Here is a 72,089-nt window from a genome sequence, read left to right as displayed (position 1 = left end):
CCCCTCAGAAGGTCAAAGTAGAACAAGTGACCTACCCTAAAGTTGACTTCCTGTCCAGGTATGAGCAGAGGAAACAGGTCCTGAGGACAGAGAGGAAGTCCATGGAGAGAAAGGAGACTGTGACACAGGCTCCGTTCAGCCTGGACCATCCTCCACGTATCTCCATCAGGATGCGCTCACACCGTGTGCCCTATGGCTGCAACACCAAGTTCACCCTGAACGTCCAGGCCAAACCTGAGGCACAGATCAAGTGGTTCCACAACGAAAAGGAGATCCAGCAGGGCAGGAAATACCACATGAGCAACCTGAGCGGAGTCTTGACGCTCCAGATCACTGAATGTGTGACCGAGGATGCTGGCACCTACCGCGTGGTCTGCAAGAACGCCAGGGGAGAAACCTCTGACTACGCTACCTTGGATGTAGCAGGGGAGGAATATGCTGCTTACTCAACCCTCCGCAGGGATGAGGAGCCACCATCCGCACACGACCCCGAGATGACAAGGACAGAGGTATATCACGTCTCATCATCTAAGACTACTGTCGAGGAGACAAGAGTGGAGGAAACTACCACTGTTGTAGAAACAAAGACAGTAACGGAAAGGAAAGTGGCTCCCAAGATCCTGACCAAACCACAATCCCTGACCGTGAACGAGGGAGACGTTGCCAGGTTTGAGTGTGACGTAGCTGGAGACCCGACACCTTCTATCACCTGGCTGCGGGAAGGGTCAGTGATTGGCTCTTCTTTCCGTCACCATATCATCTCAACTGAGCACAACTCCAGCTTTGAGATCTCAAGCGTGGAGATGGCAGACGAAGGCAGCTACTCACTGCTGGTGGAGAATGCTGCGGGCAGCCAGGAGGCTTTCTTCACTCTGAGCATACGCAAGTCAGAGTCCAGGGAGAAGGTCGCAGAAAGGATCACTTCACCAGAGGCCTTGTCCCCTCTTCCCAAGTCCCCCGAAATAAAGTCTCCCCCAAGAGTCAAGTCACCAGAACCAATTAAGTCACCACAGAGAGTGAAGTCTCCTCCCACAGTCAAGTCACCGAAGAGAGTGATGTCCCCACCCACGGTCAAGTCCCCCGAGCCAATCAAATCGCCAAAGAGAGTGATGTCACCAACCTTGGAAAAGGCGCCTGTCTCTGTGCAAGGTAAGAAGGCATTTTTATGTTAATTGGCGGCATGTCATAAGAGTTAGTTCATCTTCTGTCGTAAAATGTATTTAGATAACTAAGTAACACTATTATGTCCATGACATAATACTCACTGGCTTTACTAAAACTTTCAATACCAAGCACTATAACTATCACTATAAACTTGTAGTTTTAAAATCTTAAACTCAAGCGATGGCAGAGTCATCTATAACACAGACAATGGTGAACGATATTGTTATAGTGCTTGGTGTGAACAGCCCTTCTTCTTTTCTTTGAGAAACTTGCCTCACAGAAAACATGAATGCTTAATGTTTATTTGACATATTCAGCTTTGAACAGATTGTGTATGACAAAATAAAATCATACATTAGCCACAACACATGAACATGTGCTTTTTATTTGCTATCCTCAGCCCTTGTTGAAGAACCAACTAAAATGGGTATTATGGCGCACAGAGCTTCTGTTGAAAGCAGCATGATGCAGGAACATTACTCAGCCGCTCATGTGGAAGCTGCCTCTTACAGCAGCACTCGCACTGCTGAGGTTTCACTTGAGAGCATGTCAGCGACTAGCAGCATGTCTGCCATGATGACGTCTGAGTCAATGGCTGCCATGAGCTCCAGCAGCAGCAAAATGATGGAAATGTCTGGCTCAATGGCTGCTATGAGTGCCAGCAGCAGCAGCAGCAGCAAAATGATGGAAATGTCTGAGTCAGTGGTTACCATGAGCTCCAGCAGCAGCAAAATGATGGAAATGTCTACTCACTCCTCTTCCCTGAGGTAAAAAGTTACCGCTAGTTGTCGGTAACTAACGTACAATCAAAACCAGCTTTTGATTGTACGTGATTATGCTGAGCATCATGGTGAATGACTACAAGAATACAATTTTTTTTTTAAAAGTATAGCAAAGTGATTTCATGTCTCTGGTTGGTTTGACAGTAGAAACTAACTGTTTTGCTTTGTTTGTGTGGGATGACAGGCAGATGAGCGAAGGAGAGGAGTGCTGATCCAGACTGGTTCCTGACCGTGGGGAGGACCAACACCAGTCACACCACTGACTTCAGGACGTCTGGAGTAAAGGAGGCTGATGTTGGAGCTAACACATTCAAACTGTCCAACCAGCTTGGATTCCTATCTGCTGCTGTTCACATTCGGTCCATGTAAAAAAAAGGAAAAAAGGAAACAGCACTATGGATAAAACCGTCCACATTTCATGAAGTTAATTTCTATCCTCAATTCCCTGATCCTCAACACTTTTATTTATTGAATTAGCAAAACCTAATCTTTACTGATCTTAGATAAAGACCTGGATTTCTGTTCTTGTAAATATGAACTATTTTTATACCAAACTTGACATTAATTTATGCCAAACTAGACTAAAGTCTAAAGTTGTTATAAAATGTGCCATATTGGATAAATATGACTTAGGATTTTTGATCCATTTTTCTGTGACATGTACATAATGTATATAGCCGAATTTAACGGTTATGGGAAATGTATGAATTGTTATTTATGACAATATTAACTGAAACAAAATGAAACAGAAAGTTTAAAAGGAGAAAGTTTCACATGAAACGAATACCCTGTTATACCTGAAACTAAAACACTGTGCCTCAACGATTTGTTGAAGTCTTTAAGATTGCCTCAGCAGGTAGAGAGGCTCCCTGTTGAAGTTTGAAACAAGAATCTGAGACAAGTTATTATCCACACGCCTGTGCGTGTAATATTACAGTATGAATTATAACACGACCATAAGACCCTGAGTGCTGTTTGCATATACCCTCATGTAAGCAGCATAAACTGGTCTTGTGTTCGGACTGACTATGTCATACCACCATTTTGATGACATGCTCAGAGTGCGAGCGGCCTGCACTCTGAGTTTTGATAATTTTAATGTGCACTGTTTCTGGCAAAGGACGCTTGGACTGTCTTTTCAAGAGTAACACCTGGCCATAAATAAAAATACAAAATAAAAAAGTCAGTTCAAGTTCTTCTTTGCAGAAGCAGTGCCAGCTCTTGGAGGCTAGTTTGGTAATGTGTTGTGTGTTTGAGTGTGTTTGTAGATTTTAGTCATTTCACCTTGTCACTAGTCAGGGTTGTCACCAAGCCAGTGCACCACAGCAAGTCCACCGGCTGTGAAACAAAGAAAAAAACTAATTGCATTAACTGTATGCCCTGTATGCCCTGTACTTGGATTTAATTGATGTTGATATAGCATTACCATTATGTACTTCCTCCTTGAGTTTTATGCATTAATGATTTAATAAAGCATGATTTCAGCACAATACAACATGTCTCTGTAGATGTTTTTGCCATTGTTATTCTGTTTAACAGCTCAGAATGTGTGTTATCAATTCACTGAGTACATGAATGAATATCCACTTGTTTTTCAATACAACTGAAGAGGGATATTTGGACATTTTAAAAGGTTAACTATTTAGTTCTCACTTGCATCTCCCATGTGAGTGTTGCCCAAGTTATACTGTATGTCAGGGGTTTGTCATCTGAAGGTTTGGGGTTCAAGCCAATAAAAGGAACATTTTAACTTCACTCACCATCTAAATTCTAAAGGGTTAAGTATTCCGTTCTCACTTGCATCTTCCATGTCAGTGTGGCTTAAGACATAATGTCAAGGGTTCTCTAGGTTCAAATTAACAAACATTAAAAAAACAGCTTCAAAGGCCTACATAAATGACTACCAGAAGAACAACTTTAAAGGAGCACAGAAAGCTGAGTTAATCATGTTAAGAAGGGATAATGGATCAATCACATGATATTGGTTCAAACCACCATCTAGTTTGAGAGAGAGTATAGACAGAAATTCAAATCAGAAGGAAAGCTATGATGATTTGGCAACCTGCTCATAGCTCAATATGTTGAAGTACTTTACTTGAGTATCTGTATTTCCATCCATTGCATCTCAGAGGCAAATATTTACTCCACTACAATTATTTTGACAATTAACTTTGGTTACTAGTTAGGCCTACTTTGTAGAATTTGGTTATTAAGCCTACATTTCGGTTAATAATGTATTTTCTACAGCATTCCTCTGTCCACTGGGGGGCACACACACACACACACACACACACACACACACACACACACACACACACACACACACACACACACACACACACACACACACACACACACACACACACACACACACACACACACACACACACACACACACACACACACACACACACACACACACACACACACACACACACACACACAATTCAATTTTCAATTAAAATTCAAAGGAGCTTTATTGCCAATAAATGCCAACCTCAGCCCGTCAGAAAACAGGAGATTTCTTGAGGGAGGGTCATGGCTGCAAAAAGTAGGCACACAGAAATTGATTTGATGACTTAAGCAATGTAAGACCCATCTTTAATAATAATGCAGTCATGACTTAAATGAATATCTGTGTATGACGGCATGCAATGGCCCCACCCTTTAATAAATTACATAGTAGATGTAATTTCCAGTGTTCTGGTGAATTTTGGGAGTTTGACACCTCCAGGAGAAATTCCCACAATTTGTTTGTTGTTTGTCTAATAAGAAAAAAATCAAACCTCGGTTTGAAGTGAAGCAGTGAATTTGTATTCTATGTGTTCTAGATCTATACATTCTGTGATCTATACTTCTATGTGCTTTAGTTCTAGTTATGAATGAATGAATGATTTTGTCTGGAGAGCCAAATTGTCATGTGAAGCTTGGGCAATCCTCAATTCTTCATTCTGGACATGCACAGGACATGTACGGGACAGACAAAACTAACCAATCACAGTGCAGAGATGCACGGGACAGGTACGGGACACACAAAGCCACTCCTTGGAAGCGGCTTTCACCACTTCAATTAAGTAGCTTAATGAGTTAGGATACTGAGCTAATGATACAGAGGCTGTGGGTTCAAGCCTCACTGAAGATCTTACTTTAAAGACTGATTTCCAGCAGAATAACTTCAAAACCAGTTCAGAAAGCACTGTGAGATGTCCTCGACGTGCTAGCGCAGCGGACTAGTAATGAGGTCTGTGAAGTAGAATACCTTTAGGTTTGTTCAAATCTGTCCATGGTCGAGGCGGGGTCTGCTTGGGGTGTGTGGGCAATGCATGCAAGATCATACAGATATTCACTTAAAGATAATAAGTCAAGATGTCTTACATTTATATCAAATCTGTACAACATTTGGCATTTTAAGGCTGAAATTGTACCCACGCTAAAGCAAGCCTGATAAAAGTATCAAACATGTAAAAGAAATTTAACAGAACACAGGGAAATATTATATTTCTGTTAAGAAGTTTTGGGGGGAACCCCAGACCCTCGTTGTGGAGTTCCGTGCACCCCCACGACCCAAAAAAGTATGTCCCAAAATCAAGGCGAAAAAACTGGAAAAAAGTGAGTCCCATCAAGGCGAAACACCCAGAGAAAAGTGAGTCACAAAATCAAGGCGAAAGACCTGGAAAAAAGTTAGTCCCATCAAGCGAAACACCCGGAGAAAAGTGAGTCCCATCAAGGTGAAACACCCGGAGAAAAGTGAGTCCCATCAAGGTGAAACACCCGGAGAAAAGTGAGTCCCATCAAGGTGAAACACCCGGAGAAAAGTGAGTCCCATCAAGGTGAAACACCCGGAGAAAAGTGAGTCCCAAAATCCCCCAAAAAGTGAGTCCCAAAATCAAGGCGAAACACCTGGAAAAAAGTGAGTCCCATCAAGGCGAAACACCCGGAGAAAAGTGAGTCCCAAAATCCCGCAAAAAGTGAGTCCCAAAATCAAGGCGAAACACCTGGAAAAAGGTGAGTACCATCAAGACGAAACACCCGGAGAAAAGTGAGTCCCATCAAGACGAAACACCCGGAGAAAAGTGAGTCCCATCAAGACGAAACACCCGGAGAAAAGTGAGTCCCATCAAGACGAAACACCCGGAGAAAAGTGAGTCCCATCAAGGTGAAACACCCGGAGAAAAGTGAGTCCCATCAAGGCGAAACACCCGGAGGAAAAAAAAAACTCATGCTAATTGTAAAAGATGGACGGAGTCCTCTTTAAACAAATAATGAACGTGGCTTTATTAAACAAAGTTGCAGGTACAAACGTGTCTGTGTTTCTCTCTGTGTCTCTCAGTCACCATGACGATACATCATGCACACCGGCTGTGTCTCCTTAGCGCCTGTCAGCTACCGTAATACCTGGACTAATGTCACAGGCGCATTGATACCAACTGAGCTGCGCTGAGCTACCGTATATGACATCTCCCCCTTTTTTTTTTAGGGAAACAAAATACAACAGCATTTCACAGGGCTGTACTACTGATACTGTATCTAGGCAATAAACAAATCAGAGTCAGACATTACCTTAGCAGATAACAATAAACCAAATAATACTGTCTATTTGTTGTAAACATTTCCGAGAATTAATAGAACTCAAAATGACATGCAATTCAATACTGCTCTTAACTCAATAACTGCTCATCACTGTATCAAACAATAAACATTCGGTCAACACATGTCGGGGTAAATTTCAAGCATGCAATTCAAAATGTCCTTTTTTCAGTTTTTTTTCTTTCAACAACAATAAGTCCCGTGTGTATAAAAGTTCACCCTCCCCCCAAAGGCCATAATGAGTATGTACTCATTCACAGGTCAAGCCTGTCAACAGGTTTAGACACCCTTCCAGACCTGGTCATGGTCTGGCTCGGCAAAGGTGTGCTGGTTCTAGTCGCAGTCTCTGGCTGTGAAGGTACCGCAGACTGTGTCCTGGACTCAGTCTCTGGCGGCGTAGTCACTGCAGACTGCGTCTCCATCTCTGCTCTCTCTGTAGAGGTCAGCGGAGTGTGGTGGGAAGCGGGTGTTGCCAGGAGGTGACGACGGTTCCGCCGCAGCACTGCACCTCCCTGGGTGGTGATGTTGTAGGATCTCGGTGTGGCAGCCTCTCCTGAGACCACCGCTGGATTAGACCATGTCTTTTCATGATCTAGTTTGGCGAAGACTGGATCTCCTGGACGTAGAGCAGGCAGGGGTCTGGCTCCATGACGACGGTTGTAGTAGTGAGCCTGCACTGCCTTCTGTCTCACGTCGTTCTCTCTCACTGCTTTCCTGCTGGGCCATTTGGGCAGGAGATTTCTCTCCAAGGTCGGGACTGTCGTCCTGATTTTTCTTCCCATTAACAGCTCAGCTGGACTGAAGCCTGTGGTAGAACAAGGAGTGGATCTGTAGACCATCAGGGCTAGCAGCGGATCCTCTTGCTTTAGGATTCTCTTAGCTGCTTGCACCGCCCTTTCGGCATGTCCATTTCCTTGAGGGTGGTGCGGGCTAGACGTTAAATGTTTGAAATCTAGTTCCTTTGCAAACTTCTGGAACTCTGCACTTGCAAACTGGGGACCGTTGTCACTTGTTGCCTGGTCCACAACCCCGAATCTCGCAAACACGGTTCTCAGTTGCTGTATAACATGTGCACTGGTGGTTGAGGACAGGTGTAGTATTTCCAGGAACCTGGAGTAGTAGTCTGATATTATCAGATAGTTATGGTGGTTGTGCTCGCACAAGTCTAATGCGATTCTCTGCCAAGGGCGGTCAGGCAGTGTTGTGGAGATGAGAGGCTCCTTTTGCTGGGTCCTCTTCAGTTCACGACACACCTGGCATGACATCACTGTGTCCTTTAACTCCTTAGACAGCCCTGGCCACCATACTGATGATTTGGCTCTCTCCCTACATTTAATCAGGCCTTGATGCCCCTGGTGCAGTTTCTCTAGGATTTCGCCCCTCATGGACCTTGGCACTATAATCCTGCACCCCCTTAAGACTAGGCCATCTTCTACAGAGAGCTCTGACCTCACTTTGATGTACTCTCTGGCATCAATAGGGACGCTACTTGTGTGTTCAGGCCAACCTGACCTAATGAGCTTACTGACTAACTGTAACTCCATGTCAGTTTCAGTGGCCTTCCTGATGCTTTCTAGTTTGCTTGGTGATGCTGGAATCCCTCCCATTACTGTGGCTACATAGCAGGCTACATCACTGTGTGTATCTATGTCACCTTCACTGCATGTCCGTGGGCTGCGTGACAGTGTATCAGCTACAACAAGAGTCTTTCCTGGTGCATACTCTGCCACTGGGCTAAACCTCATGAGCCTCATAAGTAAACGCTGACATCTGAGAGGGACATTTTCCAAGCTTTGACTGTTAATGAGAGGCACTAAAGGCTTGTGGTCTGTCACTAACCTGAACTGTTCCAGGCCGCATAGGTACCGGTAAAACTTCTCGCATGCCCACACACCAGCCAGACACTCCTTTTCTATCTGGGCATAGCGTGTTTCGGCATCTGAGAGTCGTCTGGAGCAGTATGCGACGGGTTTCCATTGCTCACCGTGGAGCTCACCGTGGAGTTGTAGTTTTCAGACTCCACCTAAACCCTTAGCACTACAGAAAAATCAGTTTTTTGTCTTTAGGTTTTTAGAACTTTGATTTTACTGTGTTTTTTCTAGATAGATAACCATTTGCATTTGTTATATTGTTGATGATGTTCTGACATATTATCTTGTTCATTATTGTGATGTTATTTGCTTATTGTAAGTCGCTTTGGATCAAAAGCGTCTGCTAAATGCCTAAACTGTAAACTGTAAACTGTAGTAGCACACCCCCCAGTCCATAACTGCTGGCGTCCGCTGACACTGCAGTGGGTTTGGTGACATCATAATAAGCCAGCACTGGTGCCGTAGTCAACAGCTCTTTTATGTTGTCAAAGGCTGTCTGTTGTGCGTGAGACCATGTCCAGTCATTCTTCCTCTTCAGCAGCTCATGGAGCGGCTGCCCCACTGTGGAGAGGTTGGGAATGTATCTCCCTAGGAAGTTCACCATGCCCAGAATTCTTTTCAACTCCGTGACATTTTCTGGTGGTGGCATTTGGTGAATGGCTGCGACTTTTTCTGGGTCGGGCCGGACTCCAGACTGGTCGATGAGATGCCCCAGGAAACGCAGTTGACGCTGCCGGAAGTAGCACTTCTCTATGTTCAGCTTCAGACCAGCCGACTGTATGCGTTCCATCACTTTGTTGAGGCGGCTGTTATGTAGTTCCATAGTGGTCCCATAGACCAAGATGTCGTCCATAAAGACCTCGACACCTTCCAGCCCCTGCAGAGTCTCCATCATCTTCCTCTGGAATATCTCAGGTGCGCTGGTGATTCCAAATGGCAAGCGTTTAAAACTGTATCTGCCAAATGGGGTAATAAAGGTGGTGAGCTTGCAGCTGTCTGGATGCAGTGGAATTTGCCAAAATCCCCTAGCAGCATCAAGTGAGGAAAAGACAGTTGCACCACTTAGCTTGGCTGTTATCTCATCCACAGTAGGCAGGATGTACTGCTCTCTTTTGACAGACGCATTCAGTCTTTTCAAATCAACACAGATGCGGGCCTTGCCTGTGTTCTTCTTCAGGACAGGCACCATAGGTGCACACCACTCAGTAGGTTCTGTCACAGGCTCAATGATGTCATTACTCTCCATCCTCTGTAGCTCTTCCTTAACTTTCTGGAGCATTGGGATTGGCACTCGACGTGCAGTGTATACAGCATAAGGCTGGGCATTGTCTTCTAGCAGTATTTTCACAGGCTCTGTTTTCAGTGTCCCATAGGCTGGCTGCTGTTCACTGTTCAGGCTAATTGCATCTACTCTCTTCACTAGATTCATTGTCACTGACATGGAGCGGCTGAGTAGGTTATTAACAGTGTGGCCCCTTACTACATATGCTGTGAGTGGATATGCATTTCCTTTATAGGTTACAGTAGTCTGAAACCTCCCCAGACATTTTAGCTCTCCACCTGGACTGTCCAGTGGAATGTCAGGGGGCTCTAGGACACTATCTGGGGTGTATGTGTGATATGTCTCCTCACTGACTACATTCACATCAGCCCCTGTGTCTATTTTGAACACTATTGGCTTTCTATCCAAAAGTAGCTCTACTGACCACTGTTCCCTTTCCTTGCCTGCATTTGTCACAGCACCTAGAAAGTAAGCTGACTGCACTGGCTGTTCTGGCTCTGTTTGCTGCTCAGTAACCTCACTCACTTGCTTCTTATTCCTGCACACCCTGGCCCAATGACCTGATTTATGACACACATGACAGGTGGATTTCTTAGCAGGGCAGCTTTCATCTTTACTATGCTGTGTTTTGCCACATTTGAAACATTTCTTGTCCCCATTACCCCATTTTCTGTCTCTTGGCCCACTCTGTGCTCTAGACTTTGGGTACCTGTGGCCCTGCTTAGTAACTTCATTCACTGTCCCCATTGCCCCTCCCTGCATGTTAACGTGTGCAGCAATTTCTTCAGCCTGTCTGACTGTCTGTATTGTGTGTGCTAATGTCAATTCTTGGAGCAATTGTAGCTTACATGACAGTTCTTTGTCCAGTATTCCAATGACAATCTTGTCCCGGATATGCTCCTCACGGCTCCCGCCGAATTCACAGTGTTCAGACAAGTCATATAAAGCCCTTATGAAGCTCTCTGCCTTTTCTCCCGGCTTCTGAACACGCTGGTAGAAACACGCCCGTTCATGAATGAGATTCCTCCGTGGAACAAAGTACTCATCAAACTTCTTCAGCACTATAGCATAATCTTCCTTGTCCTTATCCTCCGCAAAAACAAAAGACTTGAAAATGTTCTCTGCCTCGTTGCCCATGGCGTAGATCAAACAGCTTACTTGTACAGGTCCCTCGTCTTTGTTTAGTTTCGTGGCGATCCTGTATCTCTCAAAACGCTGCTTCCAATCGGGCCATTCAGTCGGCTTTTCAAAGGCAAAACTCGCTGGAGGGTTAAACTTGGCCATCGTGCGTTTGTCCTCTCGTCCGGATTCACTCTGACACCATGTAAAAGATGGACGGAGTCCTCTTTAAACAAATAATGAACGTGGCTTTATTAAACAAAGTTGCAGGTACAAACGTGTCTGTGTTTCTCTCTGTGTCTCTCAGTCACCATGACGATACATCATGCACACCGGCTGTGTCTCCTTAGCGCCTGTCAGCTACCGTAATACCTGGACTAATGTCACAGGCGCATTGATACCAACTGAGCTGCGCTGAGCTACCGTATATGACACTAATGAGGTCCTAGTCAGACCTCTCCCACTAAGCACGCCGACTAAAAGTGGTCTAATAGTGGTATAGATTTGAACGTTTTTTAGTTGTCTAAACTTAGACTAGACGACTAATAGACTTCTAATAGTCATCTAAATATAGACTGTCTACATTTAGACGACTATTAGAAGTCTATTAGTCGTCTAGTCTAAGTTTAGACAACTAAAAAACGTTCAAATCTATACCACTATTAGACCACTTTTAGACGGCGTGCTTAGTGGGCTAGAAGGCCAATCTGTCTGTAATCGAGAGATTCTAGGCTGACTTGGACCTCAAGCATGAGTTTTTTTTTCCTCCAGGTGTTTCGCCTTGATGGGACTCACTTTTTTCAGGTGTTTCGCCTTGATTTAGAGAGAGAGCTAGATCTCACACCTTTCAACAAAAAGAACAATCAATCTCAACCTTTTCAGGCCGTGTCCCCCGAAATAATGTTTTAACTGGGGACCCGGCACCGTGACAAGCACTAAGAGTTGAGGATTTTTTGTGAGCATGTAGTTTCTTTTTCTTATAGGTCTAAAATTGAGGAAAAAAAACAATGCTATTTTTTTTATACCCTGTATAGCCTATATGTAAAATGACACAATGCGACATAGCTGTTTAACACAATGCCCTCCAATTGTAGGCCTACATGTTCCCCATTTTCAACTGTTTTTATTTAATTTTTTTGACACTTGCTTTGGCAATTATGTAAACGTATGTTTTCTCATGCCAATAAAGCTCATTTGAATTGAATTGAGGTGTATATTATTTAAAACCATCTGTTGGAACATTTGTAGGCTGAACCCACTTTTAGACCTATGTCAGATGTTTTGATTTAGCTTTAGTGAAATCCATCTTGGTTTTAGATTATTAATACTTTTCAGTGCATGCTTGAACACAGAATACTGCTTTCTACAAGCAGTTGTAGGGTGACCAGATGTCCCCCTTTGCGTGGGACATTCCCTCATTTCCATGACTTCTCAGGCGTCCAACAAATTGAGACACTGTCCCACATTTTGACTGGCAGGCTCCAGTAATAAATCAATTGATAGGTTAGCCGATTGTCGCTGAAGCTCTTAACGTGAGCTCAAGCAAGCTAGCCTGGACCACACTGGACACAGCACTGCTCTAGCAGCACGTGCAATTGCATACATTATTGGGAAGGGTATCCTTGTCTTTACATTGTAAATCTCTCATTGTCTCTTTAACTGCAAGATATATTTTTAAGCCTGTTAAATGACATGAGAAATATCCCCTAGGTTACAGCAGATTATTAACAAAATGATAGGCAGTATTAGGCCTATAATGGTCGAATATGACATTAAAGCATTTAACTTAATAAGTTGCTATAACTATAACACGGTTCTATAGTGAAAATAGCAGATCTACATGCTCACAACGCCTCGGCTATTTTCACAATTTCTGCCTCTAATATTTGACAATTTGGTCCATGTTTAATTTGTAATTTCAGAGGTATTAACAAAATCCATAACCAAAGACAATGCATAGCTATTTTTTTCCAGGACCTTCCAGGACCCTTGATAAATTCCAAAACTTTTTCAGTACTGGAAAAATATTTTTCTAATTTCAAAATATTTCCAGGAATTCCATGACCGTGGGAACCCTGATTTATATGTTCTTTCTTATGTTAACTTTATGAACTTAAATACAAATACATTGGACATAAAACATACAATAACATTTTAATACTAGTCATTTAGCTACTAATATATAGACTGAAGTAATTAAAGCCGTAATTTTTTCCATGTTTGGTATTGTAACAGCTGAAATCAATCAGTACTCCAATATTAACCTGCAGGCCGCATAAAGTGAAGGTGGGGGCCGCATGTGGCCCCCCGGGCCGCCAGTTGCCCATGTATGCCCTAGTTGGACATTGGTTGTGAACATGTCACCACCTTCTCATCAGAGCACATCATCCCCTCCCTCAAAGCTTTAGACTCAAACGTTTGGTCTTAGACCTTACATTAGGTTATCTATACAACAACCTTCTTTAAATGAGTGTCATTGTGTCAATGTTTGGATGTCTTACTACTGGAAGTCTTGTTGTCATTAGTTAGTCAACAGTGCCACCCTGTGGTTGTAGGAATAATTACACATGTTGAATACTTTTTCGTGTTGATTCATTGATATAGCCTACAATAAAAAACATATAAAATACTTGTCGTTATGAATCAACCCCACATGAGCAATAAATATTGTTTTTGATTTATTTCCTGGTTAATTCCTAACCTCTATGTGGCGTGTTGAGAAAACATGACATCTCCTGCAAAAAGCTAACCTTAACAGTGGAACAATGCCAGAGATTAGAACAAATAATAGCAGGCCTAATAGTAATAACCGACCAGACTGTCTTTAATGTGGTGGTACACTGTAGGTAGCCAAGGCCAAAGTCAACCCTAAGCAGAAACCCATCACCCCCAAAGAAAATGCTTTCTGTCACAGCCAAAACCTACATCAGCCCTGCTGTGTACTGTAGCATTAAGTTACTTTACACCAGTGGTTCTTAACCTTTTCAGGCCGCGACCCCCAAACTAATCATATTTTAACTGGGGACCCCCCCAACCTGACGAGCACTAAGAGTTGAGGCATTACATTTTGTATAACATGGTTCTATTGTGAAAATAACAGATCTACATGTCCACCATGTAGATCGGATATTTTTACAATTTCTGCCTCTAATATTTGACAATTTGGCCAATGTTTAATTTGCCATTTTAGAGGTATTAAAAAGTCCTCAAATTGTCACTTTAGAAACCTCTATAAACTCAAACTTCATGTTGGCTTGTTTACTGTTGAGTGAGAAAACAATGTTGCACATTAAGCTAATCATCTGGGGACCCCCCGAAAATCATTTGGGGACCCCCCTGATGGTCCCGACCCACAGGTTGAGAAGCACTGCTTTACACCACTGAAAATAAGCAGACCAATCAATAACTTGGCCGTGACACCTTTAGCAAAGTCAGTTTTATTTTGTTTTTTATATCATAATAATACATGTTGGGCGGGGCAGTTATTGAAGGTGGCAGAGCTACTGCGGTCTGGTCCATAATCCAACCAATGCATCGTATTAACGTTAACCCATTTAGGCCTAGAATTATTGAATGCTTTAACCAGTGAAAAATAGCAGATATACAAGCTCACAACGCGGCACCGAGTGCCGCGCTGCGAGCTTGTAGATCTGCTATTTTTTTTAAAGTCGTGAAAATGTGTGCAAATCTTTGAATACATGTATTTTCAAAGCGAACGTTTGTAACTCAAATTTTGCTTCTGGGTGGTCCCTGGAACTAGATATTTTGAAATGGGGGTCCGTGGCCAAATAAATATCATTTTGGGGGTCCTTCACATGAAAAGGTTTGAGCACCACTGACATAGTAGTCTCTCAAGAACAGACTAACTGAGCTCCAGTTCAGTGAAAAGGACCTTTTCTTTTACGATGGCTGGCCAGATTGCTGACATAGAAACATAGTTTTTTTCCAAAAATCTTAGAAGGATTCAAAAGACACTTATAGAATCGGGTCAAAATTCTAATTTTCACGATTTTTCAAAAATAGCAGATCTGCAAGCTCGCAGCGCGGCACTCGGTGCCGCGCTGTGAGCTTGTATATCTGCTATTTTTTTAATATTTAAAGCATAAAATATTGCGTCATAATGTGTTCAGTACAAAACAGGAAATAAATAGCATACCTTGGCAGGGCCACTGGGACCAGTTTTTTAGCTCTCAAAGAGTTTTCTAGATTTCCAGTTGAACTGGTTCTTAATAAAGGAGCAGTAGACAGACATGTACCGTGCAGTTGTCTGGCTTTGTTGAGAAACGTTAGTGACAGAATCTTGAACCTGTTGAGGGCTGCAACCATCGATTATCTTTGAATAAATTAATTGATTCATTTTTATCCGATTAATCAAATAATTGAGGAATGCTGTTTTTTTTTATGTTTTAAGAAAATTATATAAATCAGTTAATCACTTGAGCGTCATTTTATAGTTTGTCGCACAATGGTGTCTACAGTGAAAATCACAGATCTACAAGCTCATGACGTGTTTTTGCCTTGTAGATTGCCTATTCACTATTTTTCACTTAAATATATGTTTGCCTATAATGAAATGCCCAAATTATGGATTATTAATGGATTATATTTATTAAATTATCCATACATTTTCAAATAGATCAAATCGATTAGTTTGATTAAGTGTTGCAGCCCTAAACCTGTTAGTTTGTAAATATTACCACGGAAACCAAGCTCACGTAGAACAAAGCAACAGTTTTAACCACTTCAACCCTATATACTGTACTTAGCTCTATATTCACCAAACCTCTTCAGCCAAAACAGTCAATCTACAAGCTCACAGCGGCACACGGAGTGAGCTTAAATATGCTATTGTCGCAGAATGTTGGCCCCAGAATAGGGACACAAGGGTTAAAAGGTCACGTCATGAATGCGGTTTAGCCCTGAAACATGACGGTCGTTGATAATCTGATGTACGACCGTCATGGGTCAGGATTTACCTGCGTTGGTGGAGGCGAATTGATTCGCCTATACAAACTACACAAACATTCAAATTTCACAAACAAAGTGCTTTATGAAGTCACAACCAGTTATAAATCTTGGCCGGCATTGTATAATTACTGGCCGGCATTGTGTTCTTTAATAAGAAGCCTTTTTATCCCATCGTTTTATGTTTTCCCATGTATTTCCTGGTGTTCCCCATGCGCACCAAGCTCATCTATTGAACACTGAGATGTGGGCGTGGCCTTGCCAAAATGGGTCCGGAAATACATGGGAAAAAATAAAACGATCGAATAAAAAGGCTTCTTATTAAAGAACACAATGCCGGCCAGTAATTATACATTGCCGGCCAAGATTTATAACTGGTTGTGACTTTATAAAGCACGTTGTTTGTGAAATCTGAATGTTTGTGTAGTTTGTATAGGCGAATCAATTCGCCTCTACCAACGCAGGTAAATCCTGACCCATGACGGTCATATGTCAGATTATCAACGACCGTCATGTTTCAGGGCTAGAATGCGGTTTAGCTTTCATATCAATAATAATTTGACCATAAATGTTAATGATAAACTATCTATGTCTGTACAACAACACAGGAGGCTGTTCTCCCTTTGATACTTATGGCTCTTTTCAACTATGACCGGTTAAGCCAGAATGTTCCACAAGCTGGCTGAAACCTTCCAGAACCCGTGAAGTTTTTTGTTTGTTTACGTTTCGATTAAAACCAGCACCACCCTTGAAGGGGAAGGTATTACGCAATAAAAGAAATAACAACTTAAAAGTTAAAGAAGTGAAAATAGACGATCAAATAGCTACAAGCTTACAATGCATCTTATTGCGACGCATTGTGAGCTTGTAGACAGGCATTTTTCCCCCTATTTTGGAAACATTTTGAATGAATAAATTCTCAGTTCTGGCCTCCAGAACTCCAAGGTTAGTACCATCTCCTGAGCAGGGCCCAAAAATTAGGTTCTGAGAACCGAGCCGTAGCGTTATGCAAAGGCATCCATGTTTCACGGCACGGTTCACTTTTTAATTTCTGAAGCGCAATACATACTCCTTGCGACAAGAGTTTCGGAATTACGGTTAGCACACAGAGGAGAAGTGCCGACGTAAAGGGAGTATATATTGCACTTCAAGCATGCCTGAGGAAGGTCGCCACTGACCGAGACGTTGCTTCTTCTGTCAAGTCTTTGCTCCCGTACCGTGAAGGTTGGGCAGTGTGCGGGAATTATTTTATTGTTGACATTTCTTGTAGTGGAGAAGAGCCATTTGATTAGAAGAAGGGCGGAGGGTGTTTGTCACCCTGGGCAAGATACGACTTCCGCTTGGTTCTAGCTGAAGTGGCGGAAGTGCTGCGTTTAACGGAAGTTACGTCATGCGGTGCGGGTCTGTTTACATTCCCCAGCGAAACAAACACAAATAGATTGTGGCTCTTAACTCGCTCTTAATAGGTGTAACGTTGTCCGAATCCATGTTTTTGTTTGTATACTGTTTATTGGGGGTGCAACCGACGCAGAGGGAGAAGTAGAACAGATTTTTTTTCCAGCGGGGAATACGTTTGCAGGGACACCGCACTGTGAAAAAAAGACATCTTCGGGAAAAGTCAGCCCCACCTCCTAGAACTCTTTCTGCTTCATATCTTGACCAGGCTTTTCTCTTCGCAGATGAATAAGCCTAGGTGTTTGTAATGTTAATGAGGAGGCAGGAGAAGTCAAGCAAACAGCGAAACGCAGTCTTTTAAGTTCCTGTTTGCAGTATGAGCTTAGTATTCCCAGTCTGTTTCCCAGTTGGCTCTCAGGTTGGAGTGGAACGGCAGTACATCCAATCAATGACTGATATTTATATATGTGTGTGTGTATGTGTGTGTGTGTGCGTGCGCGTTATTTTTTTAACAGTCCTGGGTTCCTCTTTCCAGGTCGTCGTCATTGTTGTCGTCTTCCTCGTCGTCATGGAGACCATCTTCCTCTCTCTCGTTAAGCTCCTCCCCTATGACATCCAGCCCCGCCCCCTCTGGCTGAAGCCCCGCCCCTTCCAGGTGAAGCCCCGCTCCTTCCTGTAGCTGCAGTCTCCGCTCCTCGACCAGCGCCAGGCGCTCTCGGACGACATCGGCCGACGAGGTCATGTCGCCCGGACTCCCGAAGTACTGCTCGCTCCTGAGACAGACAGAGTTTAGTGTTCAGTGTGATGGCTCTCAAAGTAGGGTCCGGGGACCCCCCGGGGTACCCTGAGCTAAACGAGTTAATATGGTATCAAAACCACTTTAACCCTTCATACATCGGCTATTTGAAAGTAGCTGATCTACAAGCTCACAACACATCTGGTGTTACGATACAGGCTATCATATACTGTATGAACCAAATGCAAAACCAACCAAAAGTGTCTTAAAACCCGTTAAAACCGGGAAAGCATCATGTTCGATTTTAGCACCTCACTTTGTGCCACGCTGCGAGCTTGTACATCTGCTATTTTTGAATATTTTTGAAAGTGTGAGAAATGGTGATTTAGAAGGAGTTGAATTCAGGACATGAATAGAACATGTACAGTATATCCATACGTGTAAGGCATTTGTGTTGTGTAGGACAAAATAAAAGTCCACACAGAGAAAAGCAGTTCTCAAAATGGTCCAACCACTGTGGAAGCATATAGAGGGTATACGTGTGCATAAAGTGAGTGGTGAATCGAGTGGCAAAGTGAGTTTAATGTTGTTTAATGCAATCAGATAGGACTTTTCTGTTTGGATGTATGGGCTGTCAACGCAAGAAAGTAGTTTTTTGCCACTCAGTAGGTGTTCCCGCATAACTTCCGGGTATGATGATGATGTCACATGCATACCCTCTATACTGAGAAACAAGGTCCACTATGAAAATGTGTTCGTACCCATCTGGGAATAGAACAGGCTGACTGATTCTGTCCAGCAGAGTTTTCCCAACTGTTGTAACGTCTTGAAGAACTTCTGGTTCTATGGACTGTAGAGCCTACACACACGCACATGCACACGCACACGCACACGCACACGCACACGCACACACACACACACACACACACACACACACACAAAGGGAGTCAACTCCATGTTAGCCAAATTTACTTGTAGTTAAAGAACTGAATGCCTGCGTGTTAGTACTGTATATCCGTCAACCTACTACCTGTATGATAGGCAAAAGTATTTATTTCCAGTTGCTTTATTCACGTGACTTTGGTCAACCGGGACACCGGGACTTGTGTGTTCTATTTGCATGTGCAAACAATTACTATACTGTACTAGGGAAACAGTATTGAATTCTAATAATAAAATAATAAAGATTCATGACTAAAATATATTGATAGTTTACAGTCAAGATGTCAAAAACAAAAGGTGTTAGCTATGTGCTAGCTCTAGGGATGGGACAATAAGTAATAGTATCGTTTATCGTGAAAAAAAAAAAAAAAACACTTGCGATAATCGTATCGTGGAGATTTAAATTTATTGTGAAATTGTCCTCCGTCATGCACTGGGATCAATTCACCTTTTATTTGCCGAGCTGCATATCCGGAACCATTAAACCCTCTATTGGTAAAACGCACTTCTAATATACATACTTGATAGTCTTTTTTTGCCCACTCTCTACCAAATCTCTTTGGCAAAGAAATTGCCGATCTACAAGCTCACAATTCTGTCGCAACGTGTTGTGAGCTTGTAGATCGGTAATCTTTTGGCAAATGTTCCGCCCGAGGATAATGGATGTTGGGGATAATATCGTAAATCGCAATTTCTTTGGTCACAATAATCTTGATATGACATTTTCATATGGTCCCATCGCTAGCTGAGAGGGTAGGATAACACAGTCTGTGTTGTCCTACCCTCTCAGTAGCGGTGTGGAAGTTGTACGCTATGTGTTGTCTTACCCTCTCAGCAGCAGTGTGGAAGTTGTACGCTATGTGTTGTCTTACCCTCTCAGCAGCAGTGTGGAAGTTGTACGCTATGTGTTGTCTTACCCTCTCAGCAGCAGTGTGGAAGTTGTACGCTAGCTCCAGCCTGTGCTGTCGCTCCTCGGAGGAGACAGAGAACTGTTTCCAGACTCTGTTGAGACGAGGCAGCGTGTCTCCTGACGAACGAGTGGAACACCGCAGGGACTGACACAGAACCACTGAGGCCTGCAGCAACTGACGCCCATAGTCATATGTACTCTATAGAGAAACACACAGAACCAGTCAACTTCAAACAATTAATAAGTCATTTACAATTTAGGTAGGCATTTAGTTGTCTGCTAAATTACAGTAACGGTGGGACTACACCAAGCCGTTTCGCGCGCGTCAGTGCGTATGCGTGCGTATGCGGGGCGCGCGCGCGTATGTGCGTTTTGGATAGATCCAATGTATATCAATTTAGCCGGCTACACCAGGCGTACGGATAGCGCGAACCACGGATACGCATTCCCTAAAAATAGGATCGGTTCTATTTTTTAAGCACGCCTATGCGTTTTGTACATAGACTATCTGGTCTTCCTCACATATACTCCCTCCTTGGTGTAGCCTGGAGCGTTTACGCATACGCGAGCCTCTTCACGGACAGTACGCGCGTATGTGCAAATTTTTTGGTGTAGTCCCACCGTAAGCAAGGTAAACAGGTAATACATCAAATGCATAGAAATAGTAATCTAGGATCACAGGCAGGGCAGGAATTTCATGAAGGCCATGGCCGTCGTTGCCCCTCAGTTTAGCCTTGTGCCCCTCTGCCCCTCAAAAAATTGCATTTTGCCCCAGCTGACTGTACCACTTTCTCCTCTGTCTCCTTCTTGTCAATATGTAGAACAGTAGACACTGGTGTATCTTTCTTGTCATGTAGACACCAGTGTCTTTTGTTGAGATTCTGAAATCTTAACTCCCCCCCCCATCCTCAAAAAAAAAAAAAATGGGCAACACCAAAGGCCAAGTGGCCTTGCCCCTAAAATGAGGAAATTCCAGGCCTGATCACAGTTAAACCAAGAACCTAATATCAGACCAAACAGTAAAATAATACATCTGTACATTGAAATGATACACACTATAGACTACAGGAGGCCAGGTCTAGAACAAATTAATCTGGCATCTGTGTACATAACATGCTATCTAAATTACATTTGAACCTTTGCACGGCGCCTACAAGTCAAGGCTAGGGCCAGAGCTACGGTACGGGCTAAGGGGGAGTCCGAAGAGGTGAGTCTGCAGTTCTAACTGCAATGGGGAATTTGTTCCACAGATTGGGGGCCAGAAGGGAGAAGAGTCTGGGACGTGTGGAGCCTTATCGCGGATGCTTTCGGGAAGATATGGGTCCAGCTACCTTCTGGTAGCTGATCTGAGTGAGCGGGAGGGGTTGTAGGGTTGGATCAGGCTTGGGAGATATGGGGGTGACATACCTTTTATGGAGATATGGGGGTGCCATACCTTTTAATGATGTATTATTAGGGGCTGTGCCCACAGAGCATTTTGAGCTGAGGAGTGCTGTGTCCATAGTGCTCGCACACAGCGTTTAATGACACCTAAACATGTCCAGTCATCTGCCTTATTAGCACAAATAGTTCAGCTGAAACTGAAGTTGAACTGTTCACTGCTTGAAGCACCACCCGGGGCCCCCGGGAGTCGGGAGCACTGAAGCCAAAAGGGATTTCTCTGTGGACACGGCCCCCTTATAGTGATAATCTATTACATTTAATAATCTTATTACGGTTAATAATCTCTTGTTACACTTAATAACATTGGATGTCCATGACGCACCAACAAGTAGCTTACTGTACGAGGCACCCACGGCTGAAAAGAAACACTCCAATTCCCGAAATGCAATGGGAGATCACGTGACCAGGAAGCCCGGTTCCCTCATAGAGAGACAGTGTTATGATTCATGTTTAACAATAGCCCTTCTCTACCGGCCCGTTACAAAAGCCCTGATGGCAGTGGTTGTTATTTTTTCTGTTCTGAGTGAAAGAAAATACTATCGCAAAAAAAAAAAAAAAAAATCTACTCAGATTACTTTTACTCTGAGCCTCTGAAACAAGGTAAAATCAGCACTTAGGGATTCTTGGTCACGTCTTGGGTACTCAATGTGTTAATCTGTCCCACAGCTGGATGGGACGGTGCTGTAATGTCCCATAGCTGGGTGGGACTGTGCTGTAATGTCTCATAGCTGGGTGGGATGGTGCCAGTAGTGCTTTCGAGGCTGGACATGACCGGACGCCGTGTGGCCAATATATTTCCCACATGCACGCGCACGGACGGCACGGAACAGTGCTGTACTAGAGGCGTGTGCGCGCGCGCGTGCATGTGACGTCAATAAGTGATCGTCCGCCCTGAAAAGAAAATCCCAAAGCACCACTGGACGGTGCTGTGATGAAGGAACAGGACACCAACCTGAGCCACGTCCACAAACTTCCTGTGTTTGTCCAACATGGTCCTGGTCTCCTGACTGTCCTCTCCGAGACGGACGTGGGTCTTCAGTAAGGCCTCTAACAGCTCCCCCAGCCACTCCACTGCCTGCATACCCACACCATGCACTACTAGATTATACAACATATCATCATACACACACCATACACTAGATCAGTGGTTCTCAACCTTTTCAGGCCGCGACCCCCAAAATAATCATATTCTAACTGGGGACCCCTCCCACCCTGACGAGCACTAAGAGTTGAGGCACAACATTTTGTATAACACGGTTCTATTGTGAAAATAGTCGATCTACATGCTCACAACGCCTCGCATTGCGAGGCGTTGTGAGCATGTAGATCGGCTATTTTCACAATTTCTGCCTCTAATATGGCCAATGTTTAGTTTGTCATTTTAGAGGTATTAAAAAGTCCTTAAATCATCACTTTAGAAATGTGCAGATACCCTCTATACACCTAAACTTTATGTTGGTTTGTTTACTGTTGAGTGAGAAAACAATGTTGTACATTAGGTTACTCAACTGGGGACCCCCCAAAATAATTTGGGGACCGCCCTGGGGGTCCCGACCTACAGGTTGAGAACCACTGCACTAGATTATACAACATATCATCATACACACACCATACACTAGATTATACAACACAGCATTTTAACCCATTTAGGCCTAGAATTATTTAATGCTTTAGCTATTGAAAAATAGCAGATATACAAGCTCACTGCGCGGCACTGAGCTTGTAGATCTGCTATTTTTTAATGGTTAAAGCATAAAATAATGGTTAAAGCGGTTCAAATCTAAAGTAACACAGATTTGCACAAAGACAGACAGATCAAAGATCCAATAGGAAGCTGCCGTTGTATCCCCGCCCTTCTAGACGGTGGAATGCACAGGGCTCTTCTAGGCTAACGGTCAATTAGCATGAATAACCCCTTACAGCAGTACCCACCTTGCTCACTGACATACTGCAAGCAAAGAAAAACTGTTATTCTACCACTTTTTGAGGTCACATGTTCAAATACTGGATTCTGATTGGCTTAAAACAGTGGTAAATGAGGCAACAACCTTGAGTTGGTTCATAGACCCCGCCCACTGTTGTGTTGCAGTTTCCAAGATCAATGCGCCTCCCAAAAAGTGCCGGCCAGTTTCTCCATTCGTGGCCACTCTCTTATTTTGAAGGCCGGAAGTAGATCGAGCTCACAATTCCCAATTGACGACCTTAACGATTGACCCACCGTTAGTTCCGGTTCAGATGGTAAACAAGGAAGGAGGATCTACTGTATGTTATCATGGTTGTGCTATTTTAGCGAGAACGCCATGCATCAAAAGTATTTTTTGGAGAAAACGGACTCTAAAGATCTGAAAATCCATTGTTTTCTATGGGATGGGAGCACTTTGCGTGCACGTGGACGTGCGATGGAAACGAATCGCGTACTTCACCAGTGCCACAGTGATAGCCGGACCGAAGGTGAGCCCACACCAGCTTTACTGTATATACAGTATATTTCGCACTCCGGACACCATTTAATATTTATGACAAGTAGCCTAGGTTATGATTTATTTTTTGTTTTGTTTGTTTGTTTTTGGCCAGTGAATGGGGCTGCAATCATTGTTGTTTATGGGACTATATGCTGTGGCAGAAGTATATGAGTATTCTGAAACAATTAATGATTGTAACTAAAGATCCTTGCAAGTTACAACTGTGTTTTCTTTCATTTATATGGTAAAAGTGGTAGAAAAGCAATTTACCATTCGAGGTCGTGGGTTGTTCTTGTTGGCTGGGTTACCCTGAAACAGTGGTAAATCAGCCAACAACCCCCTCCCTCTCAAAGGGAACTCCCTGAAAAGGTGGGGGGTCCCTGCTTCATCTCTTTCTCAACTAAGGGGTCCTTGGCCTGAAAACTTTAATTTACCCCGGTATTAGAACATAATGAAGGTTGATGTGTTTCACCTGTGTAGCGTCCTCTTCACATTTGAACAGCTGAACCATCTGCAGCATCTTCAACCTCCTCACATCCACCATGTCTTCACAACTACACACACACACACACACACACACACACACACACACACACACACACACACACACACACACACACACACACACACACACACACACACACACACACACACACACACACACACACACACACACACACACACACAGAAGACAAGAGAAATAACATGGTTATTTACAGTAGTAGACTGACAGGACATGGGGAGAGAGATGGGCAGTAAAGGTCATCTGGAACAGGACTGAAACCCGCGACACGCTGTCAGGCATCAGAGCATGTGTGGTATGCGCCTGGACCGTTAGGCCAGCGGGTGCCCCAGGATCCAATAATTCTTATTTAGTCACAAACGCTTCTTAACTCTTTTACTGCTATGTACGTTCGCCCCATTCAGGCAGGTTATTGCCGCCAAGTACGAACGGCCGTTCGTTCGTTCTTTACCTTGTTTGAGCACTGTAAGCAGATGAGGGGTGGCGCGGGTCTGTACAGTAGAAACAGCTCCCGTAACGCTGGTCTCAAATCTCCACCACACATAAACAACAATGGAGGCGAAATCACTTCCTGGCCGTTTTCTATGGACTGGATCTAGTATATGCATTTCTATGCTCAAAACCACTGGTTCAAGCGAGCCTCATTCATTGCATATGGCTGCCCCCTGCAGTCAGTTTGGCTCGATTACAGCTATACCTGTGTTTTACAAAAGAATTAGTTTGGAAATAACGCATGGATAATGTTCTATAACATCGCAAAGGTAAGCTACTTTTAAGCTACTTTGATGTCAGTAGCACAAATAAATAAATAAATAATAAATAAAGCAGTAAAAGAGTTAACTTATTGTGCAACATTGTTTTCTCGCTCAACAGTAAACAAACCAACATAAAGTTTAAGTGTATATAGAGGGTATATGCACATTTCTGAAGTGACAATTTAAGGACTTTTTAATACCTCTAAAATGACAATTAAACATTGGCCAAATTGTCAAATATTAGAGGCTGAAATTGTGAAAATAGCAGATCTACATGCTCACGACGCCTCGCAAAGGTCCTCAGTTAAAATATGATTATTTTGGGGGTCGCAGCCTGAAAAGGTTGAGAACCACTGTTCTAATAGACACAGACCGAGTAGAAAGAATTGTGCTATTTTATCTTGAACATTATTTGGAACCGATTATATGAAGATAGGTTGAAAAAACAGACAGACTTATTTCACTTATTTATTTTCATTTTTTCCAAAATGGAAAAAATGCTTTTCTACAAGCCCACAACAAGTCACATTGCAATGCACTGTGAGTTTGTAGATCAGCTATTTTTGCTACTTTTGTGTGACACTGTTGTACGAATAAATAGGGTATTCATTGACAAAAAAAGGTGTAGCAGCTTACACGACCTCCAGTCACTCTCACACAAACACACTGAAAATAAAGTGCTCCGGTTTACTGGACAGAGCTCAAATAAAACCCAACAGACATTAAATCGCTGTGTATCCCACATCTATACATTTCCCTAGATCTAGTAAAACTATCGATAAATAAACTAATGTAATCTGTTTGTCATTCAAATGGTTATCCATGGAGCCCAGCCCAAGGTAATGGACATGTGAAGAGTCATAGTGCCATCTTGTGGAGATAAAGAAATGTACCATTTGTTTCCCCATGGTTTTGACCTGGCTGAAATGGTGGACCTCTGCATTCTAAAGGCTCTGGCTGTCATTTCATAGAGTTGTACCATATTCACTGCAATTGTGAATTACATTAACCGAAGCAACTGTAAATATTTAGCACTTGGGAGTTCTATGACTTCCAGTTATATAGTTGTTCAGGCAAGAACATTTGTTCTTCTTGCCTTTGTAGGCTATGCTGATGTTAAGAACATTTTAAACAATACCATCCTTATCCTTTAAACACTGTAGCCCTTCATACTTGTGGGCTGTACTGAAATGAAAAATAGCAAAGCCGCCTTTCCCTCATAATTCCTTGTTTTAGTAAAAATGTGAGGTGGTTGCGACTCATAGGATGGTTCAGATCATCACATCAGAAGATACAGGACGGTGAGAAAAAGCGATTCTCAGCGATCTACGCGATCTGGAGATAGATTCTGAGATTCTGAGATAAAGCCATTTCACTGCTGAGGATTGCATTGAAGCCAACGTTATCTCCCGAAGGATCATGGGAGACTGAGTTTTCTTTCACCCGCGGGTCCCAATGACCTCACACTACTGTTATTTAATATACTGTAAAAGCGACTTTAGTGGTGAAAAGCACTGAATGAGTAAAGTTAACAGTCAAATAGGCGGTCAGTCTTACCGTTGCTTGCGGAGTGTCATGTCTTCCATGACAGACTGGACATGTGTGATGTTCTCTTGGGTCTCGGCAGATGGACTCACTTTGTCCTCCTCGGACCAGGAAGGCTGGCTGGACATCTGATCCAAGACCACCTGCCCCTTCTCCCTCAGACCCTGCAGGCTGCTCTCTGCAGACAGACAGACAGACAGACAGACAGACAGACAGACAGACAGACAGACAGACAGATTTGTTTTATTTTATTAAAAACAAACTCAAGTGTGTTAAAAAGAGCTTTTTCTTTTCTTCCTTTCACCCCCATTTTTCACCCGGTGCCAATTCCCTAAGCTGTAATCCTGGGCTCTGCTCTCCCTCTACCAACTTGGGGAAAGCCCTGAACTGAGCTCATGCTTCCTTCAGTGCATGAGGAGTGAGCAGGCCTGTTAAAGAGAGCTTTGAGAGCAGTTTCATCATACGATGGAAGTCAATGGGGCAGTTTTTAGTTTTTCTTCAAATCAACTTTGCAAATGAACAATATATGCTGTGAATTGCAATAGTTAAATCATGAGAAGGTAACTACACAAGCCAAAGAATATTGACTTGCAAAAATAATTGCGATTATGTCAAATAATTGTGATTAGACGATTATGTAATAATTGTGACAGGCCTAGGTCCGTTTTCCCCGGAGCCGGGGCTAGAAAATCTGTATTTTTCTCTGGGCCATTCGGTTCGGTCCAGATTTCCTCTGTTCCATTTTGTCTCGGCTCCCATTTTTTGGACCCGTGCTACCCTCTAGTCTCTGGTACTGACCTACAGCCTTCAGTTTCTCCTCCAGGTGTTTCAGGGTCTGCTGAATGGCTGCTCCATCTGCCGGAGCCACGTCTGCACAGAGCATCCCTAGGAGGCCATCTAGCTGCTGAGACAACTACACACACACACACACACACACACACACACACACACACACACACACACACACACACACACACACACACACACACACACACACACACACACACACACACACACACACACACACACACACACACACACACACACACAGTCTCAGTAAACTATAGGATCATAGAACGCAGAGAGACAGCGTAGTGTCTCAGTAAACTATAGGATCATAGAACGCAGAGAGACAGTGTAGTGTCTCAGTAAACTATAGGATCATAGAATGAAGAGAGACAGTGTAGTGTCTCAGTAAACTAGGATCACGAGTATGTAGCATCTATATGTACAGATCATTTTTATGGATAGTTAGTAATAGTTTAAACTAAAGCATAAATGAATCTGCTATCTGTCTACATACTGTAACGTGCTAGGGTATCACAAGGTTGACGGGTCTCCAGGTGTGTGTGTGTGTGTGTGTGTGTTTGTGTGCGTGCCAGTGTTGATTTTGTCGACTAAAACTATGACGAAAAATGTTTGTCGACTGTGTTTTTTTCACTGACGAAAACTAAATAAAAATTAAATAAAAACTAAGCTGTGATGACTAAAACTAAGACTAAATATATTGACAATTTCATCAACAAAATAAAAACTAGACTAAAACGTTAGGGAGGGACTAGTGGAGAAGAATTTTATGTTTGGTTGCTCTCAGGTGTTGCATGCTGAACATAGCAGATCTACAAGCTGCGACGCGTTGTGAGCTTGTAGATCTGACATTTTCAGCACACTACCAAGTGTAAAATCAGTCATTACGATACCATCAAGGCCTGCCAAAATACATTTCAGTTGACTAAATCAACTGTAGATTTAGTCGCCTAAAATCTTATGATATTTAGCTGACTAAAATTTGACTAAAACTACAACTTTTCAGGTGACTAAATTATGACTAAAACTAAATGACATTTTATTCAAAAGACTAAGACAAAAACTAAATCAAAATTTGCTGTCAAAAACAACACTGGTGTGTATTCCTACGTCCTGTGCGGTGCTGTGGAAGTCTCCTGCTGACTGCAGCAGGTTCTGGCGGCTCTCCAGCTGCGAGGCCTGTTTGTAGCAGACGTCGCTCAGCTGCTGCTGAAGACTCTTCAGCTCCAACAGCTCCTCCTCGTCGCCGCCGCCGAGCAAGGCAGCGATCTGCTGGTTCAACTCCACGTAGACCGCAAACCACTCCTGTGCACAACATGTAGGGATCGCGATGATCATCTTTAATGATATATGGCCGGTCAATATCTGTTAGAATATCGTCGTTGTCGGGTGAAAACCTTGTATGTCCAAAACCGTTCATTTTGCATTTATTATTAAAAAAATGATTTAAACTAGTGAAAACATTTAAACTAGTATTCCAACATTGTAGCCATGTATACTCAAACCCAATATTCAGTCGTTTACAGCTACAACAGTAAACTCAAGAATGTTAAAGGGGAGTTTCGGTCAAAAACGACTTTCCTACCTTTGAAATGATGATCCAGGAAGGCTCTGGGCTGATCCGTGTGTTGTTTTACCCAAAGCAGCATTTTGTTCATTTATCGATTTTCTCCCCTGCACCCCACGGCTCCAAAACGGCACCTTTAGGGTCGTACCGTAATCCGGTTATTATTCTCGCTCAAAATTCACTTTTCTCGCTCGGTCTCAGTCAGGGGCGCTGGAACTCCCAAATCCCAAGGGGAGCTGAGCCTGGAGGAGTTCATGCGTGCGGCCACAGGCCGCACGCCGAAAAATTCACGTTTTTTATCCGGTTTTGGGTTATTTTTATTACGGTTTCGGGTGCTTATTCCCCGCACAACGGTGTAACAAGGAGCTATATAGTTACTAGTTATTTTAGCACACAGTGCAACACACAGCACGCATGCACACACACAGTCACTCACGCACACACTACAAAATCGGGTATTATTTTTGTAACAGTTTTCTACTGTTTTTTATTCCCCATATACAACGGTGTTAGTTTGCAACAATGAGCCTATAGACAGTTTCTAGTTCTCAAATAAATAGACTTTGGTGTGCCATCAAAGCGGGATTTAAATTTGACTTCCCTTCTGACCGGAAGTGGCAAGGTGACCAATGACCATGTGATTAGGTCACCATGTGATAATCAAATACCTTTTTTCAACATATTTTATTCCCCAAAGTCAAATACATTATTGTTTTAATATAGCTCTGTGTGTGTGTATATATAGGCTTATTTAAAAAAAGAAGAAAAAAAAAGAAAAACGTTTTTTTTTTTTTTTTCATCCCCACCACCAGGGGAGCTGCAGCTCCCTCAGCACCCCACTTCCAGCGCCCCTGGTCTCAGTCCCTCATACTGTAGTTAGCATATCCGAGCTACATCAGCTCCTGGTCGCCGCCATGTTTGTTTACTTCAAGCTCAACTCTCAACTCGCAGCCCAGGAGAGAAACACTGGGAAATCCCTAACCCGTTGGGAAACGCGCGTTCACGAGCTGCTGCTGCTGCTGCTGCTCTCACAGCTCCACCTCCCTCCCCCACAGCCTGTTACCGGTTGAGGCAGACAAGAGGCTACACCATACATCACTCTGCAGACTTTGTCGACATAGTTACATCTTTTTTCTTTGGCTAAGAGCATTTTTGTGTTTTATTGTTCGTCGCGCGTCGGGGAGTCACGCGATACAAAACGGGATTTCCCAGTGTTTCTCTAGTTGGCCTGAGTTCAGAGTTGAGCTTTTTGTAAACAAACATGGCGGCGACCAGGAGCTGGTGTAGCTCGGATATGCTAACAACAGTATGAGGGACTGATACCGAGCGAGAAAAGTGAATTTTGAGCGAGAATAATAACCGGATTACGGAACGACCCAAAAGGTGCCGTTTTGGAGCCGTGGGGTGCAGGGGAGAAAATCTAAAATGGAACAAAATGCTGCTATGGGTCAAACAACACCTGGATCAACCCAGAAGCTTCCCGAATCATCATTTGAAAGGTAGGAAAGTCGTTTTTGACCGAAATACCCCTTTAAAGAAGAAGTTTGAGGCGAGAAATAGACAATGTTGAATCAGTCTGCAAGCTTTCACTGCACTTAATTAATGGCACAATGTCCCCTCCTGCTGGTGGCAGAAGAATGTTCACGCTATAACCACCTGCCCCACTATACCAAGACATCAGAAACACATACTGTACTTTCCACAGATTACACACACCCGAAGTGAGTTTGAAAACATGACCAATGATGAAAAACTCCCATAGCTACTGGGAGAAATACAACGCAGCAAGCAGCAAGATTTGTGAACTGTTGCGACAAAAGAAGGCTAGAAACACAACCACCCTAAGGACTATAAACCATGGATTGACATCTAGACCTACTGCACATACAGTATGAAACAGACATATTAAGCCCATATCTAACAGGACTTCATATGGGAATGCCCATATATGGAGGAAGTCAGCCAATATCTGTGTGGCTGGTTCAGACAGGGAACTCCATGTATGGGCATGACTGTATGTATGATGTCAGATGAGATAGACATGATAGGATTTTCACATAACAAATAACCAAGTACCGGTAAGCATGTTTGGGGTCTCACAGCATATCTCCATATACAGTACTTCAGGGTTCTCAATTAGTTTTCCCCAAGGGCTTTATTATGTCTAGGGCAGTGGTTCTCAACCTTTTCAGGCTGCGACCCCCAAAATAATCATATTTGAACTGGGGACCCCCCACCCGGCACAAGCATTTGGAATTGTAGGAGTTGGCATTACGTTTAGTTTGACTCGATCTATTTCATTGTGAAAATAGCCGATCTACATGATCACAACGTTGTGAACACGTAGATCTGCTATTTTCACAATTTCTGCATCTAATAGTACCAGTACTAATAGTCCTTAAATTGTCACTTTAGAAATGGTGAGAAAACAATGTTAACATTTAGCTAAACATCTGGGGACCCCCCCAAAATAATTTGGGGACCCCTCCCGACCCACAGGTTGAGAACCATTGGTCTAGTGTACCAAGCCGAGGGCCACAGCGGGTGGCGGCGGCGGCGTTCCCGCTACTCGTAGTGGTGTTATACTCACACTGTGTTGGCTCTCGATCTCCTCGTGCTTCTGCTGCAGGGCCTGTGATGCTCTGATGGAGTCTCCTATCGCCCACTGACTCTTCAACTGCTCACTGCCCGGGCCCTCCAACCAGGTCACCACCTACGCACACGCACGGCACACACATTAATCTAGACTAGGGATGGGACCATATGAAAATGTCATATCACGATTATTGTGACCAAAAGAATTCGCGATTGACGATATTATCGCGATAATCAAAATCCATTATGCTGGGGCGGAACATTTGCCAAAAAATAGCAGATCTACAAGCTCACAACGCGTCGCGGTGCGACGCGTTGTGAGCTTGTAGATCGGCTATTTTTTTGGCAAAGATATTTGATAGAGAGTGAAAAAAGGATGTATCAAGTACGTATATTATAAGTACATTTTGCCAATTATAGAGGGTTTAAGTGGTACCACCGCATATGCAGCTCTGCAAATAAAAGGTGAATTGATCCCAGTGCATGACGGAGGACGATATCACGATAAATTAAATCTCCACGATACGATTAGCGTGGGTGTTTTTTATCACGATAAACGATAATATCGCTTATCGTCCCATCCCTAATCTAGACCTGGACCGTTGTGGGAACACCTCTGTGTGTAGTCGTCGCTTTATACCGTATATATATATAGCGTATATAATGAGATTTGAAGGTCAGGATTTAGAAGGTGTTTTTAGAATCAGCCTTGAATACGTTCATCTTTATTTATTCTCTAGGGAATACATTGAGAATACATATGTTTGGTAGATTTAAAATAAAATAAAAAGTAAAAGTAAATTGCACATACACATGCGCGCGTGCGCACATGTGTGTGTGTGTGTGTGTGTGTGTGTGTGTGTGTGAGATAAACCCTTCGTTCTACTGTTTGGTTGCCTAGCAACAGCAGCCTAAACATCACTGTTAAGATTTTCCCCCCAATTCCTCCTTCGTCTCCATGGTAACACAAGCTACACAACACTTGAAGCTTTCACTGGAAGCTCACACCTCATTTGAACTTTCAGAAGAGAGACCAATATCACGCTCTCTTGTGTGTGTGTGTGTGTGTGTGTGTGTGTGTGTGTGTGTGTGTGTGTGTGTGTGTGTGTGTGTGCACGTACGTGCGTGCGCGCGTAGCTATATTTTCATCCATGCCTTAGCCCTTATTCCTTTTATAATTTTGAAAAACACTTTTAAACACTACTGATCCTTGTTCTCTTCAGCAAAAGCTGTAAAGTAATTTAAATCTGCATCATCGATGTCCTCCCAGTCACACTCTTTGTAGCTTGTCTTATGTTTGTCTCCTCCTCCATCTGTTTGTCCCTTTATGCCCATTATGGAGATCTCTGTATCTGTCTGTGCCTCCGACTGTGTTGCAGACACAGTGCTGGTTCCCCATTTAATGCAAACCCCATTATACCTGTTGTCATAGGACCCGTTTTGACCATCTGTTTGCCTGTGTCCATTTATGCCCATATATGGAGTATCTGTCTGTGCCTCCGACTGTGTTGCAGAAACAGTGCCGGTTCCCCCTTTAATGCAAACCTCATTATACCTGTTGTCATAGGACCCGTTTTGACCATCTGTTTGCCTGTGTCCATTTATGCCCATATATGGAGATATCTGTATCTGTCTGTCTGCATCCATTTTATGCCCATATATGGAGATCTTTGACCATCTGTTTGCCTGTGTCCATTTATGTCCATATATGGAGATATCTGTATCTGTCTGTCTGCATCCATTTTATGCCCATATATGGGGGCATTCATTTTATGCCCATATATGGAGAACGCGCGTGCCGTGGGACGAACGGTTCTCGAGATACGCGGATTACATACATACATACACACTCAGAGATTTTTTGTTGACTCATGTGGCGTACGTGATGTCAGAGCCTTTTATGAAGTGATGTCACAATGAGTCAGCGCTTGCGCCGATTTCCTCCGGAACACCTGATGTCAACAATCAGCCCCGCATAAGGAGATTCCGAACGCTTCGCGCCGGTTCGGGAAAACCGCGCGTCGGGTCGAGGCCCGGCACTGCACTCCGCGCCACAGCGGGGAACGCGCGTGTCGAATCTGAAGCCGGTGGGACGAACGGTTCTCGAGATACGCGGATTACAGACAGACAGACAGACACACACGCAGACAAAGATTTGTTGCATTTATAGATAGATTAAGTGTTTTTTCAAAATAGTAAAAAAGGGCAAAGAGGTTTAGGGGAAGGGGTAAGGAAGGCATGGACGGAAATAGAGCCTAATGTTCCTGGTCCTCACAAGAAAAATGGTTGTTTTATGGTTAAAAAGGAGTTATGTTTACAATTAGGAAAAGATTCAGGTTGGGGTTAGGCTTAGAACCTTATCTTTCCAACGCTTTTTCCCCTCACTTCTTTTTCTTTGAGGAAGCCACTGATTTACACTCACTCACTCACTAGCAAGCTTGTTCTAATGTGCAGTGCATGGCTGCTTGTTACCCTTAACTCACTGAACGCCGTAAACGTACTATACGTATTTGATCTGTAGTGCCTTAACCCTCTAAGGCCCACGGTTGTAATATTACAACGTTTGTATTTTATCCAAAAAAAGGTTTAAATCATTTTATTTTAGCTCCCCCTACCACCTAAACACCACCATTGGATTCTATTGTTTAGTATTACAATGCCATTGGCCACAATATTTGCATATAAATACCCCCCACAGGGGCTGACATTCACACCCGCCACACCCGCTGAAATTCCAGAGTTTTGACGAACAACATCTCACTTTTTCATGGAAGCTATACCTCACAAAAACATAAGTAAAATGCCTGTACTATTTTTTTTGGTGATCATTAGAATGTCTAGAACATGTACATATGTTATTATTGTGAAAAATATCCCCCATATGTAAATTAGAGCATGATTTATGATTTATGGCTATAAAATCTTACAAAAACATTTTTTTGAAAAAAACATTACATTTTCCTCTGATTAAGACTCCTACAACACCATCTGATTTTTTTCAATTTTTTATTTCAAGTATTTCTTAATGCGGGCCTTAGAGGGTTAAACGCACTTTACGTCTTTTTAATTAATCAAAAGTTTTATCTTTCATAACATAATTGTAATTTCAAAAGAATCGCTTTAGAAGTTAGCCGTTAGCCTCCGTGACCGGAGCGACCGGACCGATTTGACTGTAGCACCGGTGAACACAGTCCGACGGGAAAACCGGTAAGACCGAACATTGGTTCCGGCCACTTTAGCGTTAGCTATACACGTTTGTTTATACACTTGCCGTGCTTCTCAGAAGTATAAGTACTCATTCGAACCAGAAAAATGCCACCATTCTACCCGTGCCATCCATTCGGCGATCCGAGCCCTTGATATCGATCGACAGGGCTCGGAAGTGTTATAGCATGTTAGCAAAAAGGCCTGGCCAAAATGTAAACAACTAGGTCCGGACCCCAAAAAAATGGACGTGTCTCTTCCTTCTTCTATTTGTCCATCAGATAGTAGGAGACCACCACCTGGTGGTTTTCAAAGGCCATTGCACTCTAGAGAACACACAGGCCCAATGACAGCATAAACATATCATGATGATCAAGACATCTTACACATGTTCTATTGAAGCCCAAATCTAATGATAGGATATATATATATATATATATATATATATATATATATATATATAAATATACATTTTTTCCTTTGTAAAAGGGGTAGTGTGGCTTTCGATAGAAGCATAGATTTATATATGTAATTTAAGTACAAAATATGATTTTGGTCCCCATAAAAAGGTAAAATTAAACAAAATGGATGGCATCAGTTTTGTAGATTTTTAATAAAGTGTGGCATTCAGTGAGTTTAATGTGAATATTAAGCCGCACTGTGGCTTGTGAAAGTGTTTAAATAGTAGGCTACGTTGAATATTAAATAATAAAAATAATAGCGTGTGCTGCGCTGCGCTAGACGTCTGACACAGACGCTGCACACTCATTCTGCAAGTTTCTGCGCCTGGAAAATAGGAGATCTACAAGCTCACAACGCGTCGTGCATCTAAACTTGGCATGTTAGTAAACGTGCCACAATTAACAATAATGCATTGCACCTGTGCAGCTGACCTACGGAACCTGGGGATATACCAATTTGTCAAGATGGGGAGAATACAAGTGTGGAGAATATAATTATAATACCTTGTTAAAGTGACCATTTTGTTAAATTTTATAGTTATTTTACTGTAATTTATCAACATAATAACAGAACAGATAGACAAAGAGACATTTGTGGATTTATATTTAAAAGTAACTTTTACTTTCCCCCTGTATGGCAGCTGCAGTGCATACCCCTGCCATACCCAATTGACGCCTCTGTCTGCGAGGTGAAGAGCTGCCTTTAGGTTATCGATTAAAATTGCCAAAAATGGAATAAATGCCATTTATAAAAATCTGTCCTAAAAATGTTGATGTCCTCACAAGTATAGTAATACAAACGTACGGACGCGCACGTGTGCGTGTCTGTGCGCACGCGCATGTGTGTGCGTGCGTGTGTGTGTGTGCGTGCGTGTGTGCGTGCTGCAGTACCTGCATGACCTTGCTGTGTATTTCGTCCAGCTGTGTGCGTTTGTTCCGCAGTCTGCACAGCTCCTGGTATTTGGTGTACTGCTCTCTGAGAGAGTCCAGCAGCCTCATCACCTGAGGCTGAGCCAACAGCTCCTCATCCATAGGACACCAGGCTGGACCTACAATAACATATATTATAATACCAGTAAGACTCCCTAATCGGGAGATAAGCGACGGTCACGTTTCATACACAAACTTTAGAACTTTAACGACTTGTGATTTTTGCAAGTCGACTCGACTCAGTAAAAAGTTGAGTTGAAGTCGACTATCCGTTTGATGACGTCATCACATCACACACGACCCCCCAATTATTTAGGGGGGTCCCCAGATGATTAACTTAATGTAAAACAATGTTTTCTCACTCAACTGTAAACAAACCAACATAAAGTTTAAGTGTATAGAGGGCATCTTCACATTTCTAAAGTGACAATTTAAGGACTTTTTAATACCTCTAAAATGACAAATTAAACATTGTCCAAATTGTCCAATCAAATGACAAATAACAAATGACCTATCTGATGATAGGGACATCTACAGGCAACGTAGAATGTTATATGCACAAGCTAACATGATTGTTCGTAAGTTTAGCATGTGTTCAGCTTCTGTGAAGTCTACACTGTTTAAAGCTTTTTGTACACCTATGTATACTGCCCACTTGTGGCGGCGCTACAGAAAGAGCAGTATGCATAAACTCAATGTAGCCTATAATGATGGCATGCGACTGCTGCTTAGAGTACCACGATGCAGCAGTGCAAGTGAAATGTTTGTAAATATTGGTGTACCCACCTGCTCCGCTGTGTTGCGGAACCTCATGTACAAATGTATGTGTAGGCTGTCTGACTCTGCTAACAGTGTAATTTTAACCTTGACAAACCCTTTACTGAGCTCGGTCAGGTTTGTTTCTAAATTGTGGAACCATTGGCGTGTAAGCTTGTATAATCATTTATGATTTTATGTGGACTATGTCCACCCTTGTTTGTATTTGTATGTTATTTTTATGTTTTTATGTTGCTATGGATCAAGTGTCCTTAATAAAGTTTGATTGATTGATTGATTGTCAAATATATTTAGGCAGAAATTGTGAAAATAGACGATCTACATGCTGAGCATGTAGATCTGCTATTTTCACAATAGAACCATGTTATACCAAATATAATGTTGCACTGTAATATTGGATCATTCCGTCCTTGACAATAAGCAATCCTACTGTTTGAATGCTGTACAGACGGCAGACGCACACATGGAGCAAAAATAATAATAAAAAAAAAAAAAATCAACTTCGACTTTCTCTGATGGGAGTCGACTTCTGTAATGAAGTCGACTCAGTCACACCATGCTGAACATCACACAATACTCTACCTCCTCCCTCGGAGCCGTTGAATCTTCTCTGTTGTAACTCTGACAGCAGCTCATGACCTGTGGACATGACAACAATCATCATCATCATCATTAGGCAAGATGTCAGATTCATATTCTGACCGAATCATGTCAATAAACTTCAGAGGTGGAAAAAGTACTCACATTTTGTACTTAATTTAGTCTGCAAAGTAACTAGTAACTTAAGTTTTCAAATAATTGTAGTGGAGTAAAAGTAAAATATTTGGATCCGAGATGTAGTAGAGTAGAAGTAAAAGTATTGGGAATTGGAAATACTCAAGTAAAGTACAAATACTTCAAAAGTGTACTTAAGTACAGTACTTAAGTAAATATACTTAGTGACTTTACACCACTGATAAACTTCATCACAATTCTTTTCCACAAAACTCGGCAACCTAAGTCTTGTCTAACACACCCATTATTAATTTTATCAGCTGCAGTTTTCTTATTATGGTGTACTATAGTGACTATGAGGTCAGACCTGCCTGTAAACGTCTGTAGTTTCTAACAAACCTATACAAACTAACTTCAAAGCCAAGGTTTTTATGCCACTTTAAAACAGTGGTTCTCAACCTGTGAGTCGGGACCCCCAGGGAGGTCCTCAAATTATTTTGGGGCGTCCCCAGATGACTAACTTAATGTGCAACATTGTTTTCTCACTCAACAGTAAACAAACCAACAAAGTTTAAGTGTATAGAGGGTATCTGCACATTTCTAAAGTGACAATTTAAGGACTTTTTAATACCTCTAAAAGGACAAATTAAATATTGGCCAACTTGTCAAATATTAGAGGCAGAAATTGAGAAAATAGCCGATGCTCGCAACGCCTCGCAACATGAGGCGTTGTGAGCATGTAGATCTACTATTTTCACAATAGAACCGTGTTATACAAAATGTAATGCCTCAACTCTTAGTGCTCGCCAGGGTGGGGTCCCCAGTTAAAATACGATTATTTTGGGGGTCGTGGCCTGAAAAGGTTGAGAACTTTAAAGGACCACTGCTTTGCTCTGTTCGAAATATACAGTAGATATATAGATATATAAAGTACATTATAAAAGTAGATATATGATATATGTGTACCAGTCTGTAGGACCGTCTCAGGGTCAAAGGAAGGCAGGAGATTACAGTCAGCTGACCTGGAGGGACAAGACAGACAGACAGTCAGTCAGTCAGTCAGTCAGTCAGTCAGTCAGTCAGTCAGTCAGTCAGTCAGACAGACAGACAGACAGACAGACAGACAGACAGACAGACAGACAGACAGACAGACAGACAGTCAAACAGACAGACATGTTTGAAGTGAAATAAATAGTATCAGTGTACTAACTTGTCTTTGTCCATGGACGAAGTCTTGTCGCTGTCAGTCATGAGTGACAGCTCGTCAAGCAGAGAGGTGGACTCTTTAGTGAACTTCTCAAACACCTGAGGGAAGCCAATGAGCAGCCTCCTCGTTAACAATTACTTTACAATTAATTTCAGACCCATGGGAGGGCCTTCGTAATGCGACAAAAAACTAAAATATTATTGAACTCAAGTCTCCATGGCATGGCGTGAGTAAACAATAGAAAAAAGTCATTTTGGGGATGAACTACTCCTTTAAAAACACTTCCTGTGCCACGGCACCGCTAACACGTTCAGGGACGCGTTAGCTGCTTAGTGGTTACCATGGTAACCCGGTAAACACCTCCCGCTCTAGACGCTGGTGAGCGAAAACACTACATATCTCTCCATAGGCTCCGGTTCTATGCTGATGCAAACAAACGGCTTTATCTCGGAATCTAGTTCCACAAACGCGACACTGGGCCTTTTTCACGTCGACACTGGGCCGTGGCGGTCGGCCATGGTTAGTTTTGCGACCGAATGTCAACATACTCGGCCGCCTTTATAGATTATAGATTTCCACAACATGCACACGCACGTGGCTTCTTCAAAATAAGAGCACGTGAAGAGCACGTGGCTCTTCAAAATAAAGCGTGAGTGAATTATGTTAACCTTTTTTAACAACCAGTTAACCAAGTCATCTATTTAGGTAACATAGTTGAGTGGTGTAAAGTAACTAAGTACATTTACTTAAGTACACTTTTGAGTTATTTGTACTTTACTTGAGTATTTCTAATTTCCAATACTTTTACTTCTACTCCACATCTCGGATCCAAATATTGTACTTTTACTCCACTACAATTATTTCAAAATGTAAGTTACTAGTTACTTTGTAGATTTTGATTATTATTAACCTACATTAACCACTTCAGCCGTATATACATTTTGGCCATTTGAAAATAGACGATCTACAAGCTCACAATGCGTCGCGGTGCAACACATTGTGAGCTTGTAGATCTGCTATTTTCAAAAGATTTTTATACATTTGATAACTTGAAATGGGACATTCTGCACAATGAGTACTTACTTTTACTTTTGGTACTTTTAGTACATTTTGATCCCAATACTTTTACTCAAGTAAATGTTGAATACCGGACTTCTACTTGTAACAGAGTACATCTACATTGCAGTATTGATACTTTTACTTAAGTAAAGAATGTAAGTACTTTTTACACCACTGTATGGTTGGCCAGTTTAATCTCGTTTTAGTTATCTAGTTAAATAATCTTAACTCTCCCCACGCTTTGAACGTTAACGTTCGCCCCATTTTTTACAGAACCTCGATGCCAATACGGCGCTCGTTCGGTTCGTTCGTCTGATGACTGTAAGCTGATGAGGGGTCGCACGGCCGTGTACTGTAAACACATTTTCCGCGGTGATGGTGTAAAAAATCCATTATGCGTTAGATCAACGGAGAACAATTCACTTCCTTGTTGATTTCCTCTGGCTGTAAGGCTCTGTGGCCAGTGACTGGTCTTCTTCTTCTTCAACACATAACAGGCAAATTCACATTCATTCTCGCATGACGCCGCCCTCTGCTGCCTGGCAGACCAAAGTGCACTATTGCACAATTAAAAAAATAAAATAAAATAAATAAATAAATGTCTGTCTATCTGCTATAACGTCGCAAAGGTAAGCCGCTTTTTGATGGCACCAGACCCAATAAATAAATAAATAATCTGGCAGTAGGAGAGTTAATCCAGGTGAGCTCTCACCAGTCTCTTGTTGAGCCAGTCGATGTGGTCATAATCTAAACTTCCTCCAAACTCATCAGTCAACTGACACGGTTCAATGTAACGCGTCAGCTTATTGGCCGATACCAGGATCACCTGACAGGAAGACAGAAAAGCAGATAGATTGAGCTGTTATCAGTAGTTTGCGTTGATTAACTACAGTATATTGCTAACTGATCATTTGATAACTTATCTATACATCTCAGTAGTGGTGTCACAAACAATCGCATCGTCCCTTTGCAGGAATTGAGATATTAAAACCTTGTCAATCACACTGCGGGGGCGGGACTAAGGTGCACAGGCAGCCAGTGAGATCTCACCTCAAAGCCCAGACGGTCCTTCTCTTTCCAGAAGCAAAAATGAGTCACTTTCTTATCCCAGAATTCATCTGGTTTCACCACACACACCAAGGAGACCTCTGCTGGGATGACACTCTGCACACACACGCACACGCACACGCACACGCACACGCACACGCACACGCACACGCACACACACACACACACATACACACACACAGTCAACATAATGTCCAAACATATTTCAACCATAAACCTTCTAGACTGTATTCTGTCATGTCTCCTACTGTACAGTGAATATATAAATTTATGCTAACTAGAATCTACCAAGCCCCGCCCTGCCTGCCTTGCGATTGGCAGAAGCCTCATTTTGTCCAACAACCGCAGACTATTGTTTTGCAGATAAAGTATAGTTTTTGTCTGCGTTTAGAGGTGCACTGTCTCAAGCAGACTTGAGCCATGAGAGGCACTACAGAGCGAGCTCAGGCGAGCAAGTCGCCGTACGGAATAATATCATCCAATCAGGAGAGAGTATCAATTCATTTATTAGCTTCAAATTGATAGTGTTCCAGTTGCACAAAATCTCGGCTAATTTCTATGTTTCGTCACTTCCAATTTCACGTTTATCCTGTATGAGTTCTCTCTCCTGAATGTATAACATGTGTATCCCGACATGAAAATAAATGTTCTGTTTCCTAAAGAACTGGTGAGACAGGGAGACTGAAACAACAATCACAGTTTATAGCAATGATTACTATCTGAATATAGAGCTACTTAGTATTATAAATAGTACTATTATAATTATAACACTTATCTTAACATAAGATAATCACCTAGTGCACCTTTAATGTTGTCTTACTGTACCTACTGGACTGGTGTCACCATTAATGTCGTCCTACCTGCAACATCAGCACCACAGTCTTCACGATGTTCCACTGAGATTTACGACCGTCGACGATGACCGTAAAACCACGAGATTTACACTTCTCACTGTGAAAGACAGAGGGAACAAATAGTCATTTGCACGCGCGCGTGTGTGTGTACGCACATCATTAGGGTGTGTGTTCGCGAGTGTGTGTGTGTACCTGGGTATAGACAGCAGATAGTTGTGTGTGTGTGTGTGTGTGTGTGTGTGTGTGTGTGTGTGTGTGTGTGTGTGTGTGTACCTGGGTATAGACAGCAGATAGTTGAGTGAGTGTGAGAGTGTTTGTTGTGTGTGTGTGTGTGTGTGTGTGTGTGTGTGTGTGTGTGTGTGTGTGTGTGTGTGTGTGTGTGCACGCGCACATGCGTGCGTGCCTAGGTATAGACAGTAGGTAGTTGTGTGTACCTGGGTATAGACAGTAGGTAGTTGTGTGTACCTGGGTATAGACATTAGGTAGTTGTGTGTACCTGGGTATAGACATTAGTTAGTTGTGTGTACCTGGGTATAGACATTAGTTAGTTGTGTGTACCTGGGTATAGACATTAGTTAGTTGTGTGTACCTGGGTATAGACAGTAGGTAGTTGTGTGTACCTGGGTATAGACATTAGTTAGTTGTGTGTACCTGGGTATAGACATTAGGTAGTTGTGTGTACCTGGGTATAGACATTAGTTAGTTGTGTGTACCTGGGTATAGACATTAGGTAGTTGTGTGTACCTGGGTATAGACACTAGGTAGTTGAGTGTACCTGGGTATAGACACTAGGTAGTTCAGTGTGTGTACCTGGGTATAGACACTAGGTAGTTCAGTGTGTGTACCTGGGTATAGACACTAGGTAGTTCAGTGTGTGTACCTGGGTATAGACACTAGGTAGTTCAGTGTGTGTACCTGGGTATAGACACTAGGTAGTTCAGTGTGTGTACCTGGGTATAGACACTAGGTAGTTCAGTGTGTGTACCTGGGTATAGACACTAGGTAGTTCAGTGTGTGTACCTGGGTATAGACACTAGGTAGTTCAGTGTGTGTACCTGGGTATAGACACTAGGTAGTTCAGTGTGTGTACCTGGGTATAGACACTAGGTAGTTCAGTGTGTGTACCTGGGTATAGACACTAGGTAGTTCAGTGTGTGTACCTGGGTATAGACACTAGGTAGTTCAGTGTGTGTACCTGGGTATAGACAGTAGGTAGTTGTGTGTACCTGGGTATAGACACTAGGTAGTTCAGTGTGTGTACCTGGGTATAGACAGCAGGTAGTTGAGTGTACCTGGGTATAGACAGCAGGTAGTTGAGTGTACCTGGGTATAGACACTAGGTAGTTCAGTGTGTGTACCTGGGTATAGACACTAGGTAGTTCAGTGTGTGTACCTGGGTATAGACAGCAGGTAGTTGAGTGTTGTGCTCAGCTCCTCCATGCTGGTCTGGTCTGAACACAGAGGGATGGTGAGGATGAGGCCGCTGCGTCTGTCCTTCCCTCCTACAGATACACAGACAGAAACAGATGAGTCATCAGAAACAGAATCAATAGAATCATCGCTAACTAATGTATTGATGGTCGCCATAGTAGCCATTCTTTTTTGCCCAGGATGTTAGGTAAGCAGCTAAGACGGTGGTTATAAACTTTTTCAGGCCACAACCTCCATGATAATTATTCTAACAGGGGACCCCTCCCAAAATAATCATATTTTAACTGGGGACCCCCACAAAAGAATCCCCCACCCTGACGAGCACTAAGAGTTAAGGCATTACATTTTGCACAACACGGTTCTATTGTGAAAACAGCCGATCTACATGCTCACAACGTTGTGAGCATATAGATCGGCTAGCTATTTTCACAATTTCTTCCTCAAATATTTGACAATTTGGACAATGTTTAATTTGTCATTTTAGAGGTATTCCTTAAATAGTCACTTTAGAAATGTGCAGATACCCTCTATACACTTAAACTTTGTTGGTTTGTTTACTGTTGAGAGAGAAAACAATGTTGCACATTAAGTCAATCATCTGGGGACCCCCAAAATAATTTGGGGACCACCCCTGGGGGTCCCAACCCACAGGTTGAGAACCACTTAACTAATGTATTGATGGTTACAGCCCTAGTAGCCATTCTCTGACTCTCTGGTGTGGTCTTTTTTTAATTTTCACTTGATTTGCCCAGGATGGTAGTTAAGCTAGGATGCTCATTTTCAGCCATGCCCTGCCACCTCCCTACACGCACCAAGCCACCTGCAAGAGCTTCTTCTTCTTTAGTGTATCACCGTCCTTGATGATTGGTTGGCGACAAGATTTCATGGTGACAGTCAGATCAGCTTTGTGTCGCCTCGCGCATTTTTGGTGAAACATTTCGCTGGAACTCACCGCAAAGACTAAGTGGTTAGCTGTTCTTTTCCAGTTAGCAGTTGCTGACAGGCAGCAACGTTCGGTTGTCCTCAAGTTGTCTTTGCTACAGGGCGAGTACAAAGTAAGTAAATGCCTATTATGCATTGTAATTACGGAACGTAACTGTCTTTTCATGCAACACTGAATGTGGGGGCTGGAACTCTTGACCTTGGTGTTGGTAAAATGCTGGCTACAGCGTTGGGGGAGGGGAGGGTGGGGGTGGGAGGTTACCTGAACCAACACTGTGACTAATGGAATAGGAACACAGACATGTACATGAAAGGCAGTGATGGGGGCACGGTGGTGCAGTCGCCTCACAGCTAGAAAGTCCTGGGTTCAATTCCCGCCGGGGGACGCTGTGCGCCTGATGGAGCCCAGGATTATTAGACTTGAGTTCAATAATATTTATTTGTATTCCTGAGAAAAAGAAAAAAAATTATAGTAAATGTACCCCCATTGATTCTGGGTGCCCAAATGCATGGGCCTGGATGGGGACCCAAATAAGGCCCTTGATGGGGACTCAAATGCATTTGGGTCAGAATCAATGGGGTATATTTATGGTCAAGGGTCAAGTAAATTTACCCCCTTTGATTCTCACACAAATGCATTTGGGTCCCCATCCAGAATCAATGGGGGTAAATTTACTATAACACATTTTTTGTCTTAGGAATGCGACAAATACAAAATAATATTATTGAGTCTCTATTGATTACTCACTCCATGGAGTGAGTTATCAATAGAGAAAAAGTAATTTTGGGGGTGAACTACTCCTTTAATGTAAAGTTATGTTACAAATACAGATATCCCCTGGCCTGGTCCCATCCATATCGTTGCTGTCGGGTGGAAACCTTGTATGTCCAAAACAGTTCCTTTTTCATTAGTATTATAATGTTTTTTTATCCAAATAGTGAAAATAGACGATCTACAAGCTCAAAACGCGCAACGCATTGTGTGAGCTTGTAGATCTGTAGATATCGTCTATGTCGAGTGGATGTTCAAAAATGTTACTTTTCAGGATTCAAATTCAAAACTAGCAAAAGTAGCAGATCTACAAGCTGGAAACGCAGGGTGGTACGATGTGTTTGAACTTTGATACTTTTGTGTAACACTGTAGTAGTAGGGCCTTCATTTATGAAAGAAATTGGTTAAAACTAGTTAAAACTAGGAAACAAGAGGTTTCAACAGCAACTAATTTTGTGAGACACCGTCTCTTGTATGATGGGGCAGCAATGGCTCAGGGGTAGAGAAACCGTCATTAGAACACGGAGGGTTACAGAAAGGTTCCCAGTTCGAATCCGGGCTCCCTCAGAGTTAGTGTCAAAGAGTCCTTGAGCAAGACTCTGAAGCCCTAGTTGCTCCTGATGAGCAGGTTGGTGCCTTGCATGGTTTCCTCCGCCATCGGTGTATGAATGTGAATGTGTGAATGTAATGCACAATCTCTGTAAAGCGCCTTGGATAAAGGCGCTATTATAAATGCACCATTTACCATTTATGATGAAGTAGGACACAAAAAGGAAAAAGCATGGCTCCCTGCCTTGAGGCCTGGATACCCACCCCAACCCCCAGTAAACCAAACCCTGCCACTGTCTCCTACTAATTAGGCTATAGACACCATATCATAGCCAGGTCATTGATTTTTGATAACTGGTGTTTTGCAGGCCACTGCGTTCCTTTCTCCAGGGCAGTTTACAATCATTAAAGCCTTATACATATTTTAGACTTTGGCTATTCAGAAATAGCAGATATACAAGCTCATAACACGCCACTGAAAAATGTTAATGAATGAATGAATGAAAATTTGCAAATCTTTGAATATATATATATATATATATATATTTTTTTTTTAAACTACATTTTTAACTCAAAGCTAGAGGTCCCTGGCACAAAACATTTTTGAGGGGGTCTGCTGCCAAATAATACTGGTGATTTTGGGGGTTCCTTGACATGAAAAGGTTTGTGAACGACTGCCATACAATACTAGCCTGTCATTTCCTAACTGGTTACCATATTATCTCAGACATAAGCCCAGGCCTGGCCTCAAAAGCCCCTCTGGGTTGCGACAGTTTGACGCTAAGTGGAAGACTGTCTCACAGTAAGGTCCCTGTATTTAAAAAGCTCCAAGCAACACCGTTCACTCGCCGTGCCTCGCATGAGCGCACACTCATCCTGGTGTAGTGCACCAGTATGAACCATGGATTAAAGGCTGACAGATTTATCAGTTTGGCCCGTATACTGTATAATGGCCGTCATTTGACTTTTTGGTGTGTTTCGACTTGAGTTTAACCTTTAAAAATGTTTCCAATATAGCCAATCATTGTCAGCCTATAGAGTTAATAGGGTGTGAGTGGTTCCCAAATGACAGTGAAGTGATAATTTAAGGGAGGCTTGTAGCTTGCAACTATTTTCACAACATTTATCTGTGGAACCGAGTCAAACTAAATGTAATAATGCCTCAACTCCTACATCCCAAGTGCTCGTCAGGGTGGGGGTGGGGGGGGGGGGGGGGGGGTCAAATACCGTAATATTCAAATACCGTAATATGATTATTTTTGGGGGTCCCCAGTTCAAATATGATTATTTTGGGGGGTCACGGCCTGAAAAGGCTGAGGACCACTGCTCTTTAGGACTCTCCAAAATCAGGCTTGGCATCAGACTCAAAACTCTGGCATCGGTCGCCAGGCTCTAGACCAGGAGTCTTCAATGTTTTCAGGCCAGGGACCCCTTAGTCGAGAGAGAGATGAAGCAGGGGTCCCCATGTATGTACAACCTGTACATACATGTAGATTCCATATAGTTTCATTGTTTGACAGCACAATCATCAGTGTATTTTGGATTCATGTCAATTTGTGTTTTCAGAACCACTTGAACCATCAGCACTTAATAAACTTAACTTTTCACTCTGTACTTTGTCTGCTCTTTTTTCCCTCTACACCAAAGCTCTTTGCCGATCTGCAAGCTCACAACGCCTAGAGGCGTTGTGAGCTTGTAGATCTGCTATTTTGGTTAATATAAAAAAGGAGAAAAAAAAATCAGGACCCCCTGTAGTAACTCTGAGGACCCCCTAGGGGTCCCGGGCCCCCTGTTGAAGCCCCTGCTCTACTAAACAATGAACCATGGATACTGGAAGCGGCACCACTCGACCACTGATGAGGTTAAACATGGGTTTATATTTCACATGTAAGCTTGTAGATCAGCTATTTTTTGGCAAATGTTGCGCCCCAGGATAATGGAATTTGATTATCGCGATAATATCGTAAATCACAATTTCTTTTGTCACAATAATCGTGATATGACATTTTCATATCGTCCCATCCCTACCATGCAGAAAAGGCATGACACACGTGGCACTGTAGTTTATAATCAGGCACGTGCAGAGAACAGGGCTTGACATTTTTGGTGAAAATATCGAAAATAGCAGACCTCCAAGTTCACAACACGAGCTTGGAGGTTGGCTATGTTCGCCTACACAGAGAGGGCAGTTATTTCAGCAATGATGCTCAATAAGAAGCTGCATTCAAGTTCAGGAGAGTTTGGACCAGGCAATTCTCTTCAATGCCGCTTTCAGTTATGGTATGGAAAGAGGGCATTTGCATTTCTTCATATTTTCTTCACCATAGTAAAAAACTGCATTTATGATCTGCAAAGCGCACTATTTACAGACGGATAAAAGGGCAGTGGCTCAAGCCGCCTTTGTCTATGTGTGTGCGTGCCTGTTTGTAATTGTATTACCAAACAGCCTCATTGCAAAGTGTGTTCACAGTCCTTCTTGGATAGTACTTTTCCTGCAATAAATTCATCCTGAGAGTGACTGATCCAGACAGAGCAACGCCAAGGTATGTGACACAAGCCTCCTGTCATCTCCCGTCACACTTTTTACTAGTGAATGCTGGCAGGAACTGCTGTTGAGAGCTTGTATTTTAGCCTAGCAGCGGAGTAAGATGGTGTAACACCTAGCTTACCAGTAAGACGCCTAAGGGTGAATGTCTTGGCCATCTGGCCAAAGGGATTTGGTTCGCCTGGCATCACAGGGATCTCCATATATGGCAATACATCACAGTGATTATATATTGGCATTCACAGATATGGGCTTAATATTGATGACATCAGGGATCTCCATATATGGGCATAAAAGGGATTTGGTTCCCCTGGCATCACAGGGATATCTCCATAGATGGGCATAAAAGGGATTTGGTTCCCCTGGCATCACAGGAATCTCCATATATGGCAAAAAAGGGGGGTGTGGTTCCCATGACATCACAGTGACAAGCGTTACCCGTCCAGACAGGTACGGTCAAGATGTGACGGTTCTGATAGTAAACTGTGACCAACGGTCGCAATAACAACAAACAATACATAAAGGAGTGTCCATATGACTATTATTATAATATCGCCCCATCCAATAATGTTCTATGATCTTAAAAATTAAAAGAAAAAAAGAAAAAAAGCACTCTAGCATCCCGATTCTGCAGCAAACATTCAGCAAAAATAGCAGATCTACAAGCTCACAATGCAGTAAGCTATTCCAGTGAGGTGGTTTGGTGTAGAGAGAAATATTAACAGGCCTAGAATAGAGCCCAGGGGGACGCCAGGCGAGCAATGTAAGTAGGTCGGAGAGGCTTATTGTAGTCGTTATGCTAAAAAGGAGTAGGGGTGACCGTTCCTTCACAGCCACAGCCCCTCCGCTTTGGAATAGCCTGCCCATCTATATCAGATTGGCACAGTCGATTGGGACTTTTAAAACACTATTAAAAACCTACCTTTTTTTCTTTAGCGTTTAATGGCACCTAATTGCTTAAATTCAGCACATCTTTGTATTAGCTGCCCGCTGTTGTTCCCCTTGCGTTGCTGTTTTTGGTTTGAACTGTTTTATTTGATGAATTGCTTTGCTTGCTTTTTTTTCTCTTTTCCTCTGCTTATATTGTTTATGTTTTTACCTGTACAGCACTTTGGTTCAGCTCGACTGTTTGTAAACGTGCTACTGTATAAAAATAAAGTTTCATTTGATTTGAATATTCCCTCCCCAAACATTTCTTTCCACACGCTTCATTTGTCGTCACTTCGCAGATCTACATGCTCACAACGCCTCGCAACGTGAGGCTTTGTGAGCATGTAGATCGGCTATTTTCACAATGTCTGCCTCTTGCTTACTTAATATTTGCCAGTTTGGCCAGTCCTGTTCAATATTCGACTATTCGAATACTTTGAGGTCGAATAATTCGAATACTAAAAATCACTATTTGTGAATGCCCTATTACCCCCTGTCCCACCCCTCCAGCCCAACACTACGCCCCATCCCATACTGTAGGAGTATGTGTAATGAGAAACAGGGTGCCACGCTGCGAGCTTGTAGATCTGCTATACTTGAAAAATCGTGAAAATGTGTGCAAGTCTTTGAATATTTTGACCCGATTCTTTAAATGTCTTCTAAATCCTTCTAATGTTTTTTTTTTGGAAAACCCTATGTTTCTATGTCAGTCAGTGGTGCTCAAACCTTTTTATGTCAAGGACCCCTGAAATGGTATGTATTTGGCCACTCAAAATATTTAGTTCCAGGGAGGGACCCCCAGAAGCAAAGTTTGAGTTACAAATGTTCGCTTTAAAAATACATAAGATTAGCACACATTTTCACAACTTTTCAAAAATAGCAGATCAACAAGCTTGCAATGCGGCACTCGGTGCCGCGCTGTGAGCTTGTAAATCTGCTATTTTCCAATAGCTAAAGTATAAAATAATCCCAGGCCCACCCTGAACACGGGCCAGAGGTGTTCATAATGTAGACGCACAACAAAGACAGACGCACTGTGGTAGAGATTCCAACTCCCAGACTCTGCATAACTAGATTATTACGGTAAGAAGATTGACCAGACTTCTTTCTGCTAATTAATAACTTTTTGAAGTGAAACAGAAAGTTGTACAGTTGTTATTCAAAACAGTGACCACAGTGTCAGACCACAGAGTATTCAGCGAGCGCCCCCCTTGTGTGTAATAACTAACTAACTAACTAAACCAGTAAGACTCCCTAATCAGGAGATAAGCGACCGCCAGGTCGCATGTATACACAAATTGGCCTGTAAATGTCCATTAATGTTGTTTGCAAAAAGCAACCTCATGGTGGTGCTAGAAGAGGGGCATGTGAGAAATCAGGGGCTGAGGTTGTGGTTTGCCAGCTAAGGAGTGTGTGTGCAAAGTATGGCATGGATGGGGGAAACGGTGCCGGAGATAAGAGTAGGGCCAAAAGTGTGACGTGACGGACAGACTCCCTAGCCTCCTTCAAAATTGGTAGGAAAAGTCACCTTCAGGCGGTGTGCGTGTGTGTGTATGTGTGTGTTACCTGAGAGGAAGGCTAGTTTCTTCTTCAGAATGGGGAGAATGTTGGTTGCTTCCATGTTGACCATCGACATTCTTCAGAAGACGGGACTTGAGTTTATCTCCTGTTGTACAGAAATACATTGTTTATGGTCCTTCTGTTTGAGATGACAGATGGTATTTTTGAGATGTCAGAGAAGATATAATAAGAATAGGGATGGGACGATAAGCGATGTTATCGTGAGAAACACTAACGCTAATCGTATCGTGGAGATTTAATTTATTGTGATATCTTCCACCGTCACGCACTGGGATCAATTCACCTTTTATTTGCCGAGCTGCATATCCGGTACCATTTAAACCCTCTATAATTGGTAAAAGGTACACTTATATAGTTACTTTTTTCCTCTCTATCAAATGTCTTTGACAAAAAAAATAGCCGATCTACATGCTCACAATGCGTCACGAAGCGTTGTGATCTTGCAGATCTGCTATTTTTTGGCAAATGTTCCGCCCACGGATAATGGATTTTGATTATCACGATAATTATTTTGTCACAATAATCGGATATTACATTTTCATATCGTCCCATCCCTAAATAAGAATAGATGCCAGGGCCCAGGGGTATAGAAATCATAATGCTATATGAGGTGATCCTGTTCCATTTGGAAGTTAAACATTTTCATAATATGGACAACAAATATGAAGCAATTTTGTCATGGCTCTGAAAGAAGTAGCCTTCTAGAAGAAATCACTGGAGCAATCAGCGGCAAATGTCTTGTGGCTATTTGTAGATCCAACAATGTTCTATAATTTTTATATATATATTAAAAAAAAAACAGTCAGAGGGTCAAGTCACTGTTTGTTTTGGTTTCCCCAAAACCCACACTCCTCCAGTGCTGACCGACGGCTGCTGGAATAGAGGGACATGATGGGTGCGATCACTGCCATGTGATACAAGAGTGGGCTCTAGCCCACTGGTTCCAAAACAGTGGGTCGGGAGCCATTTGTGGGTCACAGAGACATTTTCAGGGGTCACGAGAAATTGTCAAAACATAAAGAAATACAAATGAATCTAAGAAATTCCATAAATTAGAAAACAAGTAGTGAGAATAGCCCATCTACAAGCTCACAACGTGGTGTTTGACCTGCTGTTTTCACTGGTTTGGGTCCTGTGCAAACGTCTAATTTCTCTTTTGGGTCTTGAGCTAAAAGGTTTGGGTACATCAACGACTCCTGAATCGTTGCCCTCCACATCCTCCTGTCTAGCATTAGGGTCTGGAGCTCTGCTGTGTTGGCAGCTTGGCTGTAGCGCCACAGTGCATCTACGTATTATAGGTGCGGCGCTTATTTCCATTCCAGGCTTTGCCCTGGGTTGGCTCCAGCAGGGTTCCCGGGTGTCTGACGCAATGCCCAGACAGCCTCATCCGTCTCTCTCTCTGACCTCGTCTGTGACCCGTGGTACAGTAGTAGGTCACCGCCTCCCCGGAGACTTAGTGGTCCATGTTTCTGATGTGGTCCTCCCATGTGTTTTAAACCAGTGGTCCTCAACCTTTTCAGGCCGTGACCCCCAAAATAATCATATTTTAACTGGGGACCCCCAATCTGACGAGCACAAAGAGTTGAGGCATTACATTTTGTATAACACGGTTCTATTGTGAAAATAGCCGATCTACATGCTCACAACGCCTCGCGTTGCGAGGCATTGTGAGCATGTAGATCGGCTATTTTCACAATTTCACTATTTTCACAATTTCTGCCCCTAATAGTTGACAATTTGGCCAATTTTATTTTGTCATTTTAGAGGTATTAAAACGTCCTTAAATTGTCACTTTAGAAATGTGCAGATACCCGCTCTACACTCAAACTTTATGTTGGTTTGTTTACTGTTTGGGGACCCTCCTGGGGGTCCCGACCCACAGGTTGAGAACCACTGTTTTAAACGATGATGGGTGTGTAATTATTGTTTTGTTATGCAAACACAAAAGCATACTATGCCTTCTCCAGCGGAGCTATATAGAGCATCGCAGTTGAAGCCCCACCCCGTCCTCACTCTGGTGTCGGAAGCGTTTTCCGCATTCATTTCTTCCATAGACATTTCATAAAGTATTTATTTAAACGTTTTTAAGCCTTGGACAAAGCCACCTCGGCTGGAGAGGGATCATGTCAGTATTCAATTTTTTTTGAATGCAAAGATTAATTAGAAAGCTGAAAAAAAGGGCAGGGTACAAGACTGTGTACATCATTATTTTTAAAATTGCGGAAACTACACTCCCAGAATGCATTGCGAGTGTTGTTGTTGTTTCCTGAAATAAAGCCCTTAAATCACGCTCAGTTTAGTTATCCATGCCAGCATATGGCCTGAAATGTAGTGATTGTCATCTCTGTGGACGCTCTTATCGTCATCCTTAACATAGTGCATCATATTTGTAAAAGAAAGACGATCGCTCACGGAGTTCTGCTGACGTGCAATAATCCGCCGGGAAGACAGGGGGCAGTAGCTACTTCCGCGGTAACCGCAAGATACATGAAAGAAGAAGAAGCTAGACCAATCACAGACGTCGATTTCACCGGATGTACATGTTTAGCAGTATGGGAAATGCAGTTCTTCTCTGTGCGATCTTGATTAAAACGTGTTTTTACTAAAACTAGAGTGATTGCATACATACTCGGGGGTTCTACAGGAGCATATAGAACCATTTTACAACCACCAGCCTAGTGGTAAGTGTACATTGAATTGCTACGACTTTGTGGCTGATAATGAAAAACGCTATGGTGAAAATGAATGGGTTGTTTACTTCCGACACCGCACTGCGATGCTCTATACATCCACAGATTCCACACTGGTCAGCTCCCAGTACAACAGTTAACACACTGGGGTTGTACTGGTCAGCTCCCAGTAAAATAGTATAACACACTGTGGTTGTACTGGTCAGCTCCCAGTAAAATAGTAGAACACACTGTGGTTGTACTGGTCAGCTCCCAGTAAAATAGTATAACACACTGTGGTTGTACTGGTCAGCTGAGCTCCCAGTAAAATAGTAGAACACACTGTGGTTGTACTGGTCAGCTCCCAGTAAAATAGTATAACACACAGTGTGTTATACTATTTTACTGGGAGCTGACCAGTACAACCACAGTGTGACACTGTGGTTGTACTGGTCAGCTCCCAGTAAAATAGTATAACACACTGTGGTTGTACTGGTCAGCTCCCAGTAAAATAGTGTAACACACTGTGGTTCTACTGGTCAGCTGTGGAACATGGGCGTTGCTGAAAATTGTCGTTTTAGCTCAGTGAAAATACCCCAAATAAAAACAAATGAGAATAAGAACTTCAAACAAAGTACCGGTATGTAATACAAAAAATAAATATATTAGACTTTATGTGTTCTAACTGGTTTAGAATAGGACCATCATTGTGTTGGTGTGGAATGCAAGAAGTTCAATGTTACAATGTTGGTTCTGCGCAGAATTATAGAAAAATACATTTGGGCTTATTGAGATGTCAGGGGGTAGTTATTTTTCCCCTTTTGATGTCAGGGGGTAGTTATTTTATTGAGATGCCAGGGGGTAGTTATGTTGCCCCTTTTGACCATGATGCTTGTGGTCTTACACTAGCATTAAGAGGCTAATGCTGAATGCTATAGATCTGTCATGGGGCTTCAGCTCAACCCCCTATCTCAGGTGTTTATACTTATTTAATACGAATATTGTTTTCTGTAATGTAGCATATAATAGACATTCAGCTAAGTTGAGCCTGCTGCTGAGCCATTAAATTAAGTTAACCAATGTATTATATCACTTTATATCACCACCACGTTGACATCATATTAACCGTTTTTATTTTTAAATAGGTTATTTTACAAGATATGGTTATTTGTTGACAATTCAGTTTATTTGGGGTCAGTGCAGCAGCCTGCAGTATACTCACACTGCAGCATTGGAGCCATAGCCATAACGCTGGCTCATTCCCCACACATTATGACCCAATTATAAATATTATCCTTAAACCACCTTCACTGCTCTGTCTGCTCATATCACAATCACTTCATAACCAAATGATTAGATTCGGGTCTGAGGATTAATACATCCACATCCTCATCATCACTGCACACAGAACAGAAGCCCAGAATGTGACATTGAAGAATTAAGACACCAGACACCGTTTCCCCCTCCTCTCTCTGTCTCTCTCCAGTCTGTAGCCAATGTCTAACCTGCATAACATTATATTCAATATTATGGCATATACATCACAGATTACCTGAAGCCAGAGCATGTATTCTATTGTAGAAAACACGGACATTCATTCCAGACAAGCTCCAATCGCATGGATGTTACTATTACTAAAGGGGGTTGGTTTAGGTTAAGGTTTGCAGCTGGCCCACAGACACGATGACCTACATTTATTCTTTTCCTTTTTACTGAACACACACTCATCATCATCATACGTGTCGTTTTATCCCATCCGATCCGTGCTTATATATATATTTCATGTATTAATCTGTATTTCTTACCTCAGGCAGACATTGAAGAAGGGCGGTGATCAGAAACGACAGTTGGGGCACAACAAATGTTTCTTGGTTCTTTCTCTCCCCCGATGAACCCCACAATAATCTAAATAGGTCTACCAACCCGGGGAGACACGGCTTGTTAGATGATAGATAAATGAAGGCAATAATAAAATATAAACAACCCCACTGGGTTTGGGAAGCAGTGTTAAAAGCCCTGGCTTGGCCTCATCGGTGCAGATTTCTGGAGGAAAACAGAAATCACAACTAAACGGTTTTTAGTTGAAATGCAGAGAAAAGAAGCAGCGGCAAGTCACACCGCACGGACACAACATGGACTTCCGCTCATGACTTCAAGAATAAAAGCTCCGCTAACGCAACACCCCATATGACAGGGCCAGGGGTCTTCAACGTTTTCAGGCCAAGGACCCCTTACCTGAGAAATATATATATCTATGTCTGTCTGTCTGTCTATATATATATATATATATATATATATATATATATATATATATATATATATATATATATATATATGTAGTCTATATAATATATATGTATATATATATATATATGTATATATATATATGTATATATATATACATATATATATATATTATATATATGTATATATATATATATATATATAATATATATATATATATGTATATATATATATAGAACCTCTGCCACATGTTGGTCATGTGATCAACATGGATCTGTCCGATTTGAACAAAATGCCTCAAATCATGAACACAGCGTGCAATCTTGGTGAAATTGGGCATGCACGTTCCCACTAGGCAGCCTCATGGTGGCGCTATAACAGGGCAATTTGAGTTTTTACCTTTAACTAAGTGGAACACTTTGTATGCGCACTCCCTAGTGCGCATACAAAAAAGGATAAAAAAAAGGATAAACCTTTGCCCTGCATTTTTCACATTTGTCTTTTATAGCGCCACCAGGAGGACAACTTATGTAAAACACATTATTTGCTTTTACTCCATCAGATTTTCTCCAACAATCATGCAAATCAGTACACAGTATCTCTATAGTCATGTGATCAAGTCCGATCCGTCTGATATTTCATATTTCATCCTAATTGGCTAATATTGGCTTCCAAAGTTTGCAGGATTGCTCAGTTTTTGAACGAAATGCCTCAAATCATCAATGCAGCTTGCGATTACAGTGAAATTTGCCACACATAGATTCCCACTAAGTCAAGGAACAAATGCTACCCTTTTCACATTGGCCTGTTACAGCGCCACCAGCAGGTAGACTTTAGCAAAACACATTTTTGGAACACAATGCCTAAAATCATGCATGCAGCTTCCAACTGCCAATCTGCCATGAAGGTCCAAGATTGGCGAAGAACACATGCCACCCTTTTTACAATGGCCTATTATAGCGCCACCAGGACGCCTGGCCTGGTGGAGACCTGTGCTCGGAAGAGCACTGCTTCTAGTTTATATCTGCAAAGTAACTAGTAGTACAGTTTTCAAATAAATGTAGTGTAGCCTACATTTATTTTCCGCACCAACAGCACCAAGTGGCGCTGCATGGCTGAGGCAGGCTGGCTCAGACCCTTGGGGGATGAATGGCTAAAGGTGGTTGCACACTGCTGCGTTTTTCGGGCCGAATATCGGACTGAATTTCGGAGCACGCAAATAAAAAAATCAACCTCACATTATGTCAGTCACGTTTGGCGTTTGCACACTGCCGCCCGTTTCGCGCACCACTCGGTCCCTTGCTCTCTCTATCTCTCTCTCTCCTTGCCCTGAAAAACGCATTTCGCAACGAAAAACGCAGCAGTGTGCAACCACCTAGGCTGAGCTGCCAGTTACCAGCCCATGTACATTTGGTGCGGCGGCTGTGTCATAGGAACACATGGCAAATAAAAGGGAATCTTGAACCAGTCCATCTTTAGAGGCATCTCATATCTAAAGACTGAAATATTTGAAAAACATTAAAAACTCTTTGGAAAGTCTTTTTAAAATCGTATAGTGTGAGAGGGGCAGAGGGCAGTCTTTTAAAAGTCTTTCCAAATCTGTCCAAATCTGTCCAAATTCAAAATCTTTTCAAAGTCAGCAGGTGTAGGCCTCTACACCTTAACTTTACAAACACATTGGTGAAGACATAATTATTTGGTAAGGAATTTATTCCAAGATTAGACATTTTTCTGATACTATTCCTATTGGGGTCACACCATGGTCTACTCTACACTCTACACACAGCATAAATTGTCTTTTGTAATTGTATTAAGGGCTATCTGCCAGTAGATGTCACTAAAACACTTTGCTGCATTTCCCACAGAGCCACCAGCTCACTGAGCACTACAAGTCACCCTACACATGTCCTACATCTGTCTGTTCTGTTTAAACAATATAAAACAATGCTGTGTGTGTGTGTGTGTGTGTGTGTGTGTGTGTGTGTGTGTGTGTGTGTGTGTGTGTGTGTGTGTGTGTGTGTGTGTGTGTGTGTGTGTGTGTGTGTGTGTGTGAACAATAATGTACTGACATTTCTAAGTGGTTCATCTATAGGTTATTAATCTCACACACACACACACACACACACACACACACACACACACACACACACACACACACACACACACACATTGGCAGTGATATATGATGGTACCGTCTGTTATCATGTTGCATTGTTTCATATGGTCCCAATGGGAATGTAAATATCACACACACATATACGCACGCACGCACGCACGCACGCACGCACACACACACACACACACACACACACACACACACACAGTCACACACAGAGAATTGGTCTTGGCAGTGGTGCAGTGCTGCCCTCACAATTGCTACATTGTCATAATATAAATTGCAGAAAAGAAATTAAATTTGAAAACATATTTGTCATATGAAATATGACCTGTTTAAGTGGGTGAGCTATATGATTAAATTATAATTAATCGCATGGTGACTTTAATCAATTAAACACGCTTAGCACCACTCAAAAGAGAAGCAGTCATTGTCACTGAGAGAGAGGTTGGAATCTAGTGGGAACATACAGTACTATAATGCACCTTTTCACTAGACTGACTGGAACATACTATGCTGCAGGTTTTCACTAGACTGACTGGGGGATGTTTAAACACGCTATAGGAATAATGTCAACGAGCCAGTGGCCTCAGTTCAGCAAGAGCTAGTGTATGGCAAAGATGGGAGTCCTTGTGCACGAAAAAAAATGTTTTTTGCCCGGGTTTCTACGGTTTCTTGGGCTGGGCAGCCTGGAACGGTTGTTCAAGTGCAGCTAAACTTTGCATGTTAGTAGTCCCACAATAAACAATAATGCATTGCACCTGTGCAGCTGACCTGTGGAACCTACAGGTATATAACCTATACCATTTTGTCAAGATGGGGAGAATTCAAGTGTGGAGAATATAATTATAATACCTTGTTAAAGTGACCATTTTGTTAAATTTTGCATTTGCATTTTTTTTACACAGTAATTTAACAACATAATAACCAGCACAGATAGACAAAGAGACATTCGTGGATTTATATTTAAAACTAACTTTTATTTTCACCCCTGGACCTAGGGGTACTGAATAGTACTGTAATAATGTCTTGATCGCCTCTTGTCTTGATTGCTTAAACATGACATCATGGGCCGCTATGCTCGATACAAGCTTGATAAGCCCAAAGCTTATTGATAACGGGTAATCAATAAATGTGTTATCTAGTTCGGAGCGGGCCCTTGTTTCGAGCTCCATCCCTGCCCCCCATCCCAACCAACAGAACGTCCATTACAGCCGGTTGGAGACCAGTTCCACCCACAGCAACTCACTATAGAACACACCCATAGCCAGCACATGATCAAACCAACTTAAAGTTTAACTGTATAGAGGGTATCTGCACATTTCCAAAGTGACTTTTTAACACCTCTAAAACGACAAATTAAACATTGGTCAAATTGTCAAATATTAGAGGCAGAAACTGTGAAAATATATGATCTACATGCTCACAACGCCTCGCAACGTGAGGCGTTGTGAGCATATAGATCTGCTATTTTCACAATAGAACCGTGTTATACAAAATGTAATGCCTCAACTCTTAGTGCTCGTCAGGGTGGGGGGGGGGGGGGGGGGGGGTTCCCACTCCCCAGTTCAAATATGATTATTTTGGGGGTCGCGGCCTGAAAAGGTTGAGAACCACTGCTTTAAACAAGTGAACATCCACAAGGCGGCGGGCCCTGAGGTTTGGTCACTGTATTTCTACTGGTCTTAGAACAGCTGTAGATGAACTTACTGATCATCCAAAATGATCTAAACAGAGTGAAACACCTGTCTTATTCTGTATTGTTTTATTAAAGCAATTGTTGGTAGTGATCACGTTATCCTTTCATGTCCCAAAGCAAATTCCCAAATAATTCATCTTTCATGGTGTGTCATTGTGCATGCGTGTGTGTGTGTGTGTGTGTGTGTGTGTGTGTGTGTGTGTGTGTGTGTGTGTGTGTGTGTGTGTGTGTGTGTGTGTGTGTGTGTGTGTGTGTGCTTGCGTGTGTGTGTGTGTGTGTGTGTGTGTGTGTGTGTGTGTGTGTGTGTGTGTGTGTGTGTGTGTGTGTATGTGTGTGTGCGCGTGTGTGTGCTGCTAAAAGAAGAGGCAAACTTTGACCTGTGACCTTAGGAGAGGAAGTTCAGGTTCTATTCAGCTGTCAGTGGACTAGTGTGTGTGTGTGTGTGTGTGTGTGTGTGTGTGTGTGTGTGTGTGTGTGTGTGTGTGTGTGTGTGTGTGTGTGTGTGTGTGTGTGTGTGTGTGCGCGCGTGTGCGCGTGTGTGTGCATGTGTGTGTGTGCACACGCGCATGTCTCATCTCATTATTAATCCTATTTGTGTTGTCAGATCTGGGACACATAAAACAATAGGCCTGATTTAGTCTACACACACACACACACACACACACACACACACACACACACACACACACACACACACACACACACACACACACACACACACACACACACACCTACACACACACACACACAGAGAGAGAGAGAGAGATAACTCTGCCACTGTATATACTGTAAATGCAATTATTACTTTGTAAATGCGATGTGATCCTGCCTTAATAAATGGGTTAGGGTTTCAAACTTCATGTCCTCAGGTCTTTTAGAATACAGCACATGCATACAGATTATCAAGTATCTTTTTATGTCACTAATGAACAATTTTAGGCTCATATCAAACCTCCCGTTTTGTAAGTGAAATAATCGGAGAGGCGGTCTTTCAACAACTGTTGAAGTTATTTAGCCTGACACTCAGCCTGAATTGACATTTCGTTTCACTCCATTATTCAATCTAAACGTGCTTTCTTCCGCAGCCGTTTCTGGGATGGGTGTTGCCAAAGAGGCAGTCTTTTGCGATTGGTTCACCACCTGACCAATCACAACAGTAGCAATGACGTAGAGTTGTTATGTGGCTGCAATGGGACGCAATGTTTATGTTTGGGAATGCGTTGTATGGTCCAGCGGCGGCGCTGGACTGCCCATGAGTTCTGGGAAAACCCCACCCACGCTGCTCACAAGCCCCGCCGTCATCGAGTTGAAGCGACGCTGATTCGCCGGACGGATTTCCAAACGAGGAAAACAGCTTCAATGAGAGCACTCCCAGACCTGTATCGCCGAAACAACATTTTAAAGGGGTGTGGCTAGCGATTCAGGTCTGGAACCAGGCTATAAGTTATTCGCTCTAAACAACAAATATTTCAACCACACCACAGCACAGAGACTGCGCTTGTCAACTACTTAAACCCCATCATATCTGTATTCTAGTGGAAACTTTCACACAACATAGCAGATCAACGCTATTTTCAGCGAAGATATTTAATGTAGAGAACAGAGAAGCACTAGTATAGAGCCCTGAGGTGCTCCACTCTAAGTGTTTATGGTCTTCAATGACACCTCTAAACACCCACGCACGCACACACACACGCACGCACCTATGTAGGCTCGCACACACGCACGCACGTATGTACGCTCGCATGCACGCATGAACGCACGCACGCACGCACGCACACGCACGCACACACACACACACACACACACACACACACACACACACACACAGCTGGGTGTGGTTTGATAACTTCCTTCCTAACTGATAAAATGCACTCGACCCGATAAGTCCATCCTGCCGACCTTCAACGGAAAAGGGATGCTTGTCGTCAAGTCCTGCATGGTGTAATCTGAGAATCAGACTGGTCATTTCTTTCCAAACCAAAACCCCCCTTTTTTTTAAAAGCAGTGGATGTGCTGTTTCTGCCGTATGTCAGACAGTCCTGGACGCTATTATTGAATCCGTAGGAGACGGTGGGGGAAGGAGCGATTGTTTTCGGTTCACCAGCGTCGGCAGGTTAGCTACTCACCAGCGTCAGGGTTACTGAGGTTAGGGTTGGGGTTTGGGTTAGGTTTAGGCATAGAGGTTAACATTCACCCGCGCAGTCCAAGTGACCACAGCCGAGCGCTCCCGACCTCCGCTCCAGCCAATCACAAGCCGCGCCTTCTAATTTATTCAACCCCGTCTCCTACGGATTCCATTATCGCATCCTGGACCTCCCTGGGCTTCCGAAAGAGCACAGACCTGGAAAGGCCTGGAAGCTAGAAAAGGAAAGGAAATTGATCAGATAATGACATTTAAAACTGCACATCAGTTGTGTAAAAAGTACTCAAATGTTGTACTTAAGTAAAAGTATCAATTCTGCAATGTAGAAGCTTACTCCATTAGGGTGCCCTCATACCAAAATACCTATGAGAGTGGAATCCGCGTTCCGCCAATGCATTTCAATGAGAAGGGAGCGTTTTTTGCAGAAATCCTCTTCTGGCATGAAACCACTTCACTCTCATTAAAATGCATTGGTGGAACGCAGATTCCACTCTCATAGGTATTTTGGTGTGAGGGCACCCTTACAAGTAAAAGTCCGGAATTCAAAATGTACTTGAGTAAAAGGACGAAAGTATTGGCATCAAAATGTACTTAAAGTACTAAAAGTAAAAGTACAAAAATATTTGAAAATAGCAGATCTACAAGCGCACAACGCGTCGCGATGTGATGTGTTGTGAGCTTATAGATCGGCTATTTTCAACTAGCCAAGGTATAAAATAGGGCTAAAGTGGTTCATGTATGTTTTAACATATATTTATATCAGCAAAGTAACTAGTAACTATAGTTTTCAAATTAATGTAGTGGAGTAAAAGTACAATGTTTGGATCCCAGATGCAGTGGAGTAGAAGTTAAAGTAATGAAAACTGGAAATACTCAAGTAAACATCAAAAACTTCAAAACTGTACTTTAGTACAGTACTTAAGTAAATGTACACCACTGCTGCACATTTAGGAGGCGTTTGTAGAATCTGCCTCAGGTCTTAAAGGGTTAAGTAAAACAATCCTAGTCTTCCTTCCACCCCTGGATCTAACCCATGTACAGATTGTGTGAGTGCAGGGACGTGCAGAGAATGTTAGAGAGGCAGGGGCTGACATTTCTAAAAGTGCCTTCTGGTGAAAACATCAAAAATAGCCGACGTTCAAGCTCGGAGGTCGGCTATTTTCGGTGATTGATACCACAGATCTTCGGTGCTTGATACCACTTTCAACATAAGATGCTACATTCAAGTTCAGGAGAGTTTGGACAAGGCAATTCTCTTGAACGCTGCCTTCAGGTATGGCATGGAAAGAGGGCGTTTCCATTTCTTTCACCATAGTAAAAACTGCATTCATGGTCTGGAGAGGGCACTTTTTACAGACGGATAAAAGGGCAGGGTCTCAAGCCCCCTTTGATGTCTGTGTGTGCTCGTGCCTGTGTGTGTGACCTGGCTACAGAGAAGGCTGGACATGATACTGTATAGACACACATGGAGTCAGCTCCCCAGTGGGACAGACCCACACCTCTTGACCCCATGCCCTAAATACCAGGCTAATAGAGCCAAAGACAAAACATACAATGACTCTGAAAGAAAAACAAATAAAGAGGGGTGGAGAGGAGAGGAGAGGAGAGGAGAGGAGAGGAGACTCTTATACATCCTGGTCCTTGACCCCCCCCCCGATACTGTGTGTGTGGGTGGGTGGGTGCGTGTGTGTGTGTGTGTGTGTGTGCGTGCGTGCGTGCGTGCGTGCGTGCGTGCGTGCGTGCGTGCGTGCGTGCGTGTGTGCGTGCGTGCTCGTTGTGGAGATAGCAGACATGTGAGAGGAAGACAGCCAGACTAAAGCAGCCGGATGTGATCGTCTGTTATAAATAATACTACTATAATACTGCTACTTATTACAGTATTATTATTATGATTACCAGTAAGACGCCAAAGGGTGAAAAGCCATGTCTTGGCCATCTGGCCAAAGGGATTTGCTTCCCATGACATCACAGAGCATGATGTCAGAGCGTGAGAGAGAGTCAATCAACAAAAAAGACAAGCCTTCCCCAGACAGACAGACAGACAGACAGACAGACAGACAGACAGACAGACAGACAGACAGACAGACAGACAGACAGATAGGGTCAAGATGAGACGGTTCTGATAGTAAACTGCAACTTACGGTCGCAATTAATCATTATAATCATCATCATCAGATAATATGTATGCGATAACGTCTTGCTGCGCGGTCATTATGGCTTATATGGACACGACAGGCTGATAATTATTAGCCTGAAGTGTCCATATAAGCCATAATGACCAAGCAGCAAGACGTTATAGCACTTATTACCCGGCTAATAAATAACATCAATAATTTGACTCAAAACTAAAAACAAAACAAAGTATTTCCTTGTTTACAGACGGCTGAAAGTATTCAACAAGTGTTGCGCTGAGCGTCCCCCCCAGCGCAACACGGTCGCCTTGGAAGTGCGGATCAAATAGAATCCATTTTCTGATACTGCATTGTCTATTCGATTTCTCGCCTCAAATGTTTTGAAAAACATTCTTGAGAGCAACGTTTAGTTGTAAATTACGCTGTGTGTTTCTTTACATGGCTGACATGTTGGATACGGCACTAAATTCACACAGCCTGAGTGCAGCAGGTGTTCTGAGCCGTTTATTAGGAAGCGGTGAATTTAAGAGCGGAGCGGTCATTATACGCCTATAATTCACCACTGATTTCAGCCCTCGACCTATCAGAATCAACATTCAACCAAGCCGGGTAATAATAGAAAACAATGAGAGTGTACAGGCAGCAGTCTCACATACTGACATAACAGGGCCATATAGACCATTGAATTGAATAATTCATTATCATTTAATTGAGGCCCATTAGCATAGTTTAGCTCTGGGGTCTTCAACGTTTTCAGGCCAAGGACTCCTGCAAGACGTTTTGAGCTTGTAGATCTGCTATTTTTGTCTAAAGTTCTCAGAATATGGACGCAAGGGTTCAAGTGGTTAATATAAAAAAGGAGAAAAAAAGTTTCTATCACACAAAGATTTGAAGGACCCCCTGTAGTAACTCTGAGGACCCCCTATAGGGGTCCCGGACGCCCTGTTGAAGACCCCTGGTTTAGCTGTTCATCACTCTTAACAACGATGACACCGACATGTGATAAAGTAATTAATAGATGGATAATTGTCCAAACAGATTGCCCAGGCTCAGAGCAGCCAGTCCTCTGCATGCTAGAACACAGTCATGAAACTGTATGTCCTGAGGAGCGCCTGCTGGCCTAGCGGTCAGGCGCATGCCATATATACTGTACGCTCAGTGTAGCCTGACAGCGTGTCACGGTTCAATTCCCGATCCAGACAACCTTTGCTGCGTGTCACTCACCATCTCTCTCCCCATTTCCTGCCAGCTAGTCTACTCCTGTCAATAAGGAGCTGTCAGTCTACTGTCCTATCAATAAAGAGCTGTCGGTCTACTGTCCTGTCGATAAAGAGCTGTCGGTCTACTGAGTCAATAAAGAGCTGTCAGTCTAGACTGTCCTGTCAATAAAGAGCTGTCGGTCTACTGTCCTGTCAATAAAGAGCTGTTGGTCTACTGTCATGTCAATAAAGAGCTGTCAGTCTAGACTGTCCTGTCAATAAAGAGCTGTCGGTCTACTGTCCTACCAATAAAGAGCTGTCGGTCTACTGTCCTATCAATAAAGACCTGTCGGTCTACTGTCTCGGTCTACTGTCCTATCAATAAAGAGTTGTCGGTCTACTGTCCTATCAATAAAGAGCTGTCGGTCTACTATCCTATCGATAAAGACATAAAAACATATCTAAAAAACTGTATGTCCGCAATATACTTGCTGTCTGTCAGAAAGGAAGTGGACACAATGCTGCTGCTCCAGACAGGATATTACATCATCAAAACTCCTGGATGTACAATCTGGGTCAGACTCTCCTCTCCTCTTGCCTGCAGTTCCACACACACACACACACACACACACACACAGTACGCACACACCCATATACGTCAGAGTTCCAAGTCATTGGATTTATGAGGGCGGTGACAGAGAGAGAGAGAGAGACAGACAGACAGACAGACAGACACACACAGATGGATGGACAGAGGGCTTCTGTTTAGAATATCAGTCCAGAGATAGAGAGAACAGATGCAGGCTGAGGGAGGAGAGGAAGGATAGTGGGAGAGGAAGAAACCAGAGAAAGAAGGGAGAGAAGGAAGTTTGACAACTGTGACAGGAAATGGCTGTTTTCTGTGTGTGTGTGTGTGTGTGTGTGTGTGTGTGCGTGCGTGTGTGCGTTTGTGCGTGTGTGTGTGTGTGTACGTGTGTGTGTGTGTGTGTGTGTGTGTGTGTGTGTGTGTGTGTGTGTGTGTGTGTGTGTTGCTTGTTTCATTTCAATTGTGCTCTGAGTGAGACAGGAACCAGCTGGTCAGCTTCCTGTCTGTGTAAAGGTTAAAGGTCAAAGCCCTGTTCTGTATTACGCTGCCCCTACTGGTAAACAAGGTGAACCACATCAAAACAAGTCACCGCCTTCATAGTCTCTGTCTGTCTGTCTCAGTCCGTCCTTCAGTCAGTCAGTACACATTTTTACAGTCGATTGGTTTCCTTGTCACTGTGACATCACTCTGACATCATGCTATGATGTCACTGTGATGTAGGGGAACCAATCTTAACCGAATGGGTTTGCTGCTCTGACATCACACTCTGGCTTCATGTCCCTTTTATGCCCATATATTTTAAGCCCATATAAAGTCGACAATGTGATGTCAGAACATGGGGGACTGCCCATAAGTCAGAAGGTTCATTAGTCCGAAGGTTCATTAGTCCGAATTTAGTTAGGGTTACTGAGGTTAGGGTTAGGGTTAGGCATAGTATTCTTAACAGATTCGGACTAATGAACCTATGGGCATTCCCAGATCACACTTGCAAATTAATTACATCCTTGTCCATTCTATGCCGATATATGGAGATCCCTGTCCCGATGTCATCAATATTAAGGGCATATCTGGGAATGCCCATATTTGGTCATGAAAAAAGGGAGCTGACATGCACATCCCTAACCCAAGTTGGGCAGGTGCTAAGCGACGGGAAAAATAAACAAAACGCTAGCACACTGAGGGCTCACATGCGAACAAAGTTCTTTTATTGCACCAACTACAGGTCGTGACGTTTCGAGCACACTGCTCTTCTTCAGACTGAATTTAAAGGGAGGAGCACATCTTATACAAAAACACCAGCAAACACTCAAATCAGGATCACATGGAATACATCTGTGGATGATTACACATGTGACCAAAAAACTGCCACCTGAGTGGTCAGAGATATCAAAAGTTACAAGACATCATTGATTGTTTACCATACAGGCAATAGAGAAGTAGAATGTCCTAACTAGAGGTATAAGAATGGGAGTTCAAAACATATACATATTAGACATACATGGTAATGCCCATATATGGGCATGTTCTGCCTATACTGGCAGTGTGACCTGACTTCATAACATTATAGACAGCAGCAGTAGCTCATTTCCACATTGGCTTCAGTTTTAAGACCTGGAGCTTCCCGATTGGTTACCAACAGAATAGACAAGTAACGGTAGAGTGTGAACATGATTGTAAATATTTTAATGACTTTAATGTACACACACGCACGCACGCACGCACGCACGCACGCACGCACGCACACACACACACACACACACACACACACACACACACACACACACACACACACACACACACACACACACACACACACACACACACACACACACACACACACACACACACACACACACACACACACACACACACACAGATGGAACTAATTAGGATGTGTCATGTTCTGACAGTTTGTGTGTGTGTGTGTGTGTGTGTGTGTGTGTGTGTGTGTGTGTGTGTGTGTGTGTGTGTGTGTGTGTGTGTGTGTGTTGTGTTATCAGTGGAATGTTATGTTAGCCAGCTGTGTTCACCTACTACAGTATCAGCCAGTCTCATCTTAGATAGCTCTATCTGTGTGTCTGCGTGCGTGCGCGCGCGCGCGCGCGCGTGTGTGTGTGTGTGCATACGTGCATGAGTGTGTGTTATGTGGGCCGCTGGTGGGCCGTGAGGATGTTGCAGAGAAGGATTGATTGATCATTAAATTAAACCCTTTCAAGATGTTTAAGTGTCTCCTGATCTAGATATGTTAAGAACCTGGTTTACATGCAAGTGAGAATTGATTGAGTGATTGATTGATTGATTGATTGATTGATTGATTGATTGATTGATTGAAGAATTTATTAGACGATTGCATAGGGAAAAGTACAGTTTCAGTACAAATCACTGGTACAAGGTCAACTAAAAGGACTACTTCAGTGTCACTTCAGTGTCTACAAGCTTGAATCACTGAACCTTTGCTTTTTTTTCATCCTGAAAAGTTAAAAGTAACAGAGAGGAAATATTCATTCGCCGTGTCTCTAGTTCAGTGGTTCTCAAGCTGTGGGTCGGGATCCCCAGGGGGGTCCCCAGATGATTAACTTAATGTGAAACATTGTTTTCTCTCTCAACATGTTAACAAACCAACATAAAGTTTAAGTGTATAGAGGGTATCTGCACATTTCTAAAGTGACAATTTGAGTCCTTTTTAACGCCTCTAAAATGACAAATTAAATATTGGCCAAATTGTCAAAATATTAGAGGCAGAAATTGTGAAAATAGCAGATCTACATGCTCACAACTCCTCGCGTGAGCATGTAAATCATGTGAGCATGTATATCTGCTATTTTCACAATAGAACCGTGTTATACAAAATGTAATGCCTCAGCTCTTAGTGCTTGTCGGGGGGGGGGGGGGTGTCCCCAGTTAAAATATGTTTATTTTGGGGGTCGCGGCCTGAAAAGGTTAAGAACCACTAGTTCTAGTTGAGCAACCCCAGTCTCAAACAGTATATTACTGTGTACTGCTGTCATGCACCAGGGAGATAACATGAAAAAAGTAGAGTCCACACGAGTCATGATGTTTAACTTATGTAGTCATGTTGTCCAGGTGTTGTCTGTGTGGAATGTGCTGTGGAAGTGTTATTTATTGTGGCCGGTTTACACTGCAAGAGTTCTGCCAAGAAATATGCCGTCAACGACCTACAGTATAGCCTGGGTTGCCAAGAATCCCTTGGAATAAGCGTCCCTAATTTGAAAACTTAAATGACGTGTGCCTTATTGAACTGATATCTAGTGCGCTTGCTCGGTGCTCAAGTCTTCCGCATTTGGCCCAAAGAAGGTCTCAGCAAGAACAGTCACCAACGTCATTTTAGGCTCCATGGCCATCCGCCATGACACTTTGGGTGGCGGAAGTGCCACCCAAAATAACATTAGCGTCTATGAGCACTTCGTCACTTCCGCCACCCAAAAAGTGTCATGGCGGCGTCCCATGGTGTGCCAACTTCCGGGTGTTGTCTGTTCCTGCCTAACCTTCCTTGATTTGGCCACCAAATTTGGTGCAAGAAAAATGCGCAAGTAGAGCGTTCTGCCAGGTGCTTCAAACTCTGGTGAGAAATGAATAGCTGGGGATATTATTCTAACTCCATGGTTAACCCCCCAATCAGGCCAGGTGGAAGTAAGGTGGAAGCCCATGCAGGGCCTGCCTCAGGAGGGTAAAAAGAGAGACTGATGAGTTGCTAAATCCTTATTTACTCCCCAAAGCCCTCACCCAGCTGTAATAAATTGCTCCAATCATTGAAGGCTGTAATCTATTTGATCTGACGGCCTGCTCCAATCATTGAAGGCTGGCAGCAACCGTGAGGCATCATTCTGAATTAAATCATTCCAATCAGAGATTCCAACTTGACTGTTTACACGGAAGCTAAAGTAATTCTCGTTAGCAAGCCTCAACTCAAAGTATTCAATTGGATTATTCCTTTTGACACGCACAGAGGAGTCTAGCAGAAACCTTGAATGTCCAAAACCGCCCAGAAAAGTAGAATAACCTGCGTTCCAATGGATGGAATAGTTCTTATTTAGGGCTAGGGGAGCGACACTGTTTCTACATGTAATCTTTTCGACAACCAAACCTAACCCTAACCCTAACCTCTGTGGGGTGAGGCGCTATCCTGCCGACGCTCCGTTGTTGAAATGTTGCATTGTCGAAAGAACGAGATTTACCCCTTATTTAGACACAAGCTGTTTGTAATAATTTTCATTTGTCACACTTCCAATTTTGAGAATTCAAGAGTTCAAGAGCTTGTAGATCGACAATTTTCAATACTTTTGCAACACTCTTGTACGGTGAAGTAGTACTACGACTAGGCTACTTACTTAATGTAATACAACCATCAAAATGAACTATGGAGATACAAGGTTTCTGCCCGAGAGCGAGGATATCTGAACAGTGTGTCCCTCCTGTACTTCCATCCATCCATTGATTGATTGATTCATGGGTTTAATTTTAAATGCATGCCAATATTATTCTCCACTTGTAAAAACATATTGTGCTTTTAACTTGATTGACATCTTTATTGACAGAATGCATAGATGTGCATAAACATATGTTGAACATGTGTGAAAAGGATTAAGCGATAGGCTACAGCCAAGCTTATTTCTGAGTTTGGGGTTGTAGGGGGTAGCAGAGAGAAATATTACAGAAAAATAAAATAAGCAATCACTAAGTTTTCTATTCTGATCGTTGCCATGTAAACATGGCCTTATAGAGGTAGGTCCATTTTCTTCTAGAATGATGCATCACGTTTGTTTTCTCTTAAAACTAGGCCAGGATGTTATGATGACTCAGACTATCACCTGCACTCACCAGTTAAGCCTGACGTAGCCAGACTATATACTCATGCAGTTAAACTAACATAACTAACTAACTAACTAACAAACACAGTGTTTTAACATGCATGGGCGGATGATTGTTTAGCTGTGCGAGGCTATCACCAGTTAGAGCTGGCTATGTGGTCAGGGAAAAGTAAGTCTCAACTAATAGTGCGACGATTCGTAAGGATCAAAGCTAGTTCAGGGGGCGGTCCCAAGGGAGCGCGCGCGCGGAGGGGGGTGGGTCACTAGGTCCTGCCCCCCCCCCCTTACCCATAGTTCATAGGGAAGTCAGATGGTGGGACTCAGTCTTGTTGCATAGCACTGCTGCTGCTACCACGCTGCAGTACACACACAAGTGCCACACTTGTTGCTTGCAGGTAGCTGTGCTGTTGCCCACCGCTTGGAGAGGGTGCCTAACTTGGCTGAGTATTTCTGGCTGTTTCTGCTATTTTTACTATCGCTCAATTCATGTTCTTAGCTGCCAAACTAAGAAGCTGTGTTCTTGGCCAGGTTGTATGGGAAGTTTGAGATTGTTATTCTGGTAATCTCTGAATTCTAAAATGCTGTTTCAAGGTTCAGATTTCTTGCTATCGTTGCTGGTGCCTAGCTGATTTCTGTACTTTCAGTTGTTTGTTGCTAAAGCTATTTCAAAGGTGCTACAGGCTTGCTAAAGTTGCTAAAGGTAAACTCAGTATCATAGAAGTTGGCTGTGGCTATGGGCTAAATGCTAACTTATTTCGTGCCCTGGTGGGCCTTTACTGGGCTACCATGAGTTAAAGTAATCTCAGTTGTTGGGTTTGTCGATAACAATGTCAGTGCTTTGCAACGGCGCGGGCCGTATCGGCTAGCGCGGAACAACAGGTTTAATGTACAGTCAGCTAGGAGCTAGGTGGCTATTGCTAGCCGGCTATTTCGGTAAGGATGCTGTTAGCTGGTAAATCAATGTGCTAGCCATGTCAAGGCATAGAGCGGCGGCCCGCGTGAAAACATGGCCCCGTAGCAAGTAATGAATCACGCTAGGAGGATTCAGTTTGTAGGTTGCAGGTGTCTGTAAACGGCAGCGTTCACCTAGCTCTGAGCTAGCCGAGTCACGTCAAGGGGTGATTTACGGCATGACGTTCGGCAGCGAATACTAAGCGCTGCGTGTGGGAAATGTAGTTCTCTATCATGCCAAGCCTCGGCGTCGTGCTAGTAGCAAGAGTCGTATGAATTACTAGTCACGTCAGGAGGAAGCTTTCGATTCAAGCTTCGCTCGCAGCATGCTTAATCTAGTTAGTATGGGGCCTATATTGCTTCTGCCTCGCCTCGGGTTATGTGTATGTTTTCCTCTTTTTGCACTGTCAGGCCGTCAGCTGCTGCTTATGAGGTGCTAGTTGCTATACCATAGCAGCTACATGGTTTCTGTCGCTTCTTGGACCACAGTAGGGCTGCTGCCAGTTACCGTGGCGTAGAAGCCCTCGCGGGATGAATTATTAAATACAGTAATCGCCTCTTTGAGAAGCCTATAAAGGATGTCTGTCTGCGTGGGCTCCTGAGAGGAGGAAACCCGCAAGCTCATAGGTGCCACAGTTTACGTGCAAACAATGTTTTGCTTCCGCTAACGCAAGTCGTGCCTGTCTGTCCTGACGTCACCAGTTGAACTCGCTAGTGCATGCAGGGAATCGTAGTCTTCTCTATATGCTCGGTAGCTCCAGCTAATTATTCTCTTCTGCTACGGTAGGAGCCATCGTTCATTCCAGCCACGAGCTGTCTGTTGATGGTCGGCTAGCTTGCAACTCAGAACTCATGTAGCTAAAGAGGTTTGCTAACGTTCCGTAATGACTCTTCAAGCTGCCTATTCCATGGGGGTTGCGTGTGTCCGTGGTCAGCAGCTACCTAGCATACAGGCTAGCAGAGGGTAACGTCACGAAGCGAAGGGTGGCGCACGGTCTGCGCATTCTGAGCACATGGGTAATGTGGCTCTCTAGCATTTAACCT

At 43.0% G+C, this 72,089-nt stretch overlaps 2 protein-coding genes across 2 annotated transcripts in view; one reads left to right on the top strand and one right to left on the bottom strand.

Moving 5' to 3' along the window:
- The window catches only part of ttn.1 (titin, tandem duplicate 1), a gene marked incomplete at both ends in the record, with an annotated part of 155,201 nt that extends 153,266 nt beyond the window's left edge, over nt 1-1,935 (top strand). The window contains 2 exons of the mRNA XM_080752838.1: nt 1-1,149; nt 1,565-1,935. The exon at nt 1-1,149 is cut by the window's left edge and continues 3,783 nt beyond it. Of these exons, the coding sequence (XP_080608964.1) occupies nt 1-1,149; nt 1,565-1,935 (1,520 nt within the window). The remainder of the gene's footprint in view (nt 1,150-1,564) is intronic.
- A 15,738-nt stretch (nt 1,936-17,673) lies between these two features.
- Nucleotides 17,674-55,156, bottom strand: sestd1 (SEC14 and spectrin domains 1; the record flags this gene model as incomplete). Its single annotated transcript, XM_080752837.1, has 19 exons — nt 54,949-55,156; nt 50,460-50,559; nt 43,118-43,226; nt 41,731-41,821; nt 40,853-40,966; nt 40,515-40,628; nt 38,747-38,841; nt 38,503-38,558; nt 37,405-37,461; nt 36,007-36,164; nt 31,446-31,568; nt 28,399-28,593; nt 27,280-27,394; nt 26,494-26,659; nt 24,131-24,212; nt 22,149-22,271; nt 19,761-19,952; nt 18,663-18,760; nt 17,674-17,938 (listed from the first exon to the last, which is right to left on the bottom strand). The coding sequence occupies exons 2-19, from the start codon at nt 50,527-50,529 to the stop codon at nt 17,674-17,676; spliced, it is 2,223 nt and encodes a 740-aa protein (XP_080608963.1). The 5' UTR covers nt 50,530-50,559; nt 54,949-55,156.
- Between the last annotated feature and the right edge of the window lie 16,933 nt (nt 55,157-72,089).

The sequence above is a fragment of the Nannobrachium achirus genome, assembly GCF_963921795.1.
Source record: "Nannobrachium achirus genome assembly, chromosome: 22".
Taxonomy (NCBI): domain Eukaryota; kingdom Metazoa; phylum Chordata; class Actinopteri; order Myctophiformes; family Myctophidae; genus Nannobrachium; species Nannobrachium achirus.
Note: the sequence above shows the minus strand (reverse complement) of the source record. Positions and strands in the feature narration are given on the sequence as shown.